The sequence below is a fragment of the Pteropus alecto genome, unplaced genomic scaffold, assembly GCF_000325575.1.
Source record: "Pteropus alecto unplaced genomic scaffold, ASM32557v1 scaffold98, whole genome shotgun sequence".
Lineage (NCBI taxonomy): Eukaryota > Metazoa > Chordata > Mammalia > Chiroptera > Pteropodidae > Pteropus > Pteropus alecto.
Window position 1 is genome coordinate 17,455,278 of NW_006443570.1, and position 72,089 is coordinate 17,527,366.

The 72,089-nt window shown below is 36.1% G+C and overlaps 1 protein-coding gene and 1 pseudogene across 2 annotated transcripts in view; one reads left to right on the forward strand and one right to left on the reverse strand.

The window, feature by feature from the left end:
• Positions 1 to 20,021: 20,021 nt before the first annotated feature.
• Positions 20,022 to 20,140, reverse strand: LOC112473295 (annotated as a pseudogene).
• A 32,326-nt stretch (positions 20,141 to 52,466) lies between these two features.
• MYO1D (myosin ID) overlaps positions 52,467 to 72,089 on the forward strand; it is a 216,891-nt gene continuing 197,268 nt past the window's right edge. For both annotated transcript variants that reach the window (XM_025041584.1, XM_025041585.1), the window contains exons 1-8: positions 52,467 to 52,555; positions 57,429 to 57,637; positions 59,499 to 59,592; positions 61,763 to 61,928; positions 63,168 to 63,221; positions 64,893 to 64,988; positions 68,564 to 68,680; positions 70,344 to 70,547. In XM_025041584.1, the coding sequence (XP_024897352.1) occupies positions 52,482 to 52,555; positions 57,429 to 57,637; positions 59,499 to 59,592; positions 61,763 to 61,928; positions 63,168 to 63,221; positions 64,893 to 64,988; positions 68,564 to 68,680; positions 70,344 to 70,547 (1,014 nt within the window). In that variant the 5' untranslated portion in view covers positions 52,467 to 52,481. The remainder of the gene's footprint in view (positions 52,556 to 57,428; positions 57,638 to 59,498; positions 59,593 to 61,762; positions 61,929 to 63,167; positions 63,222 to 64,892; positions 64,989 to 68,563; positions 68,681 to 70,343; positions 70,548 to 72,089) is intronic.

Below are 72,089 nucleotides of genomic sequence, written 5' to 3' on the forward strand. Positions count from 1 at the left end.
ATTGCCAAATATGGGATATATATACATGTGTGTGTGAGGTGACATTCACACACGTGTACATTTTTGTATAGCATACATTGGAGTCTCTTAGGGACTACATTACCAGCTACTCAGTATATTGTGTGCATTCAGCCAGTGCACTCATACCCAACAAAGTACCCCAACTCCCTACTACCAGTTCATGTGTTCTGCAGCTATGGTTACAGATTTTATTGTACCTATTCAACCTTTACCCTATGTTTATTACTTCTCTTCAGATTACTTTCTGATTTCATTTCTGAGTGCAACTCAGATGGCTTCAAGAGTTGCACATTTATGGGATATTTTTAATCCCAAGCTCTACTTAACTAGCTCAGTTAGTTTGTGCCCAGGAAGCACAAACTAAGTATGATATTAGTTTGTCAAATAAAATTTGTCAGCACTGCATAAAGTATATAGTATATCCCAGAGTGAAGCAAGGATTATTTTTTGGTAATTTGTGTTTGCAATTGGCTTCATTAATGATTTCTTCTTTTAGGCCAGAATGAATTAAAGTTAATTTTTCTAAATGTGCAAGTTTCTTCACATTTAGGTTTATTTCAGGTGGAACTTTGCTTTTTTTTTATTTTTTTTTTGAAGGAAATTGACTCACTTGTGAGAAATTTTAAATAGTTAAGCAAGGAAGAGATCTATTTTTCAGAGTTTCTTGAGTTTTCAATAGCTTCTACTCTGTCAGGATCCATTTTTATCTCCTCATTATGAATTAGAGCTTGATGATAATTGATTAAAAAATAAAATTCCGAGAGGTTACCTATTTCATACATTTGTAATGAATGGAAAAAAAACTGCGTTAGGTGAAAGGAGATTTTATTCTTTAGTTTGGACTGATTCCAGTGCAATTCCAGTTGTTGACATTGCTAGTAAAAAGAGTATTTGACTTTCTTCTGTTTTTAGGAAACAGATAATTTCTGCCTATATTTTAAATCAGTAGCTCTGAGATGCAACTTTCAAATGTGTGTCTCACAAAGAGAAAAAATTCAGAGGATAAATTCTCATTAATTAGGGGAAAGGCTTGCATACTTTAAACATCACTACAAGATAACTGTAAACTTAAGGCAGATACCACATTTCGTAATGTTGAACTTATTGCTTCAATAATTTATTGGGTAAATTTACCATCTCGCATGTATTGATCCTTAGAGCATTAGTTCAGTTGTGTGAAAAAAAAAGTCCATAAGTTGTTTTTATTCATCCTGTGCTTTTTTCATGAACTGAATTATTTGTTCATTTAAGAATTTAGCACATTTAATTATTCACCAACTATGTGCTGTGTTTTCGAGGTAGAAATTGGAATAGAATCCAGTCCATGCCCACATTTAACCATAATCTAGAGGTAAAAACAGACATGGAACTAATTACAGCAGTGTGATCCATGCCATGATAGAGGTATGGGTGACATGCTACAGGAACTCAGAAGAGGACACATCTAACTATTGGAAGGGATGTAAAGGGAAGCTTTCCAGGGAGACATTGGAGCTAAGGTAAATAAGAAGTTGACCAGTGGACATGGAGAGAATAGATTCACAAAGTCGCATGCCCAGGATTTTTTACTTTATTATGTGGTGGGAACCACTGAAGGATTTTAAGTGGGGAAATGACTTGATCCAATTTACATTTTAGAAAAATGACTGTTGTATTATGGAGGGAATATATTATTGCATGGCTGAAACTGAAGGTAGGAAGACCCTTTAGAAAACTGAAAGTGTACAAGTGAGACTAGTGAGGAAGTAGGAAGAGAGAAGGAGCCATGGTTTTCATATCTGTTGAAGAGGGAGAACTGATTGGCCTTGGTGTTTGATTGGATATCAATGGAGCAAGAGTCTAGTCTGCCTAGTTACCCAGTGTAGGAATTTGGGGCTGGCGGAAAGGAGATTTGGAGTGTGGGATAGAGAGTGAGACAACACGTTAAGGCTGTGGTTCTTATGAGCCATCACACAGAATTATCTAGAAGCCATATGGAAGCACAGTTCTGAAGCTTAGAAGAGTAATGTGTACTAGGCACATAGGTATCAGAGTCATTTGAGTTGATATTTAATGCTTCTTGAGTACATGAGATTACCTATTGGAGAATGTGTAGAGTGAGAAGTGAGGGCAAGCATCACCTTTCAAAAAAAGAGTTTTGGCCCCCATTTGAATTCGTTTCTCATACATGATTTCTTTTTCCATTTCAATATATAAGTGATCCTTGTGGAAAACTTGGAAACTACAGAAATATATAAAATCAATGAGATTCACTCATAATTCAATTCTCATTTCCTAAGAGAATCACTGTTAATATCTGAAATATTCCCTTCCAGATTTTTTCCTACGCATATACTTTCCATAAAACTGAAATCCCACTTTGTAGAAAATTTTGCATCATATTTTTCCATTTAACATTACTTCAAGCATAGTATCATCTTATTAAAATTATCAGTAACGTTGCATTTAACATTTCTGTGCAAGGATTTTTTTCCCTTTATTATTAACAATTACAATGTTTTGTTTAGCATGGATTCCTAGAAGTGGAATAACTTTGTTAAAAGATGTGAACAAATTTAAAGCTTTATATTTTTTAAGTGTTTTTCAAAATGATTATTCTGAAATTTTTACTCCCACTGACAGCTCTAACATTTAAGTATTTTATCGAAGGGAGAGTCAATGAAAGAAATAGATGAACCAGGAAGTAACAGTATGAGAGAAATTAATAGAGGAGAGGATTTCTAGAAGGAGAGGATTTTTAGAAGGAAGACTCAGCACTAGTAAATGCTGTAGAGAGGTCACATAAGCAAAGGACTGATGGGTTAGTGACTGGAGGAGTTGGTTAATGGTGGGGTGTTAGCCAGGTTACAATGAGCTGAGAAATGGGTGCAGCTTGTTCTAGAATCGTAGCAGCGAAGGGCAGGAAAGAGAGGATTATTAGGTAGAGGGTCTGCAGATTTGATGGAAGGTGTTATGTTGTTTGTTTTTAAAGATGGATGAGCAGGATATAGGCATATTTGTGGGAATTGAAGGTGCTCAAGGAAATGAGAGAGGATAGGATCCAGAGCTCCAGGGCCACCTCTTTTTTTGGAACATGAAGAAGGATGCTCAGGAAAGGAATGTATGTAGGTAAGCTGGTAGGAAGTTGAAGGAATTTCCGTCTAATAGATTTTATTTCTCTCTGTGAAATAGAAGACAAGAGATTGGTTGAGAATGAAGAAAGTGTTGGAAATGCTTAAGATGCTAGTAGAAGGATTTACCTTCTGATGCAGGTGACACAGTCAAAGCAGCTGTTTAAGGACAACTCTGAGGATCACCAAGCAATGTTGAAGGTTCTCCAGAGGTCAAAAACCACAAATTTGTAGAGTTTCCCATCGATCAATCTGGAGGATTACTCTGGCAATACTTAGCAGCCCAGGTGCAGGGGAAAAGCAAAGTTATCAGTTGGTCATCTGAAAAAAACTGGTTTTTTTACAAGTATATTTAAATAATTTTAATTTAAAATGTGGAGAGGTTTATTCATAAATGAGTTAAAGGAAACAGAGATTGACTTCCATGTTAAACTGGTGATCAAGCTCTGTCCAGACCTTGACCTACTCTGTTCCTTTTGAATTCACTAATGCTTATAGTTAAGTTTTAGAAAAGTTGGTAATAAAAAAGGAGAAAAAGTTGACAAAAGAAAAGTTGGTATATCTTTGTACAATAGATTAAACAAATGAAAAACAGGGTACATAGATTGAGTTAGAGGAAAGCAAAAAAAAAAAAAAATAAGGCAGCATTACTATGTTATTGGAAGTGCAGTAATGATTTGGTCAGTGGAAATTTAGAGAAACAGTGAAAGAGAAAACAACAGAGTATGCACAAAAGCCATTTAGTTTTTGTACTGCCCAAACATTTTATGCGAAGAATACTTTTTAAACATTAACATTAATACAATTTTGTTTCAAAGTAAAATCGCTGCATTCTTTGATAGTGTTGCTCTGCAAATGGTAAAAGAGCAAAAAAATATATATATATTTCAGGCCTAATTGTGTGATGTGTTAGATAATAGACAATTGTTCATTTAAACATCAGTGGGTAATTATTATTTTTATGAGAAAGTTTGTAGTTTGGTTTTCTCTTAAGATATTATAACAAATAATTTCTTTATCCAACTTACTATTGTTTTTTCTCTTACGTGATTTTGAGTGACATCAGTTTCCAATGGATATAAACAACTGTTCTTGGGAACGGTAGCTATTAAATTGGTTTGAAAGCTGTTTGACAATTAATGAAAAAAAATATTTCCTGAAGGACTCCAATAAGACTGATGATTTTTATGCCAGTGGAAGGCCAGTTTTTACCACAAAAATTTCCCTGTAACCTTTCATGATTGAAAACATATTACTTGCTATTCAAAAACACAGGCAAATTAGTGAGGAGAGTTTCTAAAATAAGCTCAAGGGTTAGACATATAATTTGCGGATGACATGTCATGATAGTAAAGTGTATTTCCTTATGCATTTTGTTTTAAACTGTAGAAAGTACACGAAACTCCACAATTCAGGCTTCACACATGTTTTTACAGCTGTAAAATGAGCATACTTGATTTTTAAGGGACTCCTTGTTCCAAGTATAAATGTCTTACTACATAATGTTTATTTTTAACCATGTACGTCTTCTCTTTGTATTATATGTTTATGTAACTTAGGTACATAAGAGTGTTAGGGAACTTGGCATTGTGTTTGAAATATTCATCTAGGAGCCTCTTTATTACAGGGCTATTGCCTTTAATACGTATTTTAAGGAACAAATATGAGATGCGAGACTTCTGTGTTGAACGAGCCCCACTGCATATCTTTACAGTGAGGGTGTGGGGGACTGTGGTTAGATAGCAACTGCACCAGTGGTTCAAGCTATAAGTAGTCACTGATTGACACCGAGCATAGAGTATGTTCTGCTACAAGGAGTGGATCAATCCTAAATCCAACATGACCATCAGAGAGCTAATGATAGAGTACGGTGACTCTTCACGCAAACCAAAGGCCTCTGCAACATCCAGAACATTCCTTTCCTTGATCACGCTGAGACTTGACTACCACAGAACTACTTGTTTTCTTAAAGAAATGTGAAGAGAAATAAATTAACTTTTTTGTAACTTTTTACTTTGACATAATTTAAAATTTCTGGAAAGTAACCAGAATTCCCATGTACTTTTCACCCAGATTCTCTAATAGTTTTGCTTTCTTACCTTTCCCACTAATATTTGAGAGTAAATTGCAGACATTAAGCCCCTTGACCACTAATACTTCAATGTGTACTTCAAGGAGATTCTCTTCTATAACCACATTACAGTTATCAGAAGCAGGAAATTTTACATTGGATTAGGTAATAGTCTTATACCAAAGTCCATATTTCTATATTGCCAGTTGCCTCCAATAATATCTTTTGTAGCAGTTCTTTTCCTGGTCCAGGATTTGTGTCATATCTCTTTAATCTTAAACGAATTAACTGTTTTAAGGGAAATGAAGGGAGACACATTGTTCACTGCATGCTTTTTTTTTTTTTGCCTGCATATCAATTTCAGCATCTTCTCTGAAACAGAATGACAGGAGATTTTATATAACAGATATCATGCAGGAAATACTTGTACTTCATGCCTTATCAGTTAGTACCTTTTTCAGTAGATGAATTTCTGTACAAGCAACCATAGGTTCTTACTACGTCTTACTATATAGGCACTGTTGTGTGCTGAGTCCAGTATTAAGCTTTCTTTTGTTCAAGCCTGTCTTTTTAACATGTGATAGCTGCTATTTCATCCCATTGGAAAGTTTTGTATAAGTTCTGATGAGACAGTTCCAAAATATATCCTGTAGCTTATCTTTAGCTGAGGGAAGATGACAAGTGGCTACCATCTTTTTGCTTAAGCCCAGAAATTCACTTTCTTTTCATTGGGCTGTGATTATTCTCTGGAGTATATGAACCAAAGCAGCATATGCTTATAATTTCAAAAACACTCATAACCTTCATCATGTTTATTTCATTGAAAATTGCACCATAATTTCTTTACTTATGTTTTATTCTATAAAAGTGTAGCTGAGTTGAAATTCTGCTTCTAATTTATTCCCACAAGATAGGAAAGAATTTCCAAACTGAGATTTCTTTTAATAGACTCATGGCCTAAACGGAATCAAATAACTAAAATTTTCAGTTTTAAAAGATTATTTTGTTTAATATTATGATGCTACAAAGATGAGAATTATGCTACCATCTAACTTCTGTATTCTGTCTTGATTATTGAAATTTTAAAATTTTGAAATATTGGCTGCAAAAGGATATAATTTTCTTCCCAAAGTTTACCTAGGAATGTGCTCTTTTAATATTTATACTGTCAGTCTGTTTCCCTTTTTATTTAATGATTTGAAGTTTTTTGATAGTTTTTGTACATAAAATTAAGTTTTCATAACTATCACTAATTATTGTAATTTGCTTTTTCAAGAACATATTTCTATTTCAGATGATAGAATTTAAACACATAAAGCACAAAATTAGATCTTTCACCCCAACCTATATCTAGATACTTATCTATAGATGACCTATGTTAGTAAATCTGAATAACATGCTTTGTCTATATTGCTGATCTGTTGTGCTGATGTGATATAATAGTAATGTGTGTGACCACGTTATGTATGTGACCACATTATGTGCATGCAGTTTTGGAGGAATACCTGAGACGATGTGTTGAAGGAGGTATTCTGCTATTCTACTTTTCAGAGGTGAAGACCAGTGCCACATGAGAGTGTTACCCCATCAGCTAACTTCTCATTTTGTTTTATTAAGCTCCAGTTGCATTGTACTTGAGAGCTCCTGAACTCTGAGGTACAAAAGCTGTATAGGGCAGGGGCAGGTACCTAAAATCTTAAATTTTTTACAAAAAAAAGGAGAGGATGAATAGGTGCTAGGTAGGCAACTCCTACCCTTCAGGCTAGACTCGTGTCTCTCTCCTGCTACTCAGTATTCTCTACACCAGCCAACCTTTCAGTTATTTTAATTCAGCACATTTTTTTCCCTATAACTTTTCAGAGATTCACGTCTCGTAGAGTAAGACCATCAAATAATATTTTCCTTTCTTTCAAGAGGACAAAGCAAGGGTGTAGAAAGCCACCACATGAGGGGAAAATGTTATTGGAGCGGAAATCGCATCATTTCTGTGGTGATGGAAATATTCTATATCTGCCACTGTACAGTACAGTAGCCACTAACCACATGTGGCTGTTGAGCCCTTGAAATGTGACAAGTGCAGCTGAGGAACTGAATTTTAACCTTTTTAAAAGTTTAATTAACTTAAACGGCAGTAGCCACATATGGTTTGTGGCTACCACGTGGAATTGTGCAAGCCAGCACTATCACTCACCATTCTGAATCCCAGAGCACATCCTTGCACCTCTCCTAACTCAGGCTATGTATCTTAAAAGTGAGGGTTATACTTCCCCTGTCTTTTACATAGACTTGACAACCAAATAACATTGTAGATATAAGAACTCTTTGTAAATCTTAAATTGAAAATATAAAATAACATTATCAATATTATGGCACCCCTGTTTGTTTGTTTTTAGTAGCAGCTGGAAGCAACTACTTTTTGTTGATTATCCCAGCCCTATTATTTCTCCTGTTCTACCACCGATTATTTCTTTTAGTGGGGGTAAACCTAGGGTCTATTGAGTAAGTAGGGAGAGGAATCGAAATTAAAAATTTATTATTGAACTATTGTTGGTCTAACGTTAGCTCTTAAAAAGGTTTGATAGTGAAAATTGAGGACAGATTTTTTTAATGAAAACTTTATTTATAAAAACAATATACGGTCCTTATTTTTAAAAATGGAATCAAGACAAAGTTACAGAGAGGAAAGTAAAAATCACACAAATCTCACCACTTAGAATAGCCATTGTCAGTGTTTTGGTTTATCCTTCCAGGTTTCTTTTTCTAGTATATGTGTAATTCTTTAAAAAACACAGATGTGGAAACATTCTGCTTTAGCCTACATTTTCCATTTAAATATGTATTATTGATATTTTTGCATGTGAATAGATAATACATCTACTTTAAAAATCTAAGTTCCCAATTGTGAACATAATACAGTTATACAAAGTTTAAAACTTAAGCATTGCATAAATACAAAATGTACAAAATGTATAAAGAAATTCCCAAAATTCACATCTCCCATGACATTATTGTTTGGTGTATATTCCATCTTTATATAGACATACATATACGTGTATACATACATGTTAATGTTACTTAAAATTCTATTTTTATAAAACCTGGATCACACTATACGTGCTCTTCTTAAACTCGCTTTTTCACTTGGCAGCATATGTTTTATACATTTATTTATTTTACATATTATATGCCATACAATAGAATACTTAATCGATTTAATGGTGAACTGATTTCAGGTTTTTGCTAATAAAGACATTGTGCTAGTGAATATCTGTGTGTGTGTATCATTTTTCCTTAGTATAGATTCTTAGAAGTAAAATAGAGGTCAAGTGTATGTACATTTAACATTTTTATATTTATTGCTAGATTGCTTTGTAGCAAGGTGTCATTAATTCAACAGAGCATGAGAGTGTTTTCAAAATGGGTAGTGCCATATTTATTCATTTAGGGAAATAAGTTTTATCATTGTTAATCCTAGCTTGAAATTTAGCTAGATGAGTTTATGTGTACATGCCTAAGGGAATTGAAGATCCTACATTTTGCCTAGAGTACCGTGATGAAACCCACTGCCTTTTCTTCAGTCTTGAGTCCCATATCTGTAAACTACTTCTTCCTCCCTTATTTTCAGCTCTTCTATTCCCCTAAAAGGGGAATAGTAAATTTGGTGACTTTGGATTTCCTTGGTATACCACATAGAAAACATGATTTAGTGACTAAGAGACATAAGGCTAGTCATCAGTGCTGAGCATTCCATTTGATTCATTCAACATTCCGTTACTAATTTGGCAGTTATTGTGCAGCTTTATAAAATACATTTTATATAAATATACTTCTCCATTTTCTCCTTAGTCCCAGGAGTTTGTTCTTTATAGGTACTCACTGTGAATATGAGCTTTAGAATAAGGTGATTGTCTACTTCTTTGGCTGGCTGAGTACTTTAAATCAAGAGTATTTTTTCTCAGGCTTCAACTACACACACACACACACACACACACACACACACACACACACACACATACACACTTTGGATTAAAAGTTGAATTTAGAAAGAATTCCTGTTCTTAAAGAGAATTAGAAATAAAACAAATGACAACATCACTGTGTATTGAAAGAAATAGTGATTTGGGTTAGGTAGAACTTTGGAGAGCTTTCTAGAAGAAATTGGATACTTACCTGGGTTTTGGAGTTGGTGAGATTTTGCAGTTTGGGCTCATACAATGGGAAGTTCATTCCAAATGAGAATGGGGAGAAGGCATGTACAAAGCCCTGGGTGGAAGGTTGAGTGCCAGCAGATCTTGGAAATGGCATGCAGCTTTCTCTGATTGGAATAGCTCACCTGATCTGAGAAATAATGCAGGTAGAGAGAGAGGAGAGGGAGAGAAAGAAAAGAAATACCCTTAAAGTATACAAAGACTTTGAGGAATAACTGAGTATTTCTGACCAAGAATAATATCAGAGAAACCATCAATCTAGTGTGTTTCTGACTCCTAAGAGGCCTGCATGGCCCCTGTCCACTGGGATACTGCTGAGATTAACTGTCTCAGACACCTAAACTGATTGTGCTTCACAGTCCCTGTGCTCTTGGTCATCTTCCCAAAGGTCATCTATCTCTTGTTCTCATTCTGCCTCTTGTGTCTCCCTTCTGACCCAAGCTCCATTGTATCTGTCTTCTTTCTCAGCCTTAAACTGTATTGTCGCACTATCCTTCAGGGATCCTACCTGGCAGAAACCCAGCCCTGGGCCTATCAAATAGCTCTATTCTGTTTGCCTCTATAGATCCAATATTGGGGCTACTGAGACTTGTAAGATAAATTAACTTGTTACAGATAGATATCAATAAATTTATGCATGTGTGTATGTATGTACATGCATATGTATTTATTTAGAGAATTTTTTAAGAGTTTATTTGAGCCAAACTGATGACAGTGCCAGGGAACAAGATCTGAAATGCTCCCGGCATCAATAAATTTATAGTTGCTAACTTCACTCAGATCTTAAAACTGCCAGTCATTCCTTCTGTGCTTCCCTAAGCTGTTCTCTTATTTTGCATAGCATCTATTTCATGTTCTTACCGCTAATCTAAAATTTCTATACTGTTCCCTCTCTCCTGCACCACCTTCCTGCTTCTCAGAGAAATAATTCTTCAGACCTGAACTCCCATTCCTGCCTGCACATCTAAACCCTTCTTCACGCATCCTTTCCTCCTCTCTTCCTGTTACTGTGGACGATGTGCTCATCCTCCTCTATTAGGCCAATCCCACCTATCCTACCGTGGATGCTCTCTTTGCACCCTCACAGGGACCTTGATCTCTTTATTACCATTTTGTTCTTTTGAATCTTCATCCTGGCCCTCCAACTTTGATCCTTCCCTTCAGCATTCAGATCTTGTAGTGGACACCTGTCGTTTTATCGGACTAACATCTCTCCCACCAATCTAGTCAGATGGTTACTCTGAGAGCCACAATTTAAATACAAGAATAGGAGATACTCTTTTCTTTTTTTTTTTGGCCACTGTTGATTGGCCCAGGGGTTGACAACTGACTCAAGCTGGACCAATCACAATTCTTTACCAGGATTTTATATTTAAAATGGAATCATTTTTCTCTCTCTTTTGATGGCTGAAATTCAGAATATATATATTTTGGAACTGTTAGAAGTCAAGCTCTGCATAAGGATTGAAGAGTAAAAAAAAAAAATGGAAGAATGAGGTAAAATAAAGATAGAATATGAATGAATTATAGCAGAGGGCCAAAAAACAGCATTTCCTGAGTTCTTTACAAGCAGTGATTCCCAGCGCTTTTCATGTCATGACACACATAGAAATAATATCAGTACTGCCCCTTGAGGGAAATGCATAAAGCTGCATTTATGGCTAGTGGGCACATTTGTAATCTGAGCACAGGCTGGGAAGCTATATTCTACAGCGTTCTGGGAGAGCACACCTGTAGCCCACACCCAGGTGGAATCGCCCTGTTCCAGTATCTGGTTCTAGTTCTTAGCATTGGTCCCAGCCTGTAGGTCCTGTGAGATGCCCACATAAACTTCCCATAGATGTCAATTCCTCCAGGCTGCCTTTCTGAACTCCACCAGATGCCTCTCCCATGTGCTCCAGTAATACTCTGGGCCCTGTACTCTATCTCATTATTTGTCTGTATACCCTGTTGTACCATGAGCCCCAGAAGGGTAAGAAGCACATCTGCCTTTTCATCGTTATGGCCCCAGTGCCTTGAGGATGGTAAACATCTCCTAATGAAGGAATTATGCTCTGCCCAGATAAAAAATTAAGAAGATCATAATTGGAACAAAGTCATTTGTTTAAATATCTTTTTTTTTCTAAAGGAGGCAACTTTGAATGGAAGCCCTGGAAAGGAAAGTACATGAGAACTATGTCTTTTTGGCATTATCTATCTAATAGTTTTGCAGACCATGAAATTTTTTAGTCTCTCATATTTTGACTTGAATTACATGTCTCAGTATTCATACTGGAAAATAATACGCAAACCATTTTCAGAATAACAAATCTCTTGTGAAAAAAAAAAGTGCCTTAAAAAACCCTGAGAATAAATATAGGCATAACAATATGGGCAATTTCTCTGTTTTGTACCCTGGCAGAATGACGTGTCCATTCTTGTTTATCAATACTGAAGAGTACAAGGAGGATTAGTTCTTATAGGGTGAGCCTCCTTCTCCTGGTTTTTCTTCATTGTCTTTCTTTCTCCAAAGGTAGCCCTTTCCCCCCAATTTGCTGTCTGTCGTAGAATTTCCAGGTTCACTGCTTCACTTTTCTTTGGTGCGAGAGAATCCAGACTATGACTGATTAAGTAAAGCCACACACATTTACTAATCACTTAGCCTGACCCATTTTTAAAGCACTTAAGACTCTGTTCTAAGGTCTTTTGCACTCCTTTGGTTCTCAGACCCACTACTATGGCTTATAGTTATTTGGGTAAGGCTTTAGCTTTGAATTCTGGTTAAAGTTTTTTCTTTATTCGCTTCTTGGCGTTTGGAACAATAAGGTTCTTACTTCATTGGGACCTGGGAGTACTTCCATTTAACACTAAATTTAAAAGCTGTCCATCTGGCTCTCTGCAGCAGCTAGGGCTCCCTTCTTGGCTTACACCGTAGTCCTTTTTGCTTTTGCTTCCCCTTTGGTTTTTTTCCCTGTACTTTGGTCAAGATCGAGACTTTCTATCCTGCCTTTTTCCCGTCTGTTTTTATTTTATTCACATTCATACGTTATCTTTGCAAAGGTATATGATGAAAAGAGATATGGATTAGCAGCAACTATTTAAAAACCTTAGTGAAAATGGTCTATAAAGTTGTAATTCTTCATAAATTAAACATTTAATGTAATTCCTATTAAAGTCACAGTTGGATGGAGTCGGGTGTATAGGAGGAAGTTTGGCTAAATAATTTCAAGATTAATCTGGAAAAATAAATATGTGATAGTAGCATAGAAAAGTTTGAAAAAGAAGAGTACTGAGTCAGGACTTAATCTTACTCCTGGTATTCAAAGTAAACTCCTTGGCTGTACTCTTGACTTCCTTCCTCCATTAAATTATTTTTCATCCTTTTATAGCCAAAGCAGTCTTTCTAAAATGCATATCCAAACACTTTTGCTCCATGATTAAACTTGTCAGTGGCTTACCTTGCCCACAGGGTAAAGCACAAACTCATTTTTAAGGTCTCGCATGATCTCAGCCTGATACTTCTCCAGCCTCAATCTCACCACTCCTCTTCCCATTCCATGCTCCAGTTGACATAAAATGCTCTTGGGCTCTACTAGTGCTCCCTTCTGTCTTTCACTTCTGGATCTTTTTACTGTGCTTTCTGCTCTGCCATGAGGCATCACATCCTCCAGAAACTGTTTCCTCATTTCCAAGTCCCAGTTAGGGGCCCCTTAGCTCCCTGTACATCTCCTGTCTTACAGATCACATTGTATCGTCACTTCCTGTTGACTTGTCTCCATCTTCCCACTAGCCTGTAAGTACCGTGAAGACAGAGACCAGATGTGTCTGCTTTACCCTTTTTACTCTAGAATCTAACAGTGCAGGTGCCCAGTAAATATTGGTCAAGTGAAATAATTATAAGGCTACAAGAATGGAAACAATATGATAGTGTTGTAAGAACAGACAGACAAATCGATGGAACAGCCCAGAAGGAGACCATTACATGTATACACATTTAATAAGTGATAAAGTCTGCATCATAAATCCAAAGAAGAAAGGAATATTTATTTGATAAATGGTACCTTTGGGGGGGAAAAAAGCCAGAATCAGTGAGGACATGGTGAGTGGGTATTCTCATATATTGTTGAGTACTAATTGATAGAATCTTTTCGAAGCACTTTGACTCCATCTCTATCTATATCAAGTGGTCATATACATTGATTCAGTAATTCTATTTCTGCGAATCTAGGTTGAGGAAAATTTTTAGATACAAACAGAGCTTTAAAAGTTGGTCATTAAAGTGTTTAATTATAGCAAAAATTAGAAATAGTCTAAATATTCAGCATATTAAATGATGACATATCTAATTGACAGAACAATACATAGCTATTAAAAATGAATATGAGCCACATCTGGAAAAAACAATTTCACAGTGCATATATCTGACAGAAGACTCACAGCCAGAATATTTAAAGAACTCATGCCCATCCCACCTACTCCACAAAAGGTAACCTAATTAAAAAAAAAAAATGCAAGCACTTAAAAAAAAAAAGGATAACCAAATGATCAATGAACATTTAAAAAGTCCACAGCATCATTGCATATCAGGGAAATGTAAGCTAATTATATGTTCATCAGAGTGGCTGAAATTACAGAGACTGACAAAAATTAAATCTTGGTAAGGACATGAAGCAGCTAGAACTGTTGCCTATTTCTAGGGAGAGTATAGATTCAGTCACTCTTGAAAACTCTTTGGCAGTATCTCCTCAAACTGTACACACCCATCCTGTGACCCAGCACTTCTGCTCCTAGGTGTATGCTCAGGAGAAATGAGTGTCTTACCTAAAAGAGAATTAATATGAATGTCTGCCAAAAGACGTAAATAAGATTGTTCAAAGCAACTTTATTCAAACTAGCTAAAAACTGGAAACAAGCCAATTGTTCATAAACAGGAAAATGGATTAATAAATTGTGGTATATTCTTGTATGGAATACGGTATAGCAATAACAAAAGAACAAACTAGTGATACACACAACAACATGAATGAATCTCATTGACATTATGTCGAACAAAAGAAGACAGAGCAAAGGAGTACATGCTAAACAATCTCATTTATATGATGCAAGAACAGGCAAATTAATTAATAATGATAGAAGTCAGAATAGTGGTTACCCTGGGTGGGAGAATTGATTGGGAACTTGTTTGATAAAAATTTTCTGTATGTTAACTTGTGTCAGGTTTGTATAGATCTATACATACGTCCAAGTTCAACAAACTGTATGCTTCATATGAATGTGCTCCTTTACATTTCTCACTGATTTTTTTAAAATGGGGGAAAATGACATGTGGCCTTGGACAAGTCACTTCATTTTCCTAAGCTTCAGTATTCTCATCTGTAAATCATAATAATACTTCACTTGCAGGCTTGTCATTATGATAGCACATGGTTAATGTGCAGAAAATGGCAGTTTATTGTCAACATGCCCATGACATGTGAAATATGTATAAATTGAATATATATGGTTGAAGAACTATAAAACAAACAAAACTCCCTTATGCATTAAAAAATTATTTCACAAAATATATTCAGTGGATTCGCTGGTGGGATTTGTTTTTTCCTATTTTTAGTTTACAAAAATGTTTAATGAGCATTGCTTTCATAAAGGAAGCTTATTAATCTTACTTTAAACATTCCAAAATTTTCAGTCAATAATAAGCTCAGTATAAACCAACAATTAAGTGTGAACCCCAAAATATTAAATTTCTTTTAAGTTAATTGAAGAGTAGTAACTACAACAAAGGAAGTGATATTCATTAGGTTTTACGTGCCACCATTCCACAGGGATATGAATAATCTTGAAAGTATTCCGAAGAAGCATGGCCAGGATGGTAACGAGAACTCTGGGTGATATTGAAAAGGCCGAAAGAACAGATCATGGTTCTTTCAGAGACAAAATACTCAGAAGGATCCTACGGCTGCTTTCAAATTAGAAAGGCATTCATGCGATAAAGCATTTGTTGTGTTCTCTGTGGTCTCAAGCAGAACCAGTATCAGAAGGTGGAAGCCATTTCAGGGAACCGATTTCAGGGGCTGTATAAGAAAATTCTATGTGCCAATACTATTCATTTATTCAAGATGTCGATTGAGCGCTTGTCTGTCATAGGTACTCCGTAAGTATAGAGTTCAGAAAATAAGACTTGGTCCCTTTAGTAAGCTTATATAGTGACTAAAGAAGCTATGAAAACAATAACACAATGTTTCAGTTCTGTGATAGAAGTACGAACAGAGGGTTATGAGAGCCCAGAAGAGGAGACGTTCTCTGCAAGGATTGGAGGAGGTAACTTCTCAGTATTGAGTGATAGATTAATCAACGTTTGCCAAGCAGGGAAGCAGAGAATGGTATCTGGGGCAAAAACAAACAAACAACAACAACAACAACAAAAAACCCAGCTGTTTTTGATGAACCTGTCAGGATATGTTTGGAACCAGATTTTTCAGGACCCTATATGTCTTTTTGTGGGGAATGGGAAGATATTAAAGAAATTTAGGAAAGAGGTTAGTGTTTGTTTGGGGCAAGGGGGTGGAGGGGAGAGGCGGTGACTCCAGCCACAGTGTGTAAGACAGACTGGATGGGGAGAGACTGGTAACAAGACGCTAGTTAGGGAATATCTGTAGTTCTGATGATGAAGGCTAGAGAAATGAATAATAGTGGAATTAGACAGTTTGATACATTTCTGAGGTCCACTCCAAAAGTCTTGATTACAATTGGTTCATTGGTTTAGAAGGTAAGGGAGAAGAAAGAGTTAAGGGTGATTCACAGGTTGCTAGTTTGGGAAACTAGAGTCCTGCTGATCCTGACCTTACCCACAGCCACCTTTTGATCATGATTGTGGGGAGAAGGGAGTAGACACCTTCACTCAACCGTCAGCTCCATGAGGGCAGGTACCATAACTGCTTGCTCACTTTCCCAGTGACAGAGATCACAAATGAACAATTTGCCATCCTTCCCAAAGTGTCCTACTACTTTGCTGGCAATCCTTGGACATCTGTCTTTTATACTTACTATTGATCAGGTTAAACATGATATCAAATATTATTAAATTTTGGAGACGTTGACTCATTTGTTCACTCAGCAACTACTTATAGAGTGCCTACTATATGCCAGGCACCATTCTTGGCTTTGGAGAAAGCAAAAAAGACAAACCAGCAAATAAAAAAGATTAAAATTCATGCCTTCGTGGAGTTTTTATTCTAGTGAGGGGAGACAGACAGTAAAAATAATGATAATAATAATAAAAGCAAAATATATGGTGCATTAGATGGTGATCAGTGTTGTAGAGGACAAGCCCTGAGTGAGGAGAGGGATGTGGGCTTTGCCATTTTGTGTAGGGTGGTCAAGGAAAGACTCACTGAGAAGGTAACATTTGAAGGAAGTGATCTATGCAGTTATATTGAGCTGCTAATTAAACTAGGAGGAGAGAATTCCAAGTGGAAGGAAATGCAGATGCAAAGACATGTCAGGTAGGAACTTGCTTAGTGTGTTTAGAGGAACAACGAAGAGGCCAGTATGGCTGGAGCAGAGTGAGGGAGTGTAGAAAGAGATGTGGTCAGAGCTGTGGGTGGATTGGAGTCAGGAAGGCTGGTGGAAAGACGTGGCATTTTTCGGAGTTGGGAAGCCTTGGAGGGTTTCAGCAGAGGAATGACGTGACCTGACTTACATAGTAACAGAATCACTCTGGCTGCTATTTAGAGATTAAGCTGAAAAGGAAGCAAAGGCAGAAGCAGGGAAACCGTATGGGAGGAGTAATCCAGGTGAGAGAGATGATGGTAGCTTGGACCAGAATGATAGCAGCAGAGGTGGTGAGAAGTCGGATTCTGGATATAGTTTGTAGCTAGGTATTGCTGACAGACCAGATATGGGTGTAGAGGTGGAACGGGCTTGGGGACAATATCAAGAGCTCAGGTTTGAACAGTATATGTTTGAAATGCCCAACAGACATCCAAATAGAGATCCTAAGTGGACAGTTGGATATAACATTCTGAGGTTCAGTGAAGAAATCCAGGCTGGAGATAGAAATTCAGTTCAGAGGAAACTTGTTAGTGTGGGCCAAGTTTATGATTTGAACACCCAAGATTGGGGCAGTGTTATACACAACACTCCTGGAAAGTCATGTAAAGGTCCCTTGGGAAGATTTCGGATTATGTTTTGGTGCAGAAACATTTTATAGATCAGAGAAATTAAGCTAACTTGTACTCAAGTTAAAAGTTATTTGCATTTTAAGGGACAGTGGATGCTTAAATCATATATAATTTCTATTCTTTACTTTCACTTTTTAGTTTTACTTCAAAATAAAACATGCCTCTTTCTTGTCACTAAATTGGTGAAAATGACAATTTTTAATGCATCTGCCTTTACTCTTAACATCTATTCCTGTCTTAACTTGCCCTGCCCTTCTCAGTGTGCATTCACAGACTAATTTTAACAAATACAAAATATAATTAGGAAATAATGCAGAGTACACCATTTGATCCCTGATTTATAGAATAATAATTTTAAAGAAAATTGGGAGGTATAAGACATATTTAAGTATTTTTGTAGCTAAACACTTCGTAATATATAACCACGGACATTCTATTTACCATTACTTTTAAGACCCTGAATATTATTTAATTTAGTAAGAAATTATGAAAATTAACAATCTTGCTACAGTGGTTTGAAACAGGGATTTGTTTATTAGTGAAATCTTTTCCTTTTTTAATATTTCACCTTACATATACGATTAATTAGTATTTATTAAGTGTATATGTCGTAGAAAGCATTTGGCCACGTCTGGGGTTGGGGCATTTGCCTGAGGCACTCCCTGAAAAAAACAAAGTACAGAGATGGAGTTGGTGAAAGGGTGGAACTTTATTCATTCTTCTGTGAATAATTTCTCTGATCTATAAAATGTTTCTATTTATGGAGCACTTACTGTGTTTCAGGCATTTCGTGTAATCTAATAGATATTAGATGTAGAGAAACTAAAGATAGTCTGGAAGACAGTAGGACACAATACAGGTACTCTGATAGAGAAAAATAGACTCAAGAAGCACTGGGTGGCAGCAGCAACAGATCCTACTCAGCTCTACCCCGTTGACCAAGTGACAGGAGCTGACACTCCTGTAAATACTCTGTGTCAAGCACAGTTTAATCACTGTACATGTATTAACTCTGAACAACAGCCCTATTGAGGTTGGTCCTCTCTGTTTTGCACTTGGGGAAACTGGACAAAGAGAGGTGTAACTTAATGAGTGGTAGAGCCAGGATTTGACTTTTTTGAGAATTTCCTTCTCCCCAGGCACTGTGCTAAGTGCCTTATGTACATTCGTCTGATGAATCCTTGTAACTCCGTGTAGAAGATGATAATCCCCATTTATACATGAGCCTGCAAAAGCTTAGAGAGGCCATTACCCAAAATTACACAACTAGCAAGTGGCTGAGCCAAGACTCAAAAGTCTGTGCCGCTGCATTGTCTCACCTAGAAAAAGTCAGGAGGTAGTGAAAGACACTTGGGTGTAATGACAACGGCAATTCAAATTTCAGAAAAAGCAACAGGTCAGAATGAACTTATCTAAATATTTGTTTGGGAACATATGTAAACCAGAGTACAAATACTGCATCATAAGTAAGTTATTGTAAGTGTGTAGACAAGTAATCAAAATCTCTGGAGCACAAAATGAATTAATAAATGCAATACAGTATTTTTACTGCACACAATTTGGTTTTTACATTGCGTTGCATCAATAATTATATTATTTTCACCTTCTTTATTTAGATTTGAGCATATGCTACTTTGTAATTGATCTTAAGCTTTCATTTTCAAAACTAATTAGTGGAAGCTTGATGATCACATTCCTCTTTAAAAATATATTTTAATGGAATTACTATTTCTTTATCCAACAGCACTTAGTGCTCTATCAGCATGGGTTCTCCTAAGCAGTACTCACAAATTAGGTAGAACGAAAGTGAAATAAATTCCTTCTGTGAGGATTTATCTGGGTACCGTTAGTAGAGGGTACTTTTCCCAGGTTTCCTGCGGTCAAAACTCAGCATGATCTGACAGGGCAAAAAATATCAAAAAGCTATTTATTTTTCTTCCAAGTGAATATTATGTGCTTTGAAAAAATGGTATTCTTTCTCAGCAGAATTTTGAAAGCATTTTCTGAGTAGATTAGCACACTATCAAAATTGCTTAGTATTATGCGGAATTCTGTTTTCTTTTTAATCTGTGACACTGTTTCTTCTATTGGTCACATTCATTAATATATTTATTAAAAAATTTCGTCTTGTTTTTTTTTCATTGACATATCTTACATATCTTTTAAAACCTTTCAATTTAGTTGTAGAAAAATTAGAAAGAGAGTATTAGGAAAGAGGAAAAAACTAGTTCTTCCAGTAAGTGATAAGTATTCTTAATATTTTTATGTTTCTGCCCAGACTTTTTTCCTACATATAGATATAGAGATATAGGTAAGAGAAAGGCCAACATTTTATTTATTTGTTTGTTTGTTTGTTTGTTTTTAGGCAAGGCAACCCTTGGTTGACCTCACAGATTGCAGTTTACAAGGACCTGGTCAGTTTTCAATCCCTTATTTATTTATTTATTTTTTACACCTGCAGCACCTGGTCTTCCTAGGTGGTCTCCCATCCAAGTACTAACCAGACCCGACCCTGCTTAGCTTCCAAGATCAGATGGGATCTGGCTTCTTCAGGGTGGCATGGCTATATGATTTTTAAAAATAAAAATGGATTCAAACTATAAATAGGTAAAAAACTAGCTTTCATTTTCTATTTTTTGAAACATTTTTTAGGTCAATAGATAATGTCTCTGTAGCTTTATTTTTATCAGCTTCATGCTCTTCTATATTTTAAAGTTGTGATTTCAGTCATCTCCACTTTAATCCACTGATGGCAGCTCCTGGGGGTCCTATGTGGTTATACATTTTTAGAATTATATTTGATGATAATTATATTGTGATAAATGCCATTTTCAATGGACAGGATATTTTGCTTTAATAATAAATATCTTGATTTAAACATTAATACTTTCTCTCTTCACCCCAGTTATTCAGAACACAGTCGAGGAGAAAAAGTAAAATCAATTTCATGCAAGCTAAAATAGGTATTGTAAACAATTCACTTTATTCATAGTGAATTTATCCAAGCCTTTACTTGGCACTCTCCCACACCCCTACCCCTGTGCCCCCGCACTAACTTTAGATATGACTCTAAGGCTAACTTCAATTACCTGAAAAAATTGATGCAATCTTAATTAAAATTACTAAACCTATTAGATCAACTCTTATTCTTGGAAGAAATGTTTATTTAACTAATGGTAAGGGGGATGGAGAGATCTTTTATAATAGGTTCCATGCTAGGCAGTTTTCATTACCGCTTCATGAAAACCCTACAAGGCATGTATGCCATTGTGTCTGTGTCCTCCTCATTTCCCTATTTATTTAAAAAACAACATGAGACTCAAGTTCCCACTCCTAGCAAGTGATAGAACCGGGGTACTACCTCAGGAATGAATGCAAAGCTCATGTTTCTAGGATTCATGCAGAGGTATATATATATTCAAAGTGGAAAAAATAACTGTGGAGTTGAGCATGGGATTTTATCCATGCATTTGAAAATAGGTATATATGATGTTTTAATAAATACCTACCCCCCTTAAAAGTAAATAAAAGTGCCCCCAAAAGACCTTACTCAAAAATGTCCTTACTATATCTAGTTTCCCTGTTCTGATGCCTGCTTAGCTCCTCCCTGTTAATCGACTCTTGTTTGCTACTATTTTAAGATCTCGTCTTAAAAGTAAATGTTATGCAGTTTATTTTGGCACCTGCCATAGCATATTTTCTTGCTATCATCTCCATTTTTGTTCCTAACTTATTTTCTCCTGCCTGTGTGGGACCGAGTTGGTGTAGCTTTGGGTGTCCTGAGAGTTGGAGTCAGTTCCGCGGTGTGCATCTCAACTCTGTCATTTATTAATAGTGCGGCTTCAGGCAAGTTTACCCAAATTATATGTGCTTCAGTTTCCACAGCAGTAAAACAGGAATATAATAATGTTGAATCAACAGATACAGAATACAACCACATAGAGTTGTTATGAAGTTACACAAGAAAAATGCTTCAAAAGTGGCACCTTGCCTCAGCACAAAGGAAGATTTCAAAATTTAGCTCTAATACCCTTTTTATTCTTCTAAATAATATGAAGTAATTGATTTTTCCCAGTGGCTTACACTGCATGTTCCCTCCCTCTCCCCACACCTCATCTCCAGTTAAATACAGTTGAATACAGAATGGAAGAGAACCTTGGAACATGGCATCTCACTGCCAGGAGCCTCCCCATCCTCTGATCAGCTCGTCCACATATGCACCTGTTTCCTGTCCTCTTCTCATAATACAGGAGAATCAAAATAGTCTGATTTACTTACACAAAACAATTACCTCTTACCCAGAGTCTTTCTGGAAATTAATGCCTGCCATTTGTATCACTGGCTTCCATGTTAGCTCAGTCCACTGAGGCCTTAACTTGAAGTGTTTTTCAGTGTGTTTTTAGTCTCTGCCATGTTCATTGTTTTGTTCTTTGCTCGGTATTTAGTGGTTAGTGAGCATGTGCTTTTTGCCAGTGGTGTGGTTCTGACTTGATAAGAATTATTTCTTGATGCTTAACAATGTTATCCCTTTTTCCTTAGTGAAAATGTAGTTAATAAGTAAGGCTAGGCATCATATTTTACCTGCAAACCAGATTTCTGAAAATATCTTTTAAATATTTGTCTACTTGAGAGTCTTTTTTTTAAGCTCACTTTTTCCTCGTTGCTTTAGCATAAAAGACAATTCCTTGTGTACGTAGTCACTGACCATCTATTTTGTGGGCTGTAGATTCTAGAGAGTTTGTCTTTAAACTTAATAGTGTCTTTTTTTCTTTTTCTTTTTCAATGTGTGTTGAATAGAGTAGACGTTGGAAATATAGAGAAGTAAGTAAAAACTTTAAAAAAATAATGAAATGCTTCCTACTAAATTTTTATTGTGGTAAAATAACATCACATAAAATTTGCCATTTTAACCTTTTTTGAGTGTATATTTTTTGAGTGGCATTAAGTATATTCACATCATTGTGCAACCGTCACCACCACTCATCTCTGGAACTTTTTCATTGTTCCAAACTGAAACTCTGCACCCATTAGACACTAACCCCACTCCCCTACTCCTTACTCCCCTCCCCCATCCCTGGTATCAACTATTCTACTTTCTTTTTCTCCGAATTTGACTATTCTAAATAACTTATATAAGTGAGATCATACAATATATATTTTTTGTTATTGGCTTATTTCACTCAGCATGTTTTTAAAGTTTATCCATGTTGTATGTAGCATGTGTCAATTTCACTTCTTTTTTTTTAAGGTTGAATAATATTCCGTCGTATGTATATAACACATTTTGTTTATCCATTCATCCATTGTGGGTTGTTTCCACCTTTTATCTAGTGTGAATAATGCTGCTATGAACACTGGTGTGCAAATATCTATCCGAGTACCTGCTTTCAATTCTTTTGGGTATATACCTAAATGTAGAATTGCTGGATCATACGGTAATTTGAGGAACAGCCATACTGTCTTCCACAATTAGCTATACCATTTTACATTCTCATGCTTCCTAATAAATTTATATAGAAATTTTTAAAACTATGATTGTATCAGAATTTAGCAGAACATCATGAAACAGCATGAGAAATGCATAACTAAATATTGCACTTTTTCATGTTTTCTCAAGATAATTTTGTGTCTATCAAATAGTCTACTATGAGTACAAGTTGTCTTCTATTCAAATAGAAATTTTCTATCACAAGAGTGTGGAAAATCTAATGTCCACAGTATTCTAAATCAGGACAGGATTTTTGGTGTGTGGTGTCACCTATATAGGTACATTATGTTTAGTTTTATTAAATAACAAGTTTTATTAGATTTCAGATTTTAATAATAGCAAATAGAAATTACTGAAGATATGCAGTTTTTCTACAGATAACTTTTCAAGCCATTTACTCATTTGCCACTAAATATTTAAGTTCCTGTTCTTTCTAAAGTAATAAGCTGGTGTTAAAAAACATATTCAAATATTAAAGCATGATAGGGAAGACTTTATTAAAAGTCGAGGGCTGTTTCGATAGGTATAGAGACCACTGCAGTGGGATTTTACAGTGGTGGAGAGAGAGATTGGGCTCAGCTCTGAATACGGCATGGGCAAGTGGGAATTTATAGCCAAGGCGCAGGGTGGTGGTCAGTAGATGGAAAATTACTAAAAGGAAACATTAAGAATAAAGGAGGTTCTGGCTAAACCACCCTAACAGGATTCTTGCTGAAGACAGGCCAGGCTGATCAGATATCACCTGAGGGCGTGAGGAGAGGAGGGCGAGGAACCTGAGCAGATATGGAAGATGATCAAATATTGTGGGTGGGGGGAGTCTGGTTAAACTGACTTAGAAGGGTTCTTGCTAAAACTGGATTTTATAAGTGCACAAATGGGCATAGGAGAAGATTCAGGAGCCTGGCTAAAGTATGGTTAAGTGAAGAATCTTTCTCATTGGCTGCTATAAATGTTGTGTCCCTATACATGTTTTTCCACATAGGCCTAAAAGCATTTATTAATTCAAGTCAACCAACTTTTATTGATTTCCTGTGTGCCACACTCTGTGCTAAATGGATAGGGATGGAGATGTTGATTACAGACAAATAAACAGGCAAATCCAATAAAGTATTGAAAGTTCTGTGAAAGGGAAAAGCAGAGTGTTTGGGAGTAGATGGGAGGGGGCAAGCTAACTAAGATTTGGACAGGTGAGGAGAAGGTATCAAGGTCTCTAAAATACCCCCAAATTCTTCAGGAAATGTATTCTCCCTAGAGTAGTGGACTCCTAAAATAAAGTAATAACAAATTTGTTAAAGCATTTTAATATCATCTCTCATATGTAAAGTGAGAATTCGGTTAAGGAAGCAGTTAACTTCCATCGTGCCCAGGCAACTAAAAAATACCATTAGAGTTTTAAAACTCTGTGGATATGAGTATGTTACCTTACTTAAAATTCATCCTGAAATAAATAATCTCTATTATAAAGTAATATAGTATGGACATTTTTGTCTTAATAGTACTTAATTTGGGTATGAAAATGTTCCACACAAAACTGAATAAGCTCAACAAGTATTTCTGATGTCACAATTTTCAAATAAGCCACAGCTGGGATAGTAAAGATACATTGTTTTTTGGATAAAACTTTTTATTCTAATTAATTTTTTACATCTTACTTTTAATTTAGTTTACTTTTTTATCCTTATGTTTTTAATTGGTAAAAAAAAAAAATGCTAGTAACAGTCAAACAATCCAAAGTAAATGAAGTAAAATGTAAAATTTCTTCCCTCTCCTCTCCATTTCATTCCCCAAAAGTAGATACTGAAAGTTTAATGTATTTCTTTCCAGAGCATGCAAATATTTGGACAACTAATTAGTTAGGTAGGAAAAAAGAGAGGAAGTGGAGGAGAAGGAGAGGGAGGGGGATCATGTGAGTGTGTGTGTGTGCACACACATGTATGTGTGCACACATGTATGTACACATATAATTTCAAATTAAAAAATAAAAGGGACCATACCATAATAATACTCTATAGTATGGTTTCTTTCCCATTTACTACAATCTGTCCTTAACCTCTTTCCATGTCATTATGTTGAATACTGTCTTACTCTTTCCAGTGTTCATAAATGTCATTGTTTGGGTGTATTCATTTTCCTATTCACAAATACTGCTGCCGTTTGTGCTGTTTGGGCATTTCAAGCATACTGCCGTGAATATTCTTGTATATGTATTTTTGCGCACTGGAGCTAATATTTCTGTAGGATAGATGCCTAGAAAAGTGATTGCTGAGCCATTTGCTTATGCATAGTTAGCCCTCCTTATCCGCAGGTCTCGCATCTGAGATTTCAACCGACCACAGATCAAAAACGGTATTTTCGATCCATGGATGGGACTCTGTGGATGCAGAGGGCCGATTGTATGCATTGCTCTGTGCCATTTTTATATAAAGGACTTAAGCATCTTCAGATTTTGATATCTAAAGGGGTCCTGGAAACAATCCCCCGAGGATGAGAGACAGCTGTACTTATCATTTTAAGGCCCTTTGATACATTTTACCAAATTACTCTCTCAAATGCTTGTGCCTATTTACCAATAAATAACCTTATCCCTTTAACACTAGTTTTGTAAGTATAAGCAGCTTTTGCTAATCTAATAGGTGAAAATGGTATGTCATTATTGTATTGTAAATTCCTGGATTGATAGAGAGGTTGAATATCTTTTCCAAGATGTATAGCTATTTATATGCTCCAAAGTGCCTATTTTTATTAGAATATTTGTCATATTATTCTTGAGTTTCGTAACTTGATAATTATTATTTCTCTCTACTATATAAGTTGAAATATTTTTCATTTTGTTCTTTTAACTTTATATGTAGTAACTTCTACCAAATAAAAGTTTTTATTTTTTATATAGTCAGATCTGTCAACTTTTTCCTTTATAGCCTCTGGTTTTGGTATCATGATTATAAAGACCCTCCCAAATTTAAGATTATGAAAATACCTACTTCTATATGTTTATTTTTTACATTAATTGTGAATGCATTTGGAATTTATTTTTGTGTAAGACATAGGGTAGAGATCTAATTTATTTGTCTCAGCATAGAGGTTCACATGTCCCAAAGCAATATATTGAATAATCTGTCCTTTACTTGTTATTTAGAAATATCACCTTATCACGTGCTTTTCTTATGAATGGGAGTTCCTTATACTCTGTTTCACTGAGTTATTTGTCTTACCGAGAGGCAGTTTTGTGTAGTGAGTTGGAACCAGAGCACCAGCTCTGGAGGGAGAGGCCCTGGGTCAAACCGAGCCATCACTTAACTGTGTGACCTCAGACAATGATGCAATCTTCCTAAATCCCAATTTTGTTATTTGTAAAATAGGGGTAGCATACTGACTGCTTTGCAGAGTTATGAGTATTAAGTGAGAGAATAAGTATAAAGCACTTAGGGCAGTGGCTGGCACGTGCCAAGCACTGGATGAACAGTAAACTATTAATATTACTGTGACTACTGTAACCATAAGAACTGACCTTTTATATATGAAAGGACAAAAATCTCTTTATTCTTCTTTACTTTGCTAAAGTTGAACTTTAACACAAGGTTCTCAAGTTCCAAAATGTAAGTTCCTTAAGATGTTGTGATTGCATTAAGTATGTAAGTTCTATTTGGGGAGAATAGGTATCAATTTTCAGAGTTCCTTTGTTCCAAATGCATCCCTTGTATTCAGCATGCAGTTTGATTTTACTTTGTGGTCTTTCAGAGCCTTGCTTTAAGTGATTTTAAATAACAATTTATTAATATGACAGATATGTTTAGTCTTAGTTCTGTCTTATTTTGTAGGGTTTCTTTTATGGCCTTTAATACTATTTACTTAGTTTTACTCTCTGTTCAGTGTTTGAATTGCTTTTATGTGTATTTTCCTTCTCATAGTTTGAACACTTATAATTAGTTGTTAGGGTTCCCCGCCCCGCCCCGCCCCCCGCCACTTACCTTTATAACTATTACCTTACATCCCTTTCCCTTTCATCACCCAATTTTTCTAGTGAATTTCAGTTAGGATTATGTTTGTTTTTCTACGGAATAGAACTCCAGCATCAGTGGCTTAACCAAATAGGGGATATTTTCCTCAGAAAATAAACAGTGCAGAGGTCAGCAGTCAGGCTGGTTTTATAGCTGCACAATGTCATCAGTGTTCCTGGCTTTTGGTGCCCTCCCACATGGCTATCCTTGGCTTGTGACTTTGGGGCTTACGCTTGTCTTATGGTCTTATGGTCGGTCATGGTTACTCCACCTCCAGCCTCTCATCTGCATTCTAGATAGGAAGGAAAAAAAAAGAAAAGAGAAGGGATGCCTATATTGGGGAAGCAACACTTGGCTAGAAACCTTCAATTTACATCTTAATGACCAGAACTGTGTCACGCCATCAACCCTGTCACTCCTAGCTGGGAAAGTGAGTATTTTTAACTAGGCATATTGCTTCCCTGGGCCAAATTGGGGTTTTATTAGTAAAGAAGAAAGGTAATATTGGGTATACAGTTAGCTATGTTGGGCAAAAACTTACTTTTATACCTTTAAATAATAACATGTTCATTAAGAACTTAGACTGCAACCTGTAAACAGTATATATTGACCCCCGTTATGGAAGATGAGGAAGTCAGAACATTTAAATGAACTTCTCCCTTTTTTCCTCCTCCACATCCTGAATTTTGTTAATTGTGTTATTATTTCTAATATATGTTGTAACTTTTTAAAAAACATTTTTATTCTCCTTAATGAGAGCAAATGCTCTCCAGCGTTTTCCTGCACTTTTAGTTATAACTTCTTCCTTCATCCCTCGGGTGATGTTATTCAACCATAAATTTCTTCAGAATGGGCTCATGTTAACTATGTCATTTCCATCCTTGCACATTTTCAAATCACTGCCTGATACTTTTATACTAAAGTGATAGTTTGGGTATAAAATTCTCCAATTAAACTTTCTTTTCTTTGTTGTCATTGCTGTTTCGTTTTCTGAGGTTGAATATTCGTGATAGTCTGAGGCCAGTCTAAGGCTGTGACCTGTGTTTTGTTTTGTTTTGTTTTGTTTCCTCTTAATGGTCATGGAATTAGATTTAGAAGTTATTTTTTTTGGCGGGGGTGGGGGGGTATATCTTTGAAGCATAATAATTTTACTATGATATTTCTTGGTGTTAATTCATCTCTATTAGTTTATCTTAGAACATATGTGGCCCTTCAATATGACCATTTAAGATGACTTTCTGAATTTCATGAATTAGATCTTGAAATTTCTTTTCATCTCTATATGTTCTTCAGAGATATAAGAGATGTGTTGATTCTCCATTGTCTCTCCGTATAGCTATTGTTGTCTCTTTACTTTTGTTTTCCATTTTATTTTCTTTCTTTTCTCAAGCTTATCTTCCAGACGTGTATTCAGCAGGGCCTTTGCTACTTTTTTTTGTTGCTTCCAATGTGACCTTTTTTTTAACGTTATGATGTTATGACTTAATTTTACTCTTCCTTTCCTTTCTGAACTCCACTAGTTAAATTTATTTATTTACTTATTTTTACCTTTAGTTGTTGTATCTTTTCTTTTTTGAGAGGTTTTATCTTTAAGCTCTTGTTTCATAAAGGCTTAAAAAATTACCTGTAACAAATTACCACAAACAGTGGCCTAAAAGAATGCAAATATTATCTTACAGTTCTGGAGGTCGAAAGTGACAAGGGTCTCACTGGGCTGAAATCAAGATGTCAGCTGGACTGGGTTCCTTTCTGGGTACGTTAGGAGGAAAATCCCCATTTTCTCACTTTTCCAGCTTCTAGAAGCAGCCTCCTTGGCTCGGGGTCCTCTTCCTCCATCTCCAGAGTTAGCAATGGCAGGTCACGTCCTCCCATCTTGTAGCACTGACCTTCTGTAGTCACATCTCCCTTTAGCTCTGACTTCTCTTGTGTCTCCAGCTTTCATTTTTAAGGACCTTTGTGATTACGTGGACCCACCCAGGTAATCTGGGATAATCTCCCTATTTTAAATTTAGCTGATTAGCAATGTTAATTCTATCAGCAACCTTAGTTCCCCTTTGCCATGTAAGGTGACAGATTCACAGAGATTGGACCTTGGACATCTTTGGGAGTAAGAGTGGGGCATAATTCTGCCTACCACAAAGATCACTTTAAAATTAATGTTTTCGGTCTGGCAATATATCTTGGTGTATATTCTTTTTTTTTTTCCCCCCTACATTCATATTCATTCTCCCCTTTCTCTTTCTGAAGTTTTGTTTTTGTTTTTGTTTTTTAAAGAAATAATCTTGTTTGTTCATAAGTAAGAGGAGTTTTTCCCTGACAGGCTGTTGTTATTGTGAGCTTTGGGTCGGGGGAATAAACTAACATAGCTGGTAGCTGGAGTTTAGATCTGTCCCTGGAAGTTCATTTCTAAGCCAGGACTTGATCTCCCTGGATCCATAGGGAAGCCCCATGTCGATCAGAGGTGTTCGTGTGTGTTATGTTATGTGTGGGTGATTTAGTTTTACTTCTCTTCTGCTGACAGGCTCCTGGCCATCCTTTATTTCTCTACCACTGTATCACTCTTATCTTACTTGTAATTCTTAAAGATAACTTTTAGTTTGTTGATTTTGAAATATTCCTAGAAGACAAACAATGAAAGTGATGGTTATACTAGACATTAATTATTAAGTCTGCCTACCTAGCACCTGCACCCTTTTAAAGAAAAACTACTCTGCTGTGGTTTGCTGAGCAGTGGCTGTGTTTTGAGCCGTCCAATTCCCTTGTTCCCCCTCACCCTGCCACAACTGGGATAGGACTTGATCCAAAGATGGACAACCTGTGGTCTCACCAACAGCCTGTGTCTTGATTCAGAAAGCTAACACAACTCGTTTTAAGCATTTTGTATATTATCTAGGTTCACATTGAAGTGCAGCCATTACTAGTTGTGTAACCTTAAGCAAGTTACTCTATGCCCCAGTTTCTATAAAATATTGGATGCTATATCATATTTTGAGAATGAAAAATAGTCAATCCACATAAAGTATTTACGACAGTGTCTGACTGATACTCAAAGCTCTATAAATGGTAGCCATTATTATTATATTAGGAATTTGGAATTAGGAAACCAAATGACTAAGAGAGTTACCAGTTGGAACTAAAGCTGGAGTGTCATGAGATAGAGCAGTGGTCCTTACTCCTTTTTGGTCTCATTGCCCCCTTGCTGAATCTGATGAAAGTATGGACAGTTTCCTGCAGGAAAGTGCATAAACATATGTAAACATACACAAAAATCAAGGTAAAAGCACCTCATGTAGAGAAGGAGGAAAGGGGGCTATGGCAAGTCAAAGCCATGTACGTGTAAGTCAGATTTGTGAAGGAACAGAAACTCATCAAAGCAGAGGGAGCTGTTTCATAAAGGGAGGAGAATGGACTGAATGAGAAGAGAGAAACAGAAGCCCTGAGACAACCCCTCAGTTCCATGTCCAGCAGTTTCTATCACAGGATTTCTCTGAGATCCCTGCTTGTCTCCTCACTTCCCTGGACATAACCAAGCTGGCATAGCCCTCACATCTTGCAACCAAATTAGCCAGAGAAGGTCAGTGATGAAGCTAACTTTTACGTGATGAAGAATTATTGCTGTGTCATTTCAGATTGCTTCTAGCCAACATTATGAAGTTTTCCTGTGGTGTGATTATATCAACAGCCAGTGCTTTCAGAATAAAGTGAATAACCAGCTGCAGTGACTTTTCAAGGACTGCTAACTTCCTTTTTTGTAGGTTGAACACTTCCCAAGCATATCCTATTTTTTTAATATTCCAGTTTAAGGAAAAAGCCAGGAAAAGGTAACATCAACTTCTCTAGTAGAATTCTTTTTTGTTTTGGTTAATCTTTTAAAGTTTTTAAACTGAAAATGAGGCAGAACTTCACAGGACTTTATAGCTGGAAAGGATTTAAAGATTTTTCTTGTCCCATGGCTTCTTTCAGAAATAAAAGAAACTGAACCCCCGACCCCCACCCCAGTATCATATTGCATACTTTATCTCATTCAGTACTTACAGCAACCTTATGTGGTATAATACCTCACTTTACAGGTGAGGAAATGGGTTTAGAGAGATTAACTCCTTACTTGAGATCAAAGATACTGCAAGTAGGTGGAACTAGGATTTGAACCCGGGACTTTCTGACTACAAAGCATTTGTTATAATGCCTCTGTGGCCTTTAAAACTCAGGCTAAAAAAGAGTGAGCCTTTTATTTTACACATCTTTTCCTCAACAAGGTCTTTCTTTCAACGTGTCTTCTCAAAAAGAAGGCCGGAAACATATGAGCCCCACTTTTTGATCCTCACGCTAGAAGGGTCTTGAATGCATCCATCTAGCATCTGCCTCCATGGTGGTGTAGTGCCGGCCAATCATAAATCTTCCCGCTGAGCTGGAACTTCTGTTGGATATTTAGTCACTCTTCCTTCCATAGAGGCTTTCACATGGAACCACAATTTGGTGGTGCGGGGAGAATGGTCCCAGACTGCTGGGGCAGCAGTGATTCACAGTTTGAGCATTAGCATAAATAATATTTGTTTACAGAATATTTGCAGAGTGAAGGAGTGGTTAAGAACACTGGCTGTAGTAGACCGCTTGGGTGAATCCCAGCTCTTCTGTTGACTACTTGAGTGACCTTGGACAAGAACTTACTATCTCTTGAAGTCTTGATATCTTTATCTGGAATTTAAGAAGTATGTGATACATTGGATTGTTGTGAGAATTGAACGTGATCATGTATATAAACCACTTAACCCAGTGCCTGGCACAGTAATACTCAGTATTACTATCGTTGGCTATTATTAGACTACTTGAAAGTGATTTAGAGAAACCGCAAGGAAGAGGTAACTTCATCAGTCTCTTACTAGAATCCTCTTTTATTTTGTTTAATTTTTTTAAGTTTTCAAACTGAAAATAAGTTGTTATTTTATAGGCTTTTATAGCTGAGAAGGATTATTTTCCTTGAAAATGGTTAACTCCTGTGTTTAGCTGACAAGACCAGTTTTTAAAACTATAGTCACTTTATGAATATAAAATATTAGTGTCAAAAGCATAAAATATACAGATATTTTATGACTCTAATGAAGAGAGGTAGAAATCCATTCTTGTTCCAAGTTGTTTTGTTGCTAAACCATTAAATAATATGGCTGTTTTTTCCTGTTTCTCAGCAGATAAAGAAGCTTCGGTCCCTTTATCTTTTAGGACTACAAAAAGTTTGTAGATCTTTTTTTATGCATTCTTGTAACTACGAAATAGTAGATTAATATGATTTTTATTTTATTTATAACACTATATCAGTCTTTAACTTTAAATAACTCAAAATTATCTTCTGCTTCACTACCCAGATGAATAACTTTCAAATATTTTCGTTTTCATAGACCATATGATTTGTTGTAGGTCATGTTGACTTTTCAAATTTCCTAGACATTTCCACATACAATGGAAGTCTCGGTTTGCATTGTGTTACCAGTTGTTATATGAATCATGCCAGTGAACACGTATTGTATAAACTTAGAAAATACAACAATGTAAAATTTATTATTAGGTGATTGTTTTGGACAGAATTATGCATAAATTTGACAGGCTGACATTTGGGAGTTCAAAAAATGCCACATGCATTTAAAATCAGAATAGGTTGACCTGGAAGGGAATTTAGAGATTATTGTAGACTAGTACCTCATTAAATAGAAAACTGAAGCATAAATAGTTACTTGTATAAGTTACATAGATGAATTGTGATAATTTTTCCTAACCAAAAAGTTTTTCACGATGTGGCTTCTCTTGCTATTTGTCTTTCCTCTTTTGGGTTACAAATACTAGTTTAAAAAAAATCTTTTTAAAAATCCCCCCAAACAGGACTAAATTGCATTTGAAGAAGAAAGACTAACTCTTGTTTTTATGATAAAGATGGATTAGGGTTTTGATATTGAATTTTAATGTTACATCCAGGAATTTTATGCAATATCTACAATTGCATTGAGCATCTGCATATTAGATTTTGACCACTTTTTAAATAGAATGTAATATATAAAACAGTGAACTAACTCGTGGTTCACTAATTGCAAATAAATAGTATGAGTATTTTCAAAGAAATATTGTATTCAGTTTTTTTCCATGCCCTAGTATTTGAAGATATTGTTAAAGAATTGCAGTCGATTCCAAAATTGATTGATTAAGATCAAATTGAATTCTTTTTTCTTTCTTTTTTTTTTTAATAGGCGAGGCAACCCTTGGTTGACCTCACAGATTGCAAGGACCTTGTCAGCTTACAATCCCTTATTTTTTATTTTTTATGCCTACAGCACAAATTCTTTAAAATTCAGTTTTAATAGTGCTGCAGCACACTCAAGTGGGGAGAAACCAGAATTATTAAAACTGTTTCAAAGCTAAAGACCAAAAGCAATAATTAATATTGGACTACGTTTCCAATCCATCTTACCACAATGTTCTTTCCCTGGGTCTACACATTCTTAACCCTCCCTCTTCACCTCTCTAACCCTTTCTTATCCTTCAGGGTTCTTCTTTTGTCTCAGTGAAACTTTCCCTAAACCAATTAGGCCTCACATTAGAAACTACATTAGCATTCTGCTATTCATATCTCCAGTCTACCTGGATTGTAATAATATGGTTATTGGTAATTAAAAAAAAAACAAAAAACAAAACAAAACTGTGTCCCTCACTTGACTATAAGTTCTGTCAGGGCAGGAACCAAATGTATTCTTTTCATTGCTTTATCTATGGTGTCAAGCATCACAGTACACATATAGACATCGATATTCTTTTTTGATTGATTGATGAATGGATGTTGTAGCTAAGATGTTGAGAGGAATCAACTGGCTACTTCACATAGGGTAAAGGATTTATTTCGGTTTGCAAGCCCAGAAATTTAATTTGATCATGTTAAATGCTACTAGGTCAGCATGGGTAAAGGATTTATTTAGGTTTGCAAGCCCAGAAATTTAATTTGATCATTTTGATGATCAGATTCATTGGTACTAGTAAACAAACTTACAGGAAGCTAATTTGTATGCCAGAATACAACTTTTAAATTTACAATTGGAAATGTACCTAAAAACTGGGGCTCATGATCTGTAAAAGTTAGGTCAAGGCAGTAATCACTAAATAACCATGTTCTTTTTACCTTTCCTGCTCTAGCTTGCTATCATGTTAGGATCAAATGACTAGTCTTGGCCAAAGAACTCTGAACAAAGGTGATATATGTCACTTTGGGGTTGCAGTAGTTGAGAGCCAGTGTGCTTTCTTCATTTCTTTCTCCTTTGCCATAGCTCTGTGGAGGCCACATGTTTTAGTTGGCAGATCTACAAGGTGGAGGACTGCCTGACCAAGATCGAACTTATAGGAGCAAGAAATAAACCTTTGTGTATTAGTCATTGAGATTTCAAGGGCTTATTTATTACTATAGTACAACCTAGTATTATCGATTAATAAATCGGGAACTTTCTCTTGGTTTATAGATTTCCATTCAGAGACACAAATTATAAATATAGAGGTTGTTTCCTGGGAACAACCTCCATACTTGCATTTCATTTGTTTCCCTGAGCTTGAATTACCTAAAATTATAATTATAACTATACTTTATATAAAAATTATGAGAATAAGAACTAAAAAATGAAAAAACGTTTAAGTAATTGATATCTACTAACTGGGATTTTAGAAATAGTGTTCATGGTGCTTGTTGAACCACGAGTTTGGGATGATTTCTTCCTCCGTAATATTTTTCGTATCTTCTTGGTTAATAAGGAAAATCGAAGTCAAAATGAACAACTTCTAAAAATCAAGATTTTAGAAATCTTCTATTTTTTTCAACATTCCTTCAGTTTACATATTTTACAATTAATCTTTTAGCAGTAGTTTATGCATAATATGGATCTCTTAAGTTTTTTTTATAAGGTATTTTTTTCAACAAATCGTATTTGAGTACTTGAATTCCTATTTTCTTTGAGATAACTGTTAAGATGAATAAGTTATGTACTTCGTCTTTAGAATTTCCCATCTATAACAGAGACTATTAACTATTCACCAAAATTTGTCTCCTCTCCTTTTGTGGTACATCCTCCTTTGAAGTTATATGTGTTATGTGACCAAGTGCTGGCCAGTGGAATTTTTGAGGTCTAGCTCATAAAAACCTCCCATTCTCAGCCCCCTTTTGCTGGCTGGTTATCAATGCCCAAGATGACCTGGAAGTCATGTTGGAGATGGAAGCGTTTCTGTCAAACTGGTCACTAAATGACCACCTGGAGCAAAGACCCACTCCCTCCCTCAGAAACATTTGTCTTGGACTGAGGTGTGAGTAACAAATAACACTTCTCAATGTTCAGCCACTAACATTTGGAGTTTGTTATTGCAAATAGCATTACCCCAAGGCAATATTTAATAGCTAATATAGCAATTCCAGAGTAAATATTTAAGTTTTCAAGAACGATTAACTTATGTCTTAATTTGTAATGCATCCCACTTAGAAGAAACAATGATTTCATTTAAAGTACTTTGCTAATTCTTCGTCTTGTTTTCATTATTCCAAATTACTTGGCTCTTCCTGAAACAGTCAGCTAATGGCTACTGATTAAGTAGGCCCTTTGTTTATCCTTCTTCCTCCCACACCATTTTATAAGGCCACATTCTGTGTTTACAAATCCCAGAGAGCATTCACTCTTATTTATAAGTGCAGTAGGAAAAAGAGAAGGAATAAATTTAAAATGTTAACACAAACGTATTTTTTTATATGAGTGACTGAGACTCTTTCTAAAAAATGTTGCTTCCTTCAGAAATTTACCAACATGTAGAAGCTACTCTGTGTTCAGCCTTCCACGTAACGCCCAAGCCAGAAATCTAGTTGTTCTTGAGTCATCTCTCTCCTTACCATCTCCAGCCCCATCTAGTCAATTACCAGATGAAGTCAATTCAGTCTCCTAAATGTCTTTTGGATCTGACTGCCACCATTTTCTAGTTTAGGTCTCTGTTAAGTGTCCCATGGATGCAACTGTCTTTCTAACTGGTCTCATTAACTCCAGTCTTAATACTTCCATGCTGTAGCCAGAATTCGATTTCTGAAATGCACAGTACAACAACTTATGCCTCTGCTTTGAAATTCTTCAGTGACTCTTCCTTGCTTTAGGGAAAGCCTAAACTTCTTAACATGACTTTCAAAGGCCTTGCATCATCAATGATCAGTTCTCCTATTTTCTATCTTTCTTTCCCTTTACTTGTACTATCTTTTCTGTGCTCTGTGCTCCAGCCTCATCAAACTTTTCTTTAAGCATGCCTTCCTCTTTCTTAAGCTTCTCAGCCTTTGTTCTTAAGCAAGAGGAAGGCATGTTTAAACAGAGTAAGGCATGGCAATTCCTCCTCATCCTTTAGTTCTCAATTTAGATATTAACTTCTTGGATCACCTTCTCAGATCCTCAAGGTCTGGGTTCACTGCTCTTTATTTGTACTCACACAAACCTTTCATTTTCTCTTCTGTAGTAGCTATTGTGATGTAATTTCCTTTTTACTTGCCTGTGTCTCCTACTAGGCTGTCTGAAGGATTTTGGACCATGATTATATTGATCACCATTATATCTAAGGCCTTGCACGTTGCCTAGCACAATAAACACTTCTTGGATAAATAAATAATAGGATATGTAAGAATCCAGACTTTTAAAGATTTGCCTATGAAGTGATATTTGAGGGTGCACTAAGGAATAATAGTCAGTACCAGAATATCTTTCCAAATATTGAGAAATCATCAGTGCTGAAGAAGACTATTTATAGGAGAAATGATTGAATTCTGGATTCATTTTGAAGGTTGAACTAATAGGATTTACTGATGGATAGGAAGGATGCCATGATTAGAAATTATATTTGCTTAGTGAAATTGTTCATGAAAAGATAATGTCACAGTGATGGTTAAGGTAATTGTGAAGATTAAATGACATAATATATATATAAAGTTTCTACCTAGCCGGGTACTTGGCATTTTGTTGGTACTCGGTAAATATTATTTTCCTATTTGTTGGTAACTTAGTGTCTTGTTAAGACAAGAAAACTAAATGCATTATAACGTGCTGCTCCTAAGCAAAACTGCAGGAGGCGAAGTTGGCATCCAGCCTCTGCCTACACTGCTGCGCCTCTCCCTTGTCCTGTGCAGAATCTGCAGGCTGTCAGGACCTAACCTGGTCCTCTAGTTGTCTCTCCAGCTCCCTCTCTTTCAGAGTTTATTACTGTTATGCTTCATTCTTTTCCTCTAATTGAATCTGCTCCTTTATTTCTTCCCTTTAGAAATTTTGTGCTTTGGCTCTACTTCTCTGAATATTGCTGTGTATCACCCCACTGTTTTCTCTACCTAGATTTAAGCATAGGTAACGTAGCATAAAGAGCTTAAGAGTGTTCGTTGTCAGCCTGCTGGGTTTAAACGGTGGCACTACCACCCCCAACCTTTGTAACCTTTGGCAAGTTATTAAAAGACCCTAGTCATCATTTCTGCCGTTTGTAAAATGGGAATGGAAACAGAGTTGTGAGGATAAAAGAGATAATTCTTTTAATACTTTTGGATTGGTGCCTAGTACATAAAAAATCACCGAATAATTGTTAGTCATCGTTAGTCATAATCATACTTGGTGACTTCAGCTACTCTTATGTGACTAAGTATCACTTCTGTACTGTTTCTTGAATCTCTGCACTCCTCTGACCTGTCCTTTGCTCTTGTTACTACTTGGACATCCCACAGTAAACTCAAACTCAGTATTCAAAACTAAGCTTATCATCTTTTCTCGTAGTGAGATGCTTTGACTACAAGAATGGAACACCCAAATAAAAATGGCTTAAACAATAAGGGGAGTTATTTCTCTCATAACAAGAAGTCTAGAGGTAGGATGGATCCAAGGTTGGGTAATCCAGTTGTTCAGTCATGTCCTCAAGGACCCAGGCTCTTCCTATTCCCTCAGCACTTTGACTTGCCCTTTTAGGCTGGCTCACTTGACCTCAGGATGAACATTCAGGCACCATGTGCATATGACAACGTCCTTAAAGAATTTCTCCCTCATCTCACACAGATCAAGGAAATGTTCTTAATCTGATCAAAGGGAATGGAATTCCCAATTTTAGCTTAGACGAGCTGAAATCCACTCTCCCAGAGCTAAAGATAGGATTCCATTCCCTGAGCAAATAACTGGGTGTATTGCGAGGGTGGGGAGGTGTGGGGGGGGGCGAGTAAACACCTGAACAGAATAAGTGGTCTGCTGGCAAAGAAGGAAAGTTGGGAGATGACTTTGGGTAGAGAGCATACAATGTCTGCTACAGTGTTTGAAATATTTCACAATTAGAGAGTTAAAAAAAAGAAGAGTTGGGAGTCACATTGAAGTCAGAAAAACTAGGTAGTAGGTATTATAGAAAATCACGTCAGAGCAAGGAATGAGGCTGAAGCAGAGGGTAATGCAGGACAGGAAGGATTTGAGAGACAACTGTGGCATCCTCAGTGACCGGATAGGGAAGAGCTCATTTGGTTTCTGGTTTCTTCTTGGCTAAGTGGGTGGCCATTCATGGAGGTGAGGAAAGAAGACAACAGGATGAGTAGGTTTAATTGGTAGGGGTTTAATTAAGTTATGTTTGAGGCAGATTGAGTCTCAGGTGACATCCTAGTGGGAATATTCCATAGGCAGATGGAAGAAATGTCTGAACTGGAAATGGAGACTTCAAAATGCTGCTCTTTTGCCCTTAAAAGTCCTGCTCCTCTTTTCTTTCATTCTGATACTGTTTCCCAGTTTTATTTGAGCCTTCCTCTTCTTTTATTGATTATCTCAGGTCAATAGTCTTCTCTCAGGCAACAGCCTTCTCCCTTTCTCTTTAAGGAACACACTCTCTTGTAGTGAAGCCATTGCTCCAGCCACTCTCTGTGTGCCAAGGTTTCAGTGTAATGGAGTGAGTCAAGTAAACATCACCTGCTAAAACTAATTCAGAATTTTACAAAGCCAATTAATTTATTTGACCTACTTTTTTAAAGGCCCATAAAATTACTAAGTTACAAAAAAACAAAACCTCCAAACCAAAATACTTCCACCTCCAAGCCCAGGAAATTGTGGTAAGCGGACAGAGTTATTTAAAGCCGTATTAAAGGCATATTTAAAGCCATATTAAAAGTTACAGACTTCTCTTATAGTTCCCCAAAATTATAAACGTGAAAAATAGTGATCATAAATATTTATTTTCGATTCGAAATTTAGTCCTAAATTACCTGGGAAGATCACTGAGCACATCCTGACACAGGACACCCGACCGTACCTTTACGGAACCTGTGAACCCTGAACTTCAGAGTTGCCCTGACCAGCTCCTTGTGTCCTCCCATCCGTTTCTCTTGCCAACAGCTCTCCAGCCCTCCCTTCCTCAGCCTCATGCCTACTATCTGGGCACCCTTCTCACCAGCTTCCTCGCCCTGCGGACACAGTCCATTGTCACATTGGTCCCTGGCACTCATCACTACTTTCACTTTCCTACCACTTTGTCACAGTATTTGCAAACACCTTTCAGCCACATCAGTCTCTTCGCCATTTCCTGGTCCTCCTCTCCGCTCACCTGCACACCACTACTCTTGCTTTGTCCTGCCTGTCCTGCATTACTGTCACTCTTAGGCATTTCCACTGCCTTTAGGTAGAAGAGCAATAACTAACTCATTTTGGCCTGCCCTTGGGGCAGCCTAATCACTGTGGTTGCAAATACCACATAGATTATTGATTCACCTGACAATTATGGTTGGATCTCTTCTTTAAGATAATGCGAAAGGCCTGCCCAAATATTAACAGTTGTTGTTATCACTGACTACAGAAACGCAACATGAATGCCTCTTAGTTGAAAAACTGCCCTGGGAGGGTGTGGAGTAGGAGGCACTCTCACTTAGAGGCAATTTAGAAATCTCTCTCAGGATCCACCCTAAATATACGCATGTGTGCACGTGCGTGTGTGCGTATGTACGTATATCCATAAGAGGCATAAAATTGTGCAGATATATTTAAAATCTCTCATGATACATAGGAAATTATAGCATTGGCTGCAGTCAGAGGAAAGCCCTGGGAGTCGTGGGGTAGGGTGTGCAGGAGGCTACAGTTGCATTTCTTCGTGTGCCTTTTGAGTTTCGATCATCGACATATTACTTATTTTTTAAAAATTTAATGTACTATTCTATACCCAACAATTCTACTTCAAGAAATTCATCCCACAGAAATATTTGAATATGTATTAGCAAAACTGCATGTAAAATGATGTCGATAGCACTGTAGTAACAATGATAGCATCAATAATAACAACAAAACTAGGAGCAACCTAGGAGTTCATCAGTAGGGGCTGGTCCATTGATTGTAACTTACCTGTACTGTTGTTAAGAAAAATTAGGTATGCAAATATGGAAAGTTTGCTGAATTAGGACAGAGTAGGTTATGCTGCAGTCAAAAACAACCTTCAAGTCTCAGTAGCTTAATATAACAAAGGTTTATTTCTGACTCACGTAAAATCTGTGGATCCAGGAGACTCTGGGCAGCTGCTGAGCACTCAGGCTACTTTGATCTTGTGGCTCTGCAGTCCCTAACACAGAGGTTCCTCGATCACCAAGGCAATATGCACGCCGGCTTTTCTGTGTATGTGTCCCACAGCCCTTGGCCAGAACTAATAATATGGCCCTACCTAACTGCAAGAACGGGTTGAAATGTGGGAGAACTGATGGACTGTTTGGGGTACAAACCATGTTTGCCATATTTAAGGTGTTGAAAAAAGCAACATATAGATTACATGGCGTATGTATGTTTGTATGTATGTATGAATACATAAAATTTTATTTTTAAAATAAGTATACATACATGGAATATAGGCACATAAAGTTTTCTGAAAGGATGTAGAAGAGGTTATTAACAATAGGGATCTCTGAAGAGTGGGACTAAAGCTACCCTGTTTGAATATTTTTACTATTATTTTTCATATTTTCAACCTAACAATAAAATGTTTACCTTAAACATTAGAGTTTACTCTTTACCTTCTATGGATATATATTAAGATAGTAGAATTAGTATGTATTAATTTTGGTGGGTTTTTTTTCAATCTTGTTTAACTTGACTCCATGAAACCCTTCATGAAAAGAAATTCAATTTTGAAAAATCTTAATTGTACAACCGATACTTTTCCTTAAATGAAATTAATTTATAGCTCTACTATGTGTATATATAATGTGTGTAGGGTAGAGAGAATAGCAAAATCCACCAATATTTGTACTTCCTTATGTTGTTTAGTTAAGCCTTCCATGTTGCCCGTGTTATAAAATGGGAAATGCCATTCACCATTTACTCTGCACCGCTCCTTTCTCGAATATGCTGGAACTAAAGGGCAGGCAGAGGAATAAGTAATCCATTCATAGTGAACAAGCAAGGAACTGACTAGGATAGTCTTAGAAAGCCAAACACCCAGTGAGCTATAAAAATACAGAAACAGATGACGTAATCATTAGTCCTGTGAGAAATCTCTAAAAAGTGTATTAATCTCTTCAGGCATTCACATATGAAGGTTCGCTTTTACAGGTTAATGCACTCTTTCTACAAAGCCAGATATTCTCATTTACAAATGGGATGTATATTAAATATACGTTAAACTCTAATGGAAAAAACAAACAGCATAGCACCTTAGGTGTGGTGGTATAAGGTTACTCTTGTAATCTCTCACCCAGCTCCCAGAGGACAGTGTAATCCCTGAAGTTGCATATCGCCTGAAAAGGAGGATGTGGTTTGAGCTCTGATGTCTCTCTAGGAGAGTCTCTAAAACCCCAGGAGAGAGCACTCAGCCTCTGAAAAAGCTTTCAGGATCAGGTCCAAGGCCAAGGGTTCTTTGGAGCAGCCCAACTCTAACCTTGATGCCCTTATGGGCTCCCATGACCAGGATTTGACTATCTTGTAAATGTTAGCTTTTTAAGTTAGTCCTTTTTTTTTCAAAGAATTTTTTTGGTTTTGAGGTGGTTTCTTTATATTTTATGTGTAAACACTGTCTCATTTTGATGGTTTTATTGTTTTATTTGTCATCTCTGCCAATAACACACCTCATCATCAGTTTTAGCTTCAAAACCAGACTCAGTATATGAGGATATCACCTCCAAGTGAAACCTAGTACAAACTCTTTGGGGCTTTATTTCTCTGGCCTCGCTTCCATTATCACAATTTGGTTCATGACGACTGCTGCCGTGTTTAGAAAAGACATGTCTTTTCTGGACAAAAAAGTCTGTGAAGCTTGTTTTGTGAAAGAGTAGGTATTAAGTTAAATTGGGTTAAAAATAGATAATACAAATTGTACTTCCCTAATAGAGCTAAGAGTGATAAACTGTAAATTTAAAAATGAGCCTTATTAAAATTTAAATGATCGTAAACATAACAAGTAATAAAAATAAGTAAATGCTTACATTTTCTGAGATTTTTATGTAATTTTGAGTTAAAATTGATAAACTATCGCTAACGTGGTCCCACTGTGTATGACTGATAATCCACTTTGTGTCACTCATGACCTCACCACGAGAGTTTAATAGCATCCAGAATGGTTTACACTTTGTTGAACAAAATGAGTTCACTGATCTCGCTCTTGGCTGTCACTGTCAAATTGCCATAATAGTTTCTGAATGTTCTCTATTTCCATACTTTATCACAGACCAAGCAATTTGCAGACTGGAACACTTGGAGTAACACTGTTCTAGGCATGATTGGAGAATATAAAGAAATGTGGAAACACTTGAAATATTAAATTGCAATAAAAAAATTCAATAACTTAAAAGGATAATAGAAGAGATGCCCCAGTGCAACATCCGATTAATTGACAAATAAGTGGTAGAGAGGTTAATGCCTTCAGCATCCAGCAGAGCGAGAGAGATCATTCAGCTAGAGAGAGGTGCTAAGGAGAGCCCTATGGAGAATAGACGGTTGGACTCTTAAAGGATAATAGGTGTTTAAAAATACAAATTGGGTCCATTTTATTTTATGAGTAATTGTATCTTGATTAACTAATTGAAGCATTGTTCTATAAGCCAAAGTAAACTTAAACATTCGTCATACTAATTAGTAATATAAAATATGAATACGGATTTTACTACGTAAATCTTAAGGTCAACCTTTGAATACAAAGGGAACTTCCTTGCTTGTGTTCTTTTTTAAAAAATTTAAAAAGTCTTTGTTCTTTTGAGTCATTACAAATTTCTTGGTAATTACTGTGTTTGAACCAGATTCTTTATAAGTGGGAATACTGAGAAGAGTTCCTTTAAAAAGCTCTGTTTTGCAGATGTTGCTTTGTAATATGGGATCAATCCTTGCCAGCTCAGTCTTCCTTTTTTATGTATACTGCGGGTAGTTTATATTGCATCACTTCCTTTGCAGGAGAATTAACTACAGGATCCAAGGGTAGGGTCATTTTCTTTCATTGTTTTATATAACATCCATTACCTATTTATGGTATTAGAACTTTCTATTAGTCATCACTAGAAGTTAAATGGTAATTACTATTGCACTTGTCAACTCAACATGTATGGTAAGCTATATACAAGTTGTAGATGAATATTTTTTTGCCTAAAACAGTTTAATTATTTTAAAATATCCGTGCCATTTTAAAACAGGATCACATCCCTTAAAAATCCACTATTTCTCGCTTCTCTTAAAAAATCCGAAGTTCTAGCACAACTTGGTGGTCCCCATTTCAAAATAAGAACCATCTATTAGACACATCTTTGTTCAGTTCCCACCGTGTCCTATGGACTTATGCCCTTTCTGCTTCACTTCTCCGTCTTGCTGGCCTGGCTTCCAGAGATAGCTTCGTTTGATTACTGGACTAGTGTACAGTAGCATAATTTTCCCACCAAATCTAAAACCATGCCTAAACAAAATCTTCAGCTTGTCCAGCACCGTCAGTTACCTTTCCTAACTTGAATTATGTATCATTTAAAAAACAAAAGGATATATAATTCTGTGGCTGAAAAGTTGATTGATCTGAGAAATAGATGATTATATTTTGTATAAATCAAATATATGGATATTTGTGCTAATACAAACACGAGAATAAGATAAATGTGAAAACATGCTAACAATTGTGGAATCATGTGAGTGAAGGATATTTAGTGCTCTTCTTACAACTTTTAAGTTTGAAATTATTTCAATATGAAAATTATGTTTAAAAATCAAAGCTAATTCTCAGCCACAAATTGTCAACAGTGAGAAATATTTTTCTTCCCTAAGTGATTAATCTTTTAGTCAGAATTTTTGGAAAGGGAACATGTAAAGCCAACCTAATTGATACCATGTCTTACAAATTATTTTCCAGAAAAAATATTTTCTTCTAGTTGATATTAAGAATAAAACTTAGAAAAATATTTTTTGTATGCATTAACAACCAAATAATTTGTCTCTGCATCCACTTATTAGTACCCTGACATAAGAAAGCACTAAAAGCATAAATAAATATATTGCCTCACTGTATCCAAAGAAAGACCTTAGTAGCAAAGTATATCCATATTTGCTGATGTGTAAGCATCTACATATTAGATATTTTAAACAAGCAACACATATTGGCAACAGCACAGTTCTGAGCTGTTTGTTCATTTTTGGTGATGAATTTCTGCCCAATTAGCCCTACACTTTAGTCTAATCAATAGTATGTGTGTGTCTCCTAGAAGGTTGGAGGATAAACCTATAGTCCACACATCCACGAAAAAAGACAAAGACTAGTCAACAGTGAAATTCATTCTCTTTACTTTCCCAAATAAGCAAAACTATTTGTCCCCGATTTGGAGAGTGAAAGCCCCTTTCAACTGGCTGCAGTATTCTTTTGACATGTCCCTGTCATTCTTTGAGAACTTCCTTACTTTCCGGCTCCGTAAGATTCCAGCCTCATCTTGTGCTTTCCCTGTCCCAGTGATAAAATCAGCTGTTTCTCCAAAAAGGCTTTTTTTAGCCTTGGTGTGGTGTGTAGAAATCAAGATCTGGGCAGTAGGTGTGGTTGTTGCTACTGGCGTGTCATTGCTTTTAGACTTTGTCAGCAAACAGAGTTGCAGGGTTGGGAAAATGTACACACACACACACACACACACACACACGGATGTTTCTATTTCTTTGACTACTTAGAATATCGTGAGTTCATACTGATATCCCCCTCTCAGTCCAACATCGCAGCCTTTCTTTTAGCCTTCTCCCTTCCATATTTGTAATTTCCCCCTGCAGTAATGAGAAACCTGGCTCCCATCATCCTCAACATATTTATTCATTTTCTCAATCCCCTTGTATATAACTAATTTCTCCTCAACCCCTACCCTACTGGACACCCCAGCTGCACTGGCGGAGTCCTTACCCTGGCCCCACCATACTCTCAAACTGAGCCAGCTGAATCCTTAGCTCCGGTTCTGCCAAATATACTGGCCATGCTGGCCAAACCCTTGACTTTTTAAACTTAGATGAATTATAAGCAAAAACTCAAGACAAAGTATTTCCTGAAATTATGAAATATAAATATTAACAGTTTTAGTTGTTCAATTACATAGTTTAGTTTCAATTCTTATTCGCAGAGGACAATGGAACTTTTAAGTAAAGATTTGGAAATGATGCTACTTATAAGTAGGCTTAACTTTTCCTTTACTTTTTGAAATGTAATATTAACAGACATGTAGAGAAGCTGTTTATTGCTTAAGTGAGCAAAGTTGAACTAGAGGACAGCTGCTTTCTGAGGGCAACCAAAGCTTTTCTTATTGGTCTATAAAGCTCTGAATTCACAGTTATGGTTGGGGTGACACTTAAACAAAATATAAAATTATACGATTTTCTAAATTGGCAACCAGTCTATTTACATAAATTCCTTTCTCAGTTTGATCTAGCAATAAAAATGATTTAATTTCTGCTTTAGAAGCTAAAAAAATAGGGGAAATTATTTGTTTTTTCCATTTCCTGATATATTTGATCTGTTTTTAGTTTTGACTCTTTTCTTTGCCACCACATTCTTACTCTCTTAGTTCACTTTCTGACGTCTGAGTATAGACAACACTTGGTTATTTTCACAAGTGGAGAAGCACTGACTGGATAAAGCAGAGTAGTAGATTATCATGTTGGTCTTTGGAATGTGTTGATTTTTATAATTGAATATGGGTCCATTTAATACTTGGAGACTTTTTTTTAATGAATCTCTTAATGGTTCCAGGTCCCTCCTCCCTTAGTAAAAATTCCCTTGGATCCCATAGCAGTGTACTAGAAATAAGTAATAATAAACTAAAAAGAAATCTGGCTCAGTTTCTTAGAAAACTTGATTGCAATATATGAATAAAGCTGTAAAATGCAACATCTCAAATATCATGAAAAGATGAAAACTCTTTGTAAAGTAGTAATAGTTGATGTCTTTGGTCTTTTATGTCCTCTTTAAATTCCTCCAAATTTAGCTGCCTTCTCCTTACCATAAAAACTGTATCCCAAAATGAACAGCCATTATTGAGGGGTACCAGTGAGCAGTATCAACTGAGCGCAAAAGAATCAGAGATTTTGCTAAAATTAAAAATGGCAAAGTTTTATTCAAGGGTCTTAGGATTTGCAAATCGGAAACACTGCCAGGTGTTCTAAAGGAAAGAGGAAAATTGAGAGTTCTTACAGTAAAAAGTACATTCTTGAGAACAATCAGTTCTGCATTCTTAGCCTATGGATTGGTCCAAGATGGTAATCTTCCAAATGTTCAGAGGTCTGGCTAATAGCTGTCAGGTGGTCTGGGCAAGTAAACATTTTTTCCCAAGTTCTTTATATGAACATTCTTTCCTGAATTTTTCAGAGGGTTAGCTATAGGATTTACATATGTCTCCAGGCATTGATGCACAACTGAAAAGTCCAAAGATGCACAAATGAAAAGTCCAAAAGTAAGTTCCCAGGCTAGTGAAAGCAAGAATAGAATCTTTCCCTCAGTCCTCATTCTACTTGACTTTTGTAATTTAGCAGCTTGGTTATAGTGACTCCATTTCATTTCTTCACCCTTTCCTTAGCAGCTTTTTATATATCACTTGGGGATGCCAACTGACATTATTAATTTCCCTTTAGGAGTTGTTAGCAGCAGAAGAGTGATGGTATTATCAGATTAGCACTGTAAAAGTTCTGAATGCCTGCAGACACTCCCAACATTGGGAAACTAAGTGTGCTAATTTAACCTCCCTCCTTCCCCTGAGGCTACTGTCCACAGGCTAAAGCTGGGCCACTTAAATGACAAATTCTGCACTAGTGACAGGGGAAAGTTAACCCCTCACTTCTACTTTAAAAAAAAGAAAATCTGAAGCCAAGAGAAAATGCTAAATGTAAGAAGTTGTAAGGACAATCCTAAAAAAAAAAAAAAAAAGCTTTACATAAGGCTATGTGGCCTTAATGGATGTTACAGACTTCGGACAAGGAAGGCCAAGGAGAGCCAGCTGACGGAGTTTCTGGCCATTCATTCATTTATTAATTCAATAAATATTTTTGCTGGTTTTAAAATCTTCTCTTCAGTTCTGTGGTGGCTATTAGTTCACTCCAATAGAAACAGTAGCTGAACACGTAATTTAGGAGCATCTGGGAAACTTTCCAGGTTTTCCTCCTCTTATACAATCTATTCTGTGGTAGAAATAGATCTCACTCCAAAGCCAATGAAAGCTTTGCTTTGTAATTCAGATTTCTCCTAACAGAGATGATGGTTAGGTGATTGGTTTAAATGTATGGTGATTTCCTTCTTACCTGTAACTGGGCATGTGATATCAACAAAAGGTTTTGGAAGATTTTTCTATTAATATTTTATTAAATTATAATTTTTATTATTAACTTATAATTATCAACATACTTGAAAAACATCTGATGTAGTTTTTAGCACAGTAGGTGCACAATAAATATAATTTAGTGTGACTTTTTTATTGAACTTAAAATGTGTGTTGTTACAGTAACTGAAATGGAAAGAATCCATTTACTTGACTACTTAACCATTTATATCTCTTCGGTGTCTCCTGCCACAACTATTACTGAGCTTGTACCCAAAAACTGCCTATCTGGTTGCCCCAAGACTCAATAACACCTAGGAAAACCTTGTTTTAAATATATAAAAGCCTTCATATGTTATGAAAATGGGGATAAGGAACTAGTTTTTAAAAAGTGATGTAGTCAACTGATTAGGTTTTCTGTGAGTTACTAAATTAGGCATAGTTGTTTAAAAGTGACACAGTATACCTGTTAGGTTACCCGTCGCCCAGAGAGCCCTGGGGAGTAGAGTACCGAAGTAGGTAAAGAGGCCTCCTACCAGGAAAAATGTGAAGGGGGGAAGATGCAACTCCTAAATTTATCCTATTTAGTTACAGTCGTGAGACATCTGTGGGATTATTTGTTTGTTTTTAAAGAGTGTTCAGTACTGTAGTTTCAGTGCCTTGTTATGAAATCACATAATTGTGCAGTCCTATCAAAAGGTTTTCTGACTCAGGTGTAGGTATCCTGCATCCTCTTGAGCAGTGTTGATTTATAAATAAGCTAACTCCTTGTTTCGGGCAAAATGCAGTTAACTACTTTCCAGGGAATGCCAACTATTAATAGGAAAGTTTCATTCTTATGTTTTGGTCCAGATCATCATGCCTGTCAATTTTAGGCATTCGGCATTTCATCAATAAATAATGCTATTGGTTACTGTAATTAATAGGAAATTATTTTTAAATGAAATGGATACAAAGAAATAAATATGTGAGTTGAGCCCTATGTCAGGGCAAAATGCAGTTAACTACTTTCCGGGGGATGCCAACTAGCCAGTGGTTACTGTAATTAATAGGAAATTAGTTTTAAATGAAATGGGTACAAAGAAATAAATATGTGAGTTGAGCCCTATGTCAGAGAAATTATTGTTCATTGGAAGAGAAAATATAGTGTCATGTTATTAATAGGAAAGTTTCATTCTTATGTTTTGGTCCAGATCATCATGCCTGTCAATTTTAGGCATTCGGCATTTCATCAATAAATAATGCTATTGTGACTTATTCATATGCTGCTGACATTACAAAATATATAATATCTTCATTGTGGTTTGTTTGTTACTAATTTTAATTTGCATGTGAATATTTAAACATCCGTCTACTGGTCTGAGAGTCTTTAGTTTCTAAGGACTCTTAAAGTCACATTGATTTAACTGTGTCCAGTTCACCAATCTCTGTATTTCCTCTATTAGGATTTTAGCAAAATTGATAGTCAGTTAAATAACTAAATACTATTTAAAAGCTATAGGGTGGCAAATGATGGCCAAAACAATTTGCGTTCCATAGTATGGATTTGGTAAGCTTATAAACCTTTCATAGTCTCATGAAAAGGACAACTTTCCTTGCAAGATCAAAACAGAAGCATTTCAGGATTCATTTTCCACACTGTGTTGAAGTTACAGGTGCTCTAACCTAACAGCAACTCTGTACCTAGCATGGAAGTGTCCTGATACCAGCAGTAGTAGAGATTCATCTATTGTAAAGTGACAGACTGACAATATCCTTCTCCTCACAGTGACTTGAAATTTGAACCCTTTTCAGACACCTCAGCAGACAAAACAACAAAAACTGAAAAGCAATCTATTTACAGATGTCAACTCAGCTGCTGTCTCTGTGAGCATGATTTGCTATGCCATCTTTGACAAATATTTTTTATATCCTTGAGACTTATCTTGTTTTCACTGTCATGTACTATAAAATGTTCTGTTTCTCTTTTGTCAAGTAAATGAGTTGTAGTAATTGATAAAAATATCTTTCACAGTCAAGAGATTTATTCAGTATACTGAGAGCTATCCATTGTATGGATATATATTTTTTAACCAATTTGCCTGGAACATTTATCAGATAGCATTTATGCAGGCAAAGTGTTGTGTTTGTTTCTACTGTCACCTTATACCGAAAAGGTAGAATTCACTGAATAACTTAACATGATCAAATTCAGTTGGTAAAAAATTTTTTAAATAGAACCCTGATATCTCCTCTTTAAAATCTTGTTCTTGCTTTTCAATTGGTCAGAGGAGCACGTGGTCCCCTTGCAGCATTTGTTCTGGTTGCCCTCTCTGTGTTTTTCTCTTCATGTCCAGGAAACATGTTTAATTAGATTGTGAGAGAAAGAAAAGTGAGAGACATCTTTTCTTAACTATCTCTCAGGTATCTCAGACTCAGCACAGCCTGTATGAATCATGGCTGCCTCCTAAAAGTTCGCTCTTCCTCTGCTGTCCCTGTTCTCATTAATAAACAGCTTTGTGGTCTGCTCCATTGTTCATGTGGGAAACCTTAATACCTCCCTCTTTCTCACCTTTCACATCCAGTAAGTTGTCTCTCTAATAATTCTGCTTCTACTCTTAAAGCCTGTCCACTGCTCCATCCCAACCAAAGCCCCAGTCACCCCTTCCTGGAACTAACATGGTAGCTTCCTCAACTGCTCTGTCACCAGACACTCAATCCTTTCCACCCTGCAGTCAGAGGGGGCTTGCAAAAAGCAAATGGGATCAATACTTAAAAACTCTGCCCTTGAAATAAAGTCCAAAACCCCTGCAAGGCCCTTTGCACATTCTAGCCTCTCTCTTTCTGTCCCTCTCTCCTTGCTGTCCGGCCGTGGTGCAGTCATTGTTCTGCTTTAGATTCCTCAAATACTTGTTCCCTCCCTCTACCAGTGCAGTGCACATTCTGTTGCCTCTTCCTGGAGCCCCTGCCGAGTGTCTGTCCTTCTCGTTACTCCGCATTAGGTTGGGGAACACTCTGCCTGTTCAGTCCTCTACCCATGGATCCCAACACAGGGCTTGGAACTTGGGCCCTACTAACTATTTATTGAATGAATGAACAAATGAATGCAAATAAAATTAAAGACAGCAGTAAGAACATTTAAAGTTAATGCTTTTCTACAAGGCATGCCTTACTAAATAATAGAAATGTGTTTTGAAAAAGCAGTCATTACCTTAAAATGTATTTATCAAAAGTAAATTTTTCTATTACAAAAATAAAAAAATCCGGGGGAGGAGGGTGGGCGGCAGGTAAAATAAATTCAGTCAGGCATCTCTTGACCACACTTTCTGGTTAAGTACCTTTTGTGCTGTTCACGTGGAAAGATGTTGCTCTGGAGAAAAAAAATAAAAATGAGAGATGAACTCAGGAAGTCAATAAAACCACTGCCAGTGGCCCTAACTAGTTTCTTATGTCCTATGAAAGCCTAAACGTTTTTATGGAGAGATTTTTGGCTTTAGAGGATCCTTATGAACTACTAGAAGAATGCTTTCTGGACATGATGCCAAGTGGATCATGATTCATTACACTAACAAAAGTGACCCTTGCTGCGAGGATAAACACAACACAACACAGATGCAGTGCACTGGACAATGGACCTGAGTGGAGGAAAGACGTTTCCTGCCAGTCAGACAGCTTGCAGTATTGCTCATAATAAAAATAGAACTTTGTACTATTGTACTCTTACCATGTGCCAGTAGTGTGCCGAGTGTTCTAATGAGTGGAGTATCTTATTTCTTATAATGATCCTGCGAGTTAGATACTAGTATTGACCTACTTTTCAGATGAAGGAAGTGGGCACAGAGAGGTTAAATAACTTACACATAATCATAGAGATACCTAGTGCTAAACTTCAGTCAGGTTACAGGGCACACTTTCTTAAGGCACCCTTTCCTCTGCTGTGGAGGACCCAGGGATACCCATATGCTGCCCTGGTGGGCTGTATTGGTGCGTCTCAAGTGTTCTCGTCCAAGGCTTCTGCATGTTAATAAGGCAAAATAAAGTATCCTCTTCCAGATATTCTTAAGCCAAGAGGTACCCAGAGCTACCTATCTGGAAAATGTATAATCACATATAGTTCAGATGTCAACTAACTTAATTTTTAGGATGTCTTTGAACTCTCCCAGTTGTAAAGCTGGGTTAGGTATCCTTTCTCTAAGCTTTCACAGCATCCTTTCTATCTTTGTTATTGCTTTAAACCTTTTCTGAAATAGTATAATAGTGTGTGTGTGTGTGTGTGTGTGTGTGTGTGAGAGAGAGAGAGAGAGAGAGAGAGAGGAAAGAGAATGGGAGTAAGAGAGGAATGATAAATGAAAAATATGTAAATTTTAAACCCTCTCATAAAATATGTGAAATTTAAACTCTATGGCATTGTCTATTTATGTAAACCTTTGAATACAATAATACCATGTCTTACTCTTCTCTGTAACTCGGGCTCTTGGCACAGTGCCCAGCACATGGCATTTATTCATTACTCAGATGTTTATGAATACATACAATCAGTAACTAGCAGAGCTAGGATTCAAACCCAGGGCTCCAGGGCTGTGTGATTCTAAAGCTCATAATCTTTCTAACACATAGTCCCCTGCCCATCTCAGGAACGTACAGTCTAACGAAAGGGGTAAAGCAAATTGACACCATCACCGGGAGACTATGATTTTGCCAGAAGCAACAGAAACAAGATGCCTTCACCCTTGGAAGAGATTCTCGTCTAAGAACTGGGGAAGGTAAACTGAACCTTACTGAAAGTTGGCAGTAAACTAATGAACATTGCAAAAATTGGGTGCATCAGTAAAGAAAGTTATGTGTACTTTGAAAGTAAAACTGCAATATAGACTGTTCCTTCAAAAATGGGCCAGCATTGTTGGTTAAAAACCCACTCCCAGAAACTCTCGTACAGTGTAGGCGGAAGTATAAATTGTGGCAACCATTTTGGAGAATAATTTGGCAATAATTCATAAGTTTAAATTACATATATCCTTTGAAACAGCAACATTAATTCTAGAAATGTATTCCACCGGTATATGTACACTTAGGCACAAAGAAATATATACCATTACATTTTTAGTTTCATTGTTTATAGTAACAAAACATTGATAACAGCCTAAATGTCCATCCAATAAGGACTGATTGTATTATTGTGAATTCATCCTTGAAATTAAATACTATGCAGGCATAAAAAATGAGGCTATTCTCTGTTTACTTACATGAAACTATCCCAAGATCTGTATTTTAATGAGAGAAAAGAAGTCATTCATGTGAAAAACTGTCCTTATGTACGTGTGTGGGTGTGTGTGTGCATAAACTATTTTTAGAAGAATTCACAGGAAACTAGTAGCAGTGGTTATCTCTGATAAAGGAAGTTGTGGGAAAGATAAGAGAAACACTTGTCACTATCTATTCGTTTATAGCTTTTGAATCTATTACTGAGTCTGTATTGCCTATCCAAAATTAATAAAAATTTAAGCCAACTATGTAAAGAAGCTTAGAAGTTGGATTTTTTTTGTTAGCAACTTTTAATTTTGATATAATTTCAAATTTACAGAATAATTGCAAGAATACTACAAGAAATTTCCTTGGAGCGTGCCTTGCATTTAGTTGTTATGCTTCTTTGATTTGGACATAAATAAAATAATCTGGAATATTATTCAGTCTTTCTCTGTTTTGTCTGTGAGATTTTCCAGTGATTTTGTAGAACGTCCTTCAGTGTAGGTTGTCTTATGTTTCCTCCTGATTAGATTCAGGTTATATGATTTTGATAGACACCACATAAGTGATTGTTGTGTAGTTCTCACTGCCTCTTATCAGGAGCACTATACTTGCCAGAGTTCTCATCCTTGGACTACAGGAGATGAGGCTCTCTCCTTCAGGGCACATGCAGAAGTTTTCAGGTCATTTTGTGGCACCTGAGATGGGAATTTGAATCCCTAAGCTCATCCATTACATTCACCACTCTGTCGAGCAACATTAGGAGCCACCAACCAACCTCATGTATTTGTTAGTTTTCCAAAAATGTTCTAAAGTATCATACACACAGTCAAGTAACCCCGCTCCTTACTTCATATAAGAGGTCAGTTAGGAGTATCCAGGGCAAACATTTTGTGTTTCTCTGTTGCCAGGTCTATCGGTGCTCTCTTTACTACCGAAAATAGAGTCATTGGTTGTTTTTTTAATGTTTCCAAATTCTGATACAAAAGACTGGTGTCTTCCAAAAGCATTTTTTACATTTTCTTCATTGCTACTTATTAATTCAAAAATTTATTAGAACCTCTTTGTTTTCATTCAGAAGCCAGTGAAAATATCTGGCCCATTCGATAAATATTTTTTATCTTCTTAAAGAAATTACATTTTAAAAATCAATTACTGTTAAGCCATTTTTAACTATTTGGGAAGTTCTAAAGAAAATATCTGAACCACGCAAATACCATAATACTGATGCTAGAGATGAGGTATTCAGAAGAGTTTCCTAGAGAAGATGTTGCTTAGGCTTTTAAAGGAGTGAGAACCTGCCAAACAGACAGGGGAAGAAGAGACAGGGCAAGGCACAAGTTTTCTAGCAGAATGAACCCCATGGAAAACTGTGATGTCGTGGTGCTCTTAGGAACTGTAAATAGCTCCTTAATGTGAAGGCAAGAGTGGCCGAGGGGATGGGAGGTGCTAATGGGTGGAAGTGTGAGTAGTTAGTTAGGAGAGTCAGGTGAAGAGAAAAGTGGAAGCCAGGACACAAAAGACCTTGTGTATCTACTGTGGAGTTTGTGTTATTACTCTTTAGGGTTCTTCATTGAAAGGGGCTTATTGTGATCATCTTTGTCACCACAGTGCACATTCTTATTATTTAATCTATCATACTACGTTATTATTCATTTACAACACTTCCTGTTCTTCATTCTTTTAATTCCCAGAGTCAGGCTTAGTGTCTGGCACAAAGTAGATATTGAACAAATATGTGAAGAATGCATCATAAAAGTTTGTCCTAAAAGAGTTACACATAGAGGTCATAGAAATGCCTTCCTTGGTCTCTGGTGAGAGATGTTATCATCCCATTTGTCATCTAGGATAATTACAGCAATTCTTCCTGGAGGCAAAGCAAGCAGGTGACTGCATTACCTCAGTGCTTACTTCATACCATAAGGCTTTCCAAAGCTAATTGAAATCTTGGATTGGTGTTAAAGTGTATACTGACACCATCTAGTGGTAATTTTAAGCCCTAACAAAATTAAAAATTTCATCTTTGATAACCTGAGTTTCAAGTTAGATAAGCTTCTGATGTTTCATAAATTGCCAAAGCATTGTGTTTAATATCATATTTGTTGAACTGTTAATAGTTATACATTTGATAATTTTTTGCATGTATTTTAATTGTGTTTTACAAACTCGATTCCCAGAAGTTTTGGTAAACAAAATATTCTATTTGAAATAAAATGGAATTTTGGAGAAAGTACCTGATTAAATAGACCTGGAGTCTTAGAACAACATTCTTATCTCATATGTTATTTGCTGTCCCTCTTAGTCACGGAGTTCCAGATTTATGAGGTAATTTTTTTTCTAACATCCTTTTTTTTTTCTTATTTGGACAATGTTTTTAAAATTAAAGCACCGTATTCTTTTCATTCGTATCCTTGAAGCATGTTGAGCACGTCATGCAAATTTGCAGGTTAAGCAGAAAGGCTTGGGGTAGTGAACCTTAGCTTTTTATTATTTTTGTGGGTCTTTAAAATGAGTTATGTAGATATTTTGCTTGTGATTAGTTGCTAGTTGATTGACATCTGAAGCAGGGAATTGGATTGTGATCATTGAATTAATTACTCATGCGTAGGGATTGCTGTGACTTAAGTAGCAATGTTAATAAAATAAAACATTTATTAAAAATCTCCTTCCTGCAGAACATAACTGGAAGCATAAAATTAACTGCCTCTTTTTAAAAGTGCTTGCACAATGCCTGGGGGAGAAGAAGAAGCTGAAACACATGGAGGTTAAGTAGCTTTCATAAGGTCTCACTGCTATTACGTTTACAATGTGAGCATTTAGAACCATATGTAAAGGACTAAAAGTCAGTACTTTTAACTACCATATAAACTTTCTGTCTTAACAACAGGAAGATGCATAGGAAAACCATAGCAGAAAAATGGTTAATTTTCTTAAACCTTAAAACCTTAAAGTAGTTAATAACTCTTATTTAAATATACACCAACTACTTGACAGAAATCTTGGTTTTTAATTTATGGTTGACATTATCAATATCTGTTTGTTTCCACTCATAATGATAGCCCACAGCCTTCATGCCAGTGTGAAGGAAGTTAAGGTTCTTTTTTGCCTTGTGGTTCCAAATGCTTAGTTATTTCCCTGCTTCACTGGCCCTGCAACAAAAGGGTTTAGAGGTGGCTGCTGTTCTTGGAGCAGCATTTTGCCCATCTCGACACTGTTCATTCAGCTCTTGGAAGTGACCTGTATGTCTGCCTTTTTCTCGGCATTTGGAGTGTGGTGGTGGCAACCGCTTGTCCATTTAGGTGTTGGCCTAGCTCTGGTTCACATGTTTATGTACATGAGTTAATGTGTAAATAGTAACTATATATGGGTTTTCTAAATTAAATTTTTTTTTCTTTGTAAATATAGATAATTTTGTGCAGTTGCAGTTATATCACATATGCTGGGGAGTTTTTTTTTTAATTCTTTTTTTTCTTTGTTCCTATGACTTTATTCCAATGGCTCACATGGCCTTTCTCCTCCTCACTCTATTGTATGTACAAAATGATACATAAAACATAACATGTAGTCTTCCATATTTTCCCATGCTTATGTAATCATTTATAAAATATATCTCTGTACAGTTGTATATACAAATCATACATGGGGTGACCTTTTAGCCTTTAATGGTAAAAAGGTGAGATCATATTCTTGAATACTTAAAAAATATTTCTACCTTTCAGCCACCTATCCCATTCCTGAGAATCTGTCCCATTGAAATGAAAGCACTAGTTTCTAAGATTATGTGTCAAGAATATTTTACAGTATTATTCAAAATAGCAGGAAGGAAGTGGGATAGTTAAATAATTAATGATATATCTACACCACAGAATTTTAGGCGTCCTTCTAAAAATGAATGTAACTTATGCCAGAAGTGCCTCCTCTACCGTTCTCTCTGTTATGGAGTTCATTGTTTTTATTTGCTGACATTTTGCTGAGGTTCCAAGAGGGAAAAGAAATAAATGTATTTAGATAGTTTTCTGTGTAATTGAAAATCTGGCTAACTAGATTTCAAGACCTGTTTTAACTACTATTTATTTTCTTCCCAGAGCTTCTAGGTTGTCTTCAACTTTTTTTTTTTCATCTTCTTACCTTTCTATATTTTGGATATAGGAAATCCCCAGCCTCTAAAAAACTAAATTCTTTCTTCTTTCTTGGCTGTTAACCCCAATTGGCCCTTTCTAGCAACAGCATCTCAGCACAGCTTCAAATGTAGTAAAAGTAAACTCGTAATCAATGAAATGTCAGTTCAGAAATTGTTCCTGGGATATTTACTTTTTTTGGAGACTCATAGGAAAGGAACAGCATTTCTGAATAACCACAGCTACTTCTTCCTTTTCTTTTGCTTCTGTACAGATTTGAAAAGGGGCGCATCTACACATTCATCGGAGAAGTCGTCGTTTCTGTGAATCCTTACAAGTCGCTGAACATCTATGGGAGAGAGACCATTGAGCAGTATAAAGGACGTGAGCTGTATGAGAGACCGCCTCATCTTTTTGCTATTGCCGATGCTGCTTACAAGGCTATGAAGAGGCGATCGAAGGACACATGTATTGTGATATCAGGTATTTAGAGGGGATCCCCTGTCTGTACTCAAGGCAAAAATGTATTTAACTTATTAGGTACTCAAGGATCCAGATGATTGATTCAATCTTTTTTGAAGTTAGAAACTTTTGCAATTTTTAGGAGAAAAAAAATGTAATGAACTTTAAATATCCAATTATTTATTTAGATCATTTCTGACCATCCTCTAGTCTTGGTTCATTTACAAATCCATGTTGAATCTGGATGGACTTCTGGTCAATTTTGTAGACTGAGGTGACATGGAAAATCTTTCCTTCCCTCTTGGATAAAATGTAACAAAAATTATTTTAAATAATAACAGAATGAAACTGAGACAATGAAATCCTGACATACAGAAAATGGGAGCCAGTGTCTAGGGACATACTGGCATGGGGGCTAGAACTAGTACTGAGGGTGCCTGACGAGGAGGGAGACAGACCCAAAGTGCCCAAGAAGTGGAGCTGAACGCTCTTCTTAAAGCTGCACTCTTCAAGGAATCTTGTGTAGTGAAATGAGCCAGGAAAAATATCTGTCCTCTGACCCAGGATGGCTTCTCCCAAACTGTGGAAACTTCTTTCGGTACTAATAATTCTCACATTTGCATTCGTGGCTTTATACTTTCAAAAACACTTTTAGGATTTTTATTCCATTTTGGTTATCAAGACAACTCTGAGTGGTAAGTACAGCAGTTCTGTTTCTACTTTATCAGAAGAGTTGAGTTCAACTTAATGTTGAAGTTAGAGAATTATATCCTAGGACTACATTTCATAAAAACAAATTATGAAAAGAAGTTGCCTGATCGTGAAACGGAGAACAAAGAAAACAATTGTATAAGACTATAAAGTAAAAAGACAAAGTCCCTTCCCCTTGAATACCTTGTTCCCCCAGAATTCCAGCATTAACAGCTGTGAACGATAGTGTTTATCCTTTTATCGATTTTCTCTGCGTGGGCAAATACATATCGTCACACGTGCATATATAATTATAAGTATAATTATATTGTGGAGTTATAACTGCTATTACATAATTTGTTTTTCCGTTTGACATTATAATGGACATCTTTTCATTACAATACTTATTTCTATAGTATTTAATTATGTAGTATTCCATTAAATAGTTGAATCATAATGTATTTACCCAGTCCTCTACTGAAAGGCATTTTACTTTCAGGGTTTAACTATGACACACAGTCTACAGAAAAACTCTTAAAACCTTTGATGATGATGATTATTTTATTGACATTTGTATTTCCATAATATAAATTTCTACAAGTGGAGTTTTGGGGTCAAAAGACATAAACTTAAAAGTTTAGGTAGATAATTCTAAATTGATCTCTTCTTCCCCCCTTATACCAGTTGTCATTTTCTGTTACACCATGTGTCTTGCGCTTATTGCATACTTTAGTTTTCACCAGAATTACTCTGACTTTCATTTTCTGAAAGACTTATTTTGACCCTGTTAAAATTAAAAGAAATTCTATAGAAAATAAGATTATATTGTGGCCACTGTTTTACTCACTAGATTATTTCTTTTCTGCTAGATTTAAGAGTCATTGCCAAGTACAAAGACTTAAAGGAATTAGTTTATCACATTTTATCTCTTGATATTTCTTACTAGATTAATTTTGATTTGTAATCTATTTGTTATTTTACTTGTACATTAGTTTTAGTTTTTTCAACTTGTGTTCAGATCTGGTAGCACCAATACCATATCAAGACGGTGAAATAACTCAAAAAAGCAAACTGTGAAACATAAGGGATTTTAAATAAATAACTGACATCACAATTTTAAATTATTCCATTAAAAATTAGCCAACTTTTGGTGTAAGTTATAATGTTAAGCCTTGCACAATTTTTCCCCCAGGGGAAAGTGGAGCTGGTAAAACCGAAGCCAGTAAGTACATTATGCAGTACATTGCGGCCATCACCAACCCCAGTCAGAGAGCAGAGATTGAAAGGTAAGGGCAATCTAATAATGGGGGGGGAAATTCTACTTAGAGCTTTATTTCCTATATAGAATTGACCAGGCTTAACCTCTGATATGTATCAACCATTCATTGATGATAAACTACTTTGATTCTCTTATTGCATACTCTACTTTTATTTATATCACTCTATTTCTGTATTTGCTTTTAATTGAAAAAAAGCTTTCTACTTTGGTAAGCTTTATCAAATTATAAAACAGAACAAAATTATTGAGAGGAAAAAACAAAACAGAGGAAAGTGTCCCCATTCTTGTTTATAACTGTTGCCTTAAATGTATGTGGTCAGCAAAGATGTTATAGTTTACACTGGTAGCTTTTATGGTTCGAGCTCTCACAGGTTCTTCGCTCTTTCTGTTACACCAGCATCTTTTAAAACTGTGTTCTGAGGAGCCCTCAGTTCTCTAGAGTGAAAGGCGGCTCTGGGAGGCAGATCCATGCCTCCGCACCATTATTACAACTGGAACTCCTGAAATTAGAAGTTCTAAATGTGATTTTTTTCTAAAAGAGTTTCAGCCGCAACAGGCTGCTGCTCACAGTAAGATGCGTAATGAGGCTCGTGTGCTCTGTCTGAGGCCCAGCGTTTAGCACAGTATCGGACACATAGTATTTGCTTAATAAATGTGTAAGTAATGAATGGATGGGTTTTTTAAAAATAAAGAAATGTGGCTATAAAGCAACGTGATTCAACTTCCTTATGTAGTGTGGACTTTTTGAAGAGAAAAAAAATTGATTTTCCAGAGTGTTACTTTGAAGTTCAGTGCTCATTTACTGAAGAGTGACGCTCCATGTACACATCTCAATCTTCAGTTTTATGAATAGAAAGAAAAGATGCTGGGTTGATGAGAGAGAAGAGACTTTAGACTATACTAACCATGGGCTTTCTTCTTTACATCCTAATTGGGCTGAATGATCAGGTCAAAGAGGTATTTTTCTTAATTTTGACACATCCCCACTTCTGATTTTGACTTTGCAACTAATAAAGACAAAGATATGAGTAAGTATTCTTAATTTCCTTAGGAGCTCAGGATAGTAACTGTCTAAGAAGTAAATTAATTTTATTTCTAAACCCAGGTGGTGTGGTGAAATAAGGCATATGAGCATTAATCAGCCTTTCACAAGCATATCTTACCATAGTTTTAGAGGCAGTTTATTTATCATAAGCAAACAGTTTTTTCCCACATTTTAAAAGTATATTTTCATTCAGGAGGAGATAAGTTTGTAGGGTCACTTACAGTAGTAGTGGAAGGAACAGTTGATCTGCTATATCAGTTTATCTTAGTGGCCAAAGGTATTTCTGCAGGTATGCCCATATAAGAGGAATTTTGTCAGTGAAATCAAAACAAAGACCTAAAGAGCAGGACGAAGTTAAAATGCATCCATTGAAAGAGACTGCTCTATAAAAAGATAGCAATCATTGAATAAAGAGTGAATTAAATAACTGGTACAAAGAAGAGATTCCATGCAACTTCAAATAAAATGATAAGCAACTTCTAATAAAGACCATATTTATAATGTATAACTAAGTGGAATCAGTTTTACAGTTCTAGGCTTTATAAGCAAGTATTTTAAAAAATTGTATCATTTTCTGTATCACCCATTCTTTTTTTCAGAACATCTCTTTTTAAGATTTTTCTTTATGTAAATAAAATATGTTCATTTAAAAGAAAAACTGAAAAATTATAGCATTGCGTTGGTGAAAGTTCCCTGAAATTCCACCCTACCTACGCCTCCAAGCTAGGTAACCATAATGAAGTGTGCTATTCCCTCCAGATATTTTAAGCATTTACTAACATACTGTGCATGAGTATATTCACTCACACGTGAGCACATGCACACACACACACACAGATCCTGCATACATATTATTTTGCAGCTTAATTTCTCACTTTTTAATATATTCTGGATATCTTTCTATGTCAGTATGTATTATACTGGAAACAAATTTATTTTTCTCCATCCCCATTAGTGGACATTTAGGTTGCCTTTTGTGTTTTGTTTTGTTTTGTTTTGTTTTAATTGCAAACAGTGCTGCAGTCAGCATCTTTGCATAAATATTTGCATATCTTTTAATGAAATCTACTTTTTTTTAAAAGGCCCATCCTTTAAAACTTTTTGTAATAACTTTCATTTATCTGTGTTCAAGAGTGAAGAATATGTTGCTTAAATCCAACTGTGTCCTGGAAGCTTTTGGCAATGCCAAAACCAACCGTAATGACAACTCCAGCAGGTTTGGAAAATACATGGATATCAACTTTGATTTCAAGGGGGACCCTATTGGTGGACATATCAATAACTACTTATTGGAGAAGGTAAATGTGCTTGATTTCTGAGGGTAATGTAACAAGCGCTTAGTGTTTTTTTTATAAACCTAATTATGTTTATAGAATTTCTTTAATTGCTTCAGAGTAGTTTTAAATCCTATTCTCCCTCCCTTCCTGCTCCTCAGTTAGCTTTCTATGATAAGATGGTCTTCTTTTGTATTCTCTTATTAACACAATATCAAGTTGTAAAAAGCTGTGGACTTTTAAGATAAAGAATAAGTATATGTGTTGGGGGAAGTGGGAGTGATATGTGAATATGTGCCAGCTTCTGGGTAAGGTTTAACCAAAAACCAATCTAGGACTAATCGGTTCCACCCTTTTTACACATCATTACCTCCCATATTTTTTTTTTTATGCACGAAGAAGAGCTATCCTGTACATTCCCTGAAATAATACTCTTTTCAAACAATCACGCCCATACAAGTCTTTTTTTAAATTGAGATTTAATTGACATATAACATTGTGTAAATTTACGGTGTATAACATTGATATGATACTCCCATGTATTTTATTTAAAATAATTTGAAATCTCAATTTTTTTAGTTTCTATTTACAGCATCCTTTATGATGATGTGATGTAGTGTAATCTATTTTTCTTTGTTAAATTGGAGTCAGACTGTTAAGGAGATAATGTTTTTAATCAGTCAGCTAAAAAAAGGATAGGAAATGCCAGGTATTATCGGTCTTTTTTCCAAAATGTTTCATGGTTTCACTTTACGTGCATATTCAATCAAAAGGATCCCTGTGAATGGATGTACATTTTCACAGCAGCAATCTCTTAATAGCAGTTTTTTGGGAAGTATCTAAGGCAGGGGTCTCAATAGACTGATCTGGCCCAACTGATTTTATTAAGGGCTATAAGGCATTGCTCTTTGAAATGCCAGCAAACGCTGGGGAAGGGAATGTTGAAACTATTCCTCCCTATTCTCCCCTCTTCCAATTTCTTCCCCACTAAAATATTCTCCTTTTAAGATCAAGGTTAAAAAAAATCAAAATAGCTTTATTTTCGGAAATTTTAGAGAACTCTGTTTTAAGCAGTAAAAAGTATTACCAAAATAAATTGCACAGAAAATTGTATAGAGGAAACCTAATTTTAGGTGGGTACTATCCATGGGGTCTTTAGACATTTAAGTGCACTGTCGATAACAGGATTCACTGAGAAAGTAGCTTCTGTTTTGTTTTAGAGGTGCATTCTCAGATTCAAATTTTTAATGTGTTTTTTCTTAGTCTCGAGTGATTATGCAACAGCCAGGAGAAAGAAGCTTTCATTCTTTCTATCAGGTTAGTAATCTGCTGTTAGGCAGATAATTGATCATTTGTTCAGTTGTACAGGAAATGAATGTTTTTATATTGAGGCTCTCCCCTGTCCTGTGCCTCCCTTGCTTCCATTGGCCCATGACACGGTACACATGTATGCACACACACACACATTCTACCCCCACGTGCTTCTTCAGAGATTTGACGAGCACAACTATTAGAAAGAGCTGGCAGGTGGTCAACCAACCAGATGACTGCCTTGGTTGAGCATCACATTTTTTTGTGGTGTAGATAACAGTTTAATGATGTATAAAAGTTTTTGAAATAGGAAATCCTGAATGCGTTGAATTAATTTTATTTTATTTTGAATTGAGGCTGTTGTTTCCTTATTTGGGATTTCCAGAGATGAGAATGCAAACTCAGTTTATTTTGTTCATGGAGGTTATAAAGCAATATGATTAGTTTAAAAAAATAACCGTCTTTATGAATTCAAGAGAATTGTCTTCCTTATCTCATCAAAGCTGTGCTTGCTTAGAAAAAAATTTTCGAACACTTTTTTGGGGAATGCTTTTAGAGACTAAGACAAATCTTTTAAAATAGCCCTCCTGTTGGCAAGTCTTTTTACTCAGGGAACAAGTTTGATACATTATTATGATGTTTTTAAGGCCCAATATAACATAAACCAGTACTAAAAAAAGTGAGTGAGCAAATTAAGCAATACTGTCTTGTATTTTTATAAAATAAAACTACAAATCAAGATTGATTTTCACATGTAAACTATCTCTGAACGTGATTGAAACATGACAATACTAATTGAAAACAATTCAACCAAGCTCAGTTTCTTCCATAGGGAACTGCTTTAATAGACAGTACTCCTTTGTGTATATAAGTTCTGGTCTGTTTTGTTTAAAAGATCAGTTTTTAAAATCTGATCATTACACCTTTTAAGTAAAGCAAAGCATACAGTTTAATATAGAGAATTTAAACATAATGCTTTCCAAAAGGAAAGTTATATAAAAGGGCTACCTGTATTATGTTTTTGTTGATAGTTTACCATGTTTTCAATAAACTACTTTGTACCAAATATAAAAGAGTTCTGTTTATTTCCAAGAACCCATAACCTTTTTCCACTGTTTGTCCCACATGAAGGAAAGTGTTAAAATTTCTTTGTCTGACACTACAGTTATGGTTATCCAGTTGTCCTCTTCTGAGATACAGAGATTGACGAGGAAAAGCCATAGCTATTTTTTTCCAGTGTGACTTGGCATATGACTGTCTGCTGATACCTCTTACTTCTGTGACAGTATTGACTTTTTCTGAATTCGGAAACACTATTCTATCCTGTCTGGATAATAAGGCTTCTAAGCAGGTGACTAGCAGAGAGAAGAGCTTCCTATTTTACAAACAACCATAGTAAAAGCAAGAACTTTTTATACCAGCTATGTTGTGAAAGCCCTAAGACTTTTTAAGCAACTTTTTTCGTGGTTGTATAACATTCTCCATGACTGATAACTTCTGAAAGAAGCCATTTGCCTTAAAGGTAAAAAAAAAAAAAAAAATCTTTAAAACCAGAAACAAGAGGATCTAAGTGAATTAAGCCCAGAAAATGAATAAAAGCTAGGTTGCCTTTGTTAGACTATGTGGTATATTTGGTTCGGTATGTATTTTGCCAATTTATTTTAAATTATTTTTCAGCTACTCCAAGGAGGTTCAGAACAGACACTTCGTTCTCTTCATCTCCAGAAATCCCTTTCATCCTACAACTATATCCATGTAGGAGCTCAATTAAAGGTGAGAGTTTCCTCTTTGAGATTGCTCAGCTATAGAATCAGACAGAAAATCAGAGGGAACATTAAATAATTAGCTAAAATAAAAGCCTATTGCCTTTGGGCAAATGAATGACTCTTTTATTCTATTATTAAAATTCTCAAGGACAGAGATTCAATACATCGTTGACTCAACAACTTTGCTTAATAACCCATTACTATGTTTTATCACCATCCAACAGGAAAGAAGTTCTTATGATCTTGAGGTTTCTTCTAATTTTTAATCCTATTCCTTTTATTTTGATACTATAAAATATTGATATGACTGGGAAATCTGCCTCAAAAGAAGATACCATATGATTTTGCCAAAGGCAAGTTGTTAAGACAAAATTTGAAAGCATATTGGCTGAAATGACTATCAAAGTTCTCCATTCACTGTTTTTTGAGATATTGATTTTGATGTATCCTATAAATAGTTGTCTGACCCTTGGAGCATTTTGATCAGCTTTCAGATTTTTCCATTTTTTTCCTTCCCTTGCATGTGAGCACTTGCACACACATATGCAGGTACTTTTTGCTCTTTTATTTCTAATTAGTTTTCTGCCATTTTTCAGCTAATCCTAATAATAGTGTAGTTTGTTGATGGTAGGTTATAAAACAGTAATTACAGTATCATCTTATTTTGTTGAGGGAAAGGTACTGTATATAAATACATAAAATAAGACATAGAGGGAAAAGACCAAAGTTTTGTTTATTTTAAATGGATGACATTACAGATATTTGTGTTCTTCTGATTTTCCATATTTTAAATTTCTTGTGCAATTAAAAATATACTGTTGTTGGGAAAAATAAAAGAATTTATAAAAGGAAAGGATCTAAGATGTTCTTTTTATTTTTAAATTTTTATTGTTCATCTTAAGCTAATTATACCTGCATTACTGGTTTACATGTATTATTATTGCCATGCATAGGAATACATTATATTTAGGGTTTTACAGTTAATTTTCCATTGTTTGACATTTAAGTTGCATTTTTTTACTTTTACAATCATCTGAGAGCAAGAGGGTTGGCCGAAAATAAATTGAAAACAAACAAAACACTAGAGGGCAACACTCTAGCCTTCTGAGAATAAGCTGGAGGTACTAAAGAGGTGTAAATGGTTATAAAATCAATACTTAAAAAGCCAACGACTGGAAATATTCCTTTTTATCAAATTGTCTTATTGACCAAATTACTTTTGGCCAGGTCATGTAGAGGCCCCCTAGAAAGCAAGTAGTAAATGAACATACAGCCTTCTCTACAAGCTAAATATAGCTTAGTTTCCCTTTTTGTCAAAGTTTTCCATTCTTATTCCTTCCCCCTTTTTCTTCTTCTCTAATAAAAACAAAAGAAGCATTACATGATCATAGTCTAAATCTAAAATAGAGATTAACCAAAAGGAAACAAAATACACTAAAGCTTACCATCTAGAGATAATTATTGATAACGGTTTATGTGTATATATTTATAAATGATATCATACACTAAATCCTGATTAAATGAACCCTCTAATAATTATGACTATCTTCCCATGTTAACAAATGTAAATTAATTGAATGATTTCAATAACTATAAAATATTGTACCTAACTATCCTAAATTATAGAAATCATGTACAGTTTAGATATTTGGGGTTTCAGGTAAGATAAGACTCAATTAAAAGTCTCCAAAAACAGGAAGGAACTTAATTATCTCGCATAACAAGGAGCCCTCAATGGAGCAATTCCAGAGTTGGTTAAGACAGTTCCTTAACGATGTTGCTAGGAACCCAGGTGTTGTTTGTTTCTCCAGCTTACAACTCTGCCATGCTCACTGGATTTAGCTTGTCTCCGTAGGCTGACTTTCCTCATGGTCCCAAAATGCCAGCAGCACCAGGAGTCACGGGCAGAGGATATGCTTCTGACTTATGTCCCTTTATAAGTTAGGGAAACCTCATGTCTTATTAACCAGAATGGCATCACATACCCATGGCTGACTACTAATCACTTGGTAAGAGAAATAAGATCACTGTGATTAGTTTAGAGCAATGAAGATTTACCTCCTGAGGCTGGGGGCACCAGTCCTGAAGGACACATGCGCTTGGAGAGATGTGAACGAATCAGGCTCTGTCAGCAAGAAAGAAATGGGGTTTGGGGAATGGCTGTTGAGTAAGCAGCCAACAGTTTCCCACAGTAGAACATTTAGATTTTCTGTCTAATTTTGCAATTTCAACACATTTGCAGCTTATAATAATAGTAATATCCAATACTTGTCGAATGCCTTTTATAGGCCAAGAATTAAGGAAGTGCTTTATATAAATTGTCATTCAATTCTCATAACAATCCTGTAAGAGATATATTATTATGCCCATTTTACCCATGAGGAAATTGAGACTCAGTGAGATTCAGTGTCTTGCCCAAGATTAAAGAACTAGTAACTAGCCTGGTTGTGTCTTGGACACTGGAGGAACGTGTGCTCATCAGGCAGAGAGGACTCCTTCCTGTTCCCTTCCTCAGCAGGCAGGAAAGTCACCAAGGAAATGATCAGTCAGGCCCTCTGGAGCTGCTGCTTTGGGAAAACTTCTAAGATAGGCAGTTACTGTTGCTTCGTTGTGAATTTTCATTGCCACACTTGTATTTACAACCTAATCACTATAGCTCCTCAAGGCAGGTGAGTATCTTTGAACCTTGTCTTACAATTCAGTTGGGCTGCTACAACAAAAACACCATGAACTGGTGACTTATACACAATAAATGTTGATTTCTCAGAGTTCTGGAGGCTGGGAAGTCCAAGACTAAGGTGCCTAGAGGTGTCTGGTGAGGCCTACTTCCTGGTTTATAGATGGTGCCTTCTTGCTGTGCCCTCACAGAGCAGAAAGGATGAGAGATCTCTGGGGTTCCACCCTCATGACCTCACAAGGCTCCACCTCCTAATATCACCTTTGGGGTTAGGATATCAACATATGAATTCTGAGGAGGACACAAATGTTCCATCTACAGCAAACCCCCTGAAACTGGTTAGAAGGTCTTACGCACTAAATGTTTGTGAATAAGTGAAGTTATAGTCCCAGATTATTTATTAGATTGCTGAATGATTGAGGCAGGTTGCTTTGCTTTGGGAGCTTACTTTCTCTCACCTGTGAAATAAAAAGCCTCCCCATACGAGAGAGGGAGTGTTGTTTCCAGCCTGTATAAGACTAACTGTGGGACAAAAAACCAGAGGCAACAGTAGTAGCCAGGCATGTGTCTTGGAGGCTCCTACAGTCAGTATTTCCCTTTGTGATCTCACAACGCATGCTGTTTCCTTCCTTCATCACAGAATGGCGATCAGCTTTTCTGAGCCAGCTCATGACTTGCTCCCTTACTGAAGGTTCCAGAAAATATGTCGTGCTTATTTGGGGTTATGGCAGTGGGCATTGTGTGTGCTGAATGATGTTTCTGCCTTGGAACTCATTTTTATTCTCTTTGGACTTACTACAAAATCATCAAAACCTTGGCTAAACTTGAACTTAGTCTCATAATTATTGAATTTTAATGCTCATATGAAATGTCTGTAACTTAAAATGTTTCATTTTCATTCCTAGTCTTCTATCAATGATGCTGCAGAATTCAAAGTAGTAGCCGACGCCATGAAAGTAATTGGCTTCAAACCTGAGGAGATTCAGACAGTATATAAAATTTTGGCTACTATTCTTCACTTGGTAAGTAGGGTGCCTCTGAGAATCCATTGCCTCCCTGTGGAGACAGGACGTCATTTCAGACTATTTTGTTTTTTCCCTGTAAATTTAAAAAGTAATTCATGTAAAAAAAATTCTCTTAGATTTTGAAGAAATTACTATATCAGTAATTCTATAATTTTATAATATTATGAGGGATTTTTCAAGCCATGATAGGTTTTGAGACTGGCTTTAGTGAATTTTCTTACTGATATGTCAGACTTAGAACTGATTAATTTCAAAGATAAAAGAATTCAGTAATGATGTGACTACCAACTAAAATTTTTTGACCAAAAAAATTTCTAATAGCATTTGAAACATTGGAATCATAGATTATTAGAACTGGAATTTTGATTGTCTCTTCTGACAAATTGAGAAATGAGCCCTTAAAGAGGTGTTATGACTGGCTCAAAGACACAGCCAGCCAGTTCATGGCAGCCAATACAATAAGCCAAGTTGGCCGACTTTATGGTTCAGTTATCTTCCACTAAACCACACCAAACTCAGAAGAAGTAAAGAACCATGTGTAAAATATCTTTCATTACTGTTTATATAATTAGAGATGTTTACAATATAATGAACATGTAACCTTATGATAAGTAAATAATAACATAAATTCAAATCTGGAATAAAAATTACCTTGCACTTTAATGCAGTAAAGTTTAACTCTAAGTGAATCAGAGATATGTAAGCCCTATATAAAAATATAGCAATACAAATGACATTTTAAATAAATGTTTCTGACTAGGAAAACTTTAATTTTATAAATTGTCTCATCCTTTGAACCAGTTTGCAAATACATAAATATAGTATAACAATATCCTTCAGAATCCAAACAGTTGACATAATGATTCTAGAATTCACCTGGAACAATAAACATGTAGGATAATCAAATAAAATGTATTAAAGGAACGTATTATTAGGGTAGGGGTAAGGGAGGAGAGGAGACATGACTAATTCTACCAGATTTAAAATGTCAGTAAAAGCTACAGTACCTTAAAACTCATTGCAAAATTCAGTACCAGATTAAACAACAGATTAGATGATGTGCTGGACACTTGGTAGATGGTTAGTTTGCTTATTGAATGAGTGTAATATAAATAGACTGAAAAACTTGGGGGAATTTCATATTATAGAGGTGACATTTCAAATGGAGGACAAGCTAAGCAATTCAATAAATGGTACTGGAGCAACTAACCATCAGAAAAAATAAAGTTAGATTCTTACTTTACACCTCATACAAACATAAATTCTAGGTGGATTAAAAGCTTAAATGTATGAAAAAACTGTACAAGTATTAGAAGAAAATATTAAATGTCCACAAAATCTTTGGAATACAAATGGTTTAAGTATGACACCAAAGAAAAATTCATAAGCAGAAGATTTGTAGATTTAACTGCATAAAAATATAAAACTTCTACCCATCAAAAATAGAAACTGAAAATTAAAGATAGATAAGTATCTGGAGAAGAGGGAAAAATGGATGGAACACTAGATTTTTTTATATGTTGAGATATGTAATATATTTAGGAAAATAGTTGCTACAAAGTCACTTTGAATTATATCTTAAATTGGCAAATAATCCCTGGCATAATGTTTCAGATTCTCATTGGAAATGGTGTGTCTTGTTTTTTCACTTTTGGTATAGGGAAATTTAAAATTTGTAGTGGATGGTGACACACCTCTTATTGAAAATGGCCAAGTTGTATCCATTATAGCAGAATTGCTCTCCACCAAGACGGACATGGTTGAGAAAGCCCTTCTTTACCGGACCGTGGCTACAGGGCGCGACATCATCGACAAGCAGCACACAGAACAGGAAGCTAGCTACGGCAGGGACGCCTTCGCTAAGGTGGGGTTTTAACTTATATTCTCTGGGCCTTGTGTTGATGTCAGTCGCAGTTTTAGTGAACTTCTGTGAGGATGTGTTCAGATGTTCCTTGAAAGTAGGTTAAGACTTTTAAAAACCGTGATGATAGTTTTTGGCCGTCGCGGTCTCGATAAAACTCCCTGACTGTGAGTATCACTGTTCCGAAGAAAGCAAAGCCGACTGACTGGCGAGCCAACGATGCTTACTTCTCAGGGCTCCTCGCTTGCACGGGCCCCTCTCGTGGTTTTGCGCAAGTCCCCTTCGAGTCCACTGATGGAGTTCTGATCCATCCTGTTTAATGTCTCTGTGCCCGTGTATGGTGATGGTTCCATAATTTATTAACCATCCTCCTTCTGAGTCATTCGCCTGGTTCTCTTTTTTTGCCCTTACAAACAATGCTGCATATCGGCTCAGTTCATCTATCGCTACACACAAGTGCTTTTATTTCAGCTGGGTGGATTCCCAGGAATGAGCTTGCCAGGTCAAAGCACACACTGATTTTAAACTTTAAATTTACTGCTTTTTAAGGGGTATATAGTAATGTCTTATCGTTACTTTAATTTTTCATTCCTAGTATATTTGAGTATCTTGTCATATAAGGTATTTAAATCCGTTCAGAGAATTGCCTGGGTATATCCTTTGTTCGAATTTCTTTGGGGCTCTTATCTTTTCATTGTCAATTTATAAGAGCTAATAACGTTAAACCTTTGTCTAATTTCTGTGTGGCAAATGCTTTATTTTTTTAAGTCTAACATTTTCTTTTTGCTGGTTGATTAGTTTGCTATCTATTCCAATTCTTACTCTTGTAAATCTCAGTCTTGGTTTTTAGTCTAGGGTAGAATTTACATTTATCCAAGTGCAATGGAGAGTGGAAGATTTGAAGGTGGGAAAATGACATCAAGTTTAAATTTTTAAAATGATAATGCCGGCCTCAGTACAGATAATCTTATGGAGTACACAGTGAGAAGGAAGGTGGATCGGGCAAGCGTGGAAGCAAATAAACCAGTGAAAGGGATATTCCAATAATCCAGGAGAGAGACAGTGGCAGCTCAGACTAGGAAGGCAGCAGTGGCAATGGGGAGAAGAGTTGAGACAACTGTACTTAGAAAATGAAATTCACAGGACTGACTTGTCTGGGGAATGATGGAATCAAGGACATTCCTTAACACGATCTGGCTCCGACCTGCCTCTCCTGCCTCATTTTATGCCATATTCCAGCCTGCTTCCTTCACTTCAGCACATTAGTCTTCTCTCAGGCCTTACGAGTTGTCTTTATCCCTGTCTTCCTCCAGCCACAGGGCCTCTCTGCCTGTGCTGTTTCCTCTGCTGGGATTGCTCTTCTCTCTCCTCTTGCTTGTTTAACTCTTACTCATCCTGTTCTCAGCCCCCTTTCTCAGAAAAGCCTTCTCTGGCCTCTCGAAACATTGAAAAGGTTAAATTCTCCTCAGATCCCATTCACCTCACCTACATTTATTTATTTGCTTGCGTGTTTGCTTTATTGTGCGTGCATGTGTGTGTAGTTTT